This window comes from Salvia miltiorrhiza, chromosome 4, assembly GCF_028751815.1.
Source record: "Salvia miltiorrhiza cultivar Shanhuang (shh) chromosome 4, IMPLAD_Smil_shh, whole genome shotgun sequence".
Classification (NCBI taxonomy): domain Eukaryota; kingdom Viridiplantae; phylum Streptophyta; class Magnoliopsida; order Lamiales; family Lamiaceae; genus Salvia; species Salvia miltiorrhiza.
The window spans coordinates 6,358,990-6,413,157 of NC_080390.1; the positions used below are offsets into that span (position 1 = coordinate 6,358,990).

The window sequence follows — 54,168 nt, forward strand, 5'->3', positions numbered from 1 at the left end:
CAAGCCACAAACCTTATTTGGCTGCATTCTCATGGTTGGTGTAGCTATTACTTTCTCCGTCCCACTCAATATGGTCATTTATTTTTTTGACACGATTATTAAGAAGAAGAGCGTTTAAAGGATAAAAGTGATGGAGAGTAGTGAAGTCCACAAGGTTTTATGAGATAAAGATGTTTCCTTTTTTGAAATTGACCATTTGTAATGGGACAACCAAAAATAAAAAAAACGGTCATGTTAAATGGGACGGAGGGAATATTTGTTAACTTTTTGATTAGGGATAAAATAATATTAATAAATAATTTTAATATTTTTTAAATAAAATAGGGTTATTATGAATAAAATGGGGGCTAGGTATAGAATCACCCTTATTTCATAGGAGAAATATCCAAAATACCTATATTTCAATCCAACTTTCACAAGTAAAACAAGGAGGTACTCTAAGTACGAATATACAAGTTTTTTTTAAAAGGAAAATAAAGCTCTATATTAAATCACGAAGAGCAATATTAGAAAGCCAAGCTGGGATGCTTGACTTCCAGATCATTACACCTGAGCAAGAATATATAAGTTATGCTCCATAGGAATAGTTTTATATTTACAGAAAAATGCAAGACATTGACAATTATATGATATTTCATCTCAACCCTATTTTTTTTTTCATATTTCTCGTAATCTTTGGAAGTATACGAGTTCGGTCCAAGTTTATTTTTGTAAACATGACCAAATTGCACACAAATATTAGTTGAGAGTATTAAATAAATGAGGTAATTGTCTGTAAATTCTAAAGGTTTTGGATTTTTCGCAACTTTCTCACGCCCTTTCAATTTGACGTAGGAATCCATAAACGAATTTTTTTTTCTTAATGTTCCCAAAATTAGAAAATCTAGCAACATTACATAGCAAACATCTATGACATGTCAATTACATGCTAATCAGCTATGACATGTCATTATTTTATTTTTAATAATCTTATTGTTAATAAATTAACTTACAAAAAAAATTAAAAATCACTTTCCCCTACCCCAAACACCCTGAAGCCCCACCCCCAAACCCAAACACCTTGACCACCACATCCCAAACCCATCTGCCACCACCCTGAATCCATCGTCGGTTGCTGCGGCTCGAAGCCGTTTCGGAGGGTCGCCTCCCTCCCCCAAATCGAAACCCTAGGGCCGCCGCACCATAGATCTAAGGTCGCTAGGGGTGAGCAAAAAATCCAAAATCGAATAAACGAACCGATCCAAACCGAAATTTTAAAATATGGTTCGGTTTTTCGGTTCGGTTCGGGTTTTTTTTCATAAAATTTTGGTTTTTCGGTTCGGTTCGGTTCGGATTTTTTAAAACCGAACAAAACCGAAAAACCGAATTATATTTATAATATATATATATATATAATATTTTAATTATAATTTTATAATATCTAACTTCTAATATTTTTTTAATTTTATAGTTTTTTTTTTGAATTTTCGGTTTTTTTTCGAAAATTTCGGTTTTTTCGTTTTTTTTTTTTCGAAAATTTCGGTTTTCTTCGGATTAATTCGGTTTTTCGGTTCGATTCGGTTTTAATTATAAAAATTTCGGTTAATTCGGTTCGGTTCGGTTTGTTCGGTTAATTCGGTTCGGTTCGTTTTTTTTTTTTAAACCGAACTAAAATATGGTTTGGTTTGGTTTGGTTTTAGCAAAAACCGAACCATATAACCGAATGCTCACCCCTAAAGGTCGCGAAGAAGATGATACGATCTTTGTCAGACCGTTCAAACGAACATGCAAACGGAAGACTTGATATCGAACGATAAATGGAATATCCCAAAACCTCTGAATCTAACCCACGAAATGATATAGATGAACGAATTCTCTATACCTCAACGTGATGTTGATGCAACAACTTGGGGACGATGAATGACACCCGACAAGGGTTGGTTGACTCGCCGTTACGTCGATAATTGAATTCGTTTTGAAATAATCAAGATGAATATGAGAACTCTCAAGAGATAATAAAATTCATAATTTGATTAATGGTAGGCTGAAAAATTCGTCCAACATAACAAGCCTTATAAAGGCAAAAACTAAACATAGTATAATAAGGAAACAACTTAAATAAAACCCTAGCTAAACTAATCAGCCAAACAAGGCCCTTATTTTCGAAAATAAGGCCCTTAAACTCGAAAATATGCTGAAACTATTAGGCTTAAAAATAAATAAAGTCTTCGAAAATAAACAAAATAACATCTTCAAACTTTGGCTCATTCGCATGTAATGAGATTAATCAAACATAGGCTGTCCAATCCACCAACTCCACCATCTCCAATTGGCTTATTCATAAACTCTTGATTCCAAACTTCATCAACTAAGATCATCAAGCTCTTCTTGAACTTCTTGGCTCGTACTCTAGTAATTGGACCAACAGGAACATGCATCGGGTCTGACGCTAACGACGAACCTTGGGCTGCATCAGAAGAGGCCGCACTGTGCGAAATGGTCGCGAGAAGAAGGCGGTGGATTAATTTTGTGTGCATCTGGTTTGCAGAGGGAAGAAGGAGAGAGCGATGGGTTGTGTGTGTTTCTGACTTGCAGAGGGAGGCCGCGATTTGGGGCTTAGGGCACGACAGCGACGAGGAGGGACACATGGAGCCGCGGTGGGTGGCTTTTTGCTGCTGCGCCGCTGGCTTTCTCCCACCCCCAAATCGAAACCCTAGGGCCAACCCCTCTTCCCACCCCCAAATCGAAACCCTAGGGCCTCCCTCCTCCAATTTCCATGAGCTTGTATGACGATTCCGGCATGTGCCTCACCCTTTCCATGAGCTCGGACCGCCCCCTAACAATGGCTTGAGCTCGAGAATTAGGCTAGAAGGAGCCGCAGTGGCCGAGGAAGGGGGCGCGACGGACTCGGGTTGCTCCTCCACAAAGGCGGCAAGATAGTTCGGGAATCGTCGCTTTTCATGGCTTCCTAATGATGAATTGGCGCGAATTGCAGCGGCGACAACGTTCATAACTGCCCTCCACCCTCTCCCCCAAACCTGGATTTTTTTTAATTGTAGTTTGAAGTCAAAACAACGTCGTATATGTTAAAACAAAACGACGTCGTTCCTCCAACCGGCTGGCATCGCCACGCTGGACATTTCGATGTCTATGTCAGCTTAAAATTGGGAGAATTTTCTAATTTTGGGAACATTAAGAAAAAAATTACATTTTATGGACTCCTACGCCAAATTGAAAGGTCGTGATAAAATCGCAAAAAATTCGAAACCTTTTGAATTTACAGGCAATTAATCATAAATAAATCTTATTTGTTCAACAATTTAAAATAGATTAATTGTCAATCAATCAATGCATTTCCATTCATTTTGTAATTTTAATGTTATTTTTGAGACACTTATTCTAACATTAACACTCTACTTGACATGGTATGTCTCATAGAAGTTGGTATCCTTCAATTTCATTAGTACCATCTCATTTAATTCGATTAATATTAATTTTTCGGTAACAAAAAAATAAATTGTTAACTTCACGACAAATTGATTATAATTATATTTTTTTGAATTAAAATTATAAAAATTATCTAAATATAATTAAGGGTTAATAGCCAAAAAATACACGAACTATTACAAGATTTGCACATTACACATCACCTTTAAAATTAGCTCCAGAATACATCACCTTTTGATTTAGTTGTAAATTACACACGCGTTGACCACCACCTTGATCGGTGTTGACGTGGCTCCCGAAATTTTCAGACGTGGACTCATAGGCTTTCAAAATGACGTCGTTTTGAATAAGCATAAATTATAAAAAAGGGAAAAATCAGTTAAAATCTCCAGCGCCTCCCTTATCACTCTCAGCCACCCCACCCCGCTGCACCCTGCACACCATCGTCGGACAACAAATGTCGCCGCCCTTTTCGTGCTTCGATTTCGCCGCCCAGACTCGTGCCGCCTCGATCTTCGGCGAGGACAACAAATGGGTTGTTGCGATTTTTTTCCCTAAAACTGTAGATCCCCAAATTAGGGCTGCTACTTTGCAAGGCAAGGCCGTCCGCGTCGTATTAGGTCCGCTACTTTCGAGCTTATCGCTGCCGCCATTCTCCATCATTACATTTTTGTTTTCTTCTTGTTTTCTCTTTCGTTATCTTACTTTTCTATTTTCTGGGTTAGTTTTGAGTGTTTTTTTCCTGCTAATTGATGGTTTTCTCTTTCCCAATCGTTAGAAATGAGATGATTTAGGGTTGGGGGATTCTTGATTTTTGAACCGAAGAGTGTGATTGGGTTAGCAGGGGCGAGGCGACGGAGGGATGATGGTAGAGGTTTCTGGAGGAGGGCGGTCAAGGTGGAGGCGCCGCTGATCCGTAGAAAAGAGAGGTTTCTGGGGAGGCGGTAGATCCAGGCGGTGGTTGTGGGTTGCTGACAGAGGCGACAACTGGAGAACCCTTTCGGAAGTAGAGGCCGGTGATGGCTCGCCGGATTCTGGAAATGGTGATAGCGGTGGTTATAGATCCAGGCGGTGGTTGTAGATTCATGATTTTTTTTTTTTAGGAAATTCTTCAAAATATCAAAATGACGTCGTTTTGCACACGTGGCTTGCCAGTGTGTAAAAAAAACACTAGTAATGCCATGTAATATTAATATTGTCCACGTCATCGCCGGTCAAACTTAAGAGCTGTCGGAATTTCGTTGTGTGCAATTCACAACTAAATTAAAAGGTGATGTATTCTAGAGCTAATTTTAAAGGTGATGTGCAATATGCAAATCTCGTGAGAGTTCGTGTATTTTTCGGCTATTAATCCTATAATTAAATAAGTAATTCTACACTACACAAATGTAAGAAAATAACCACACGCAGGTGGGACCACTATCCATACAACCTCTACACGCAAGCAGGATTGAACCTAAAACATCTCACAAATGATAGTCTTTGAATGCCTCAAATTTGTCACTTGAGCTAAGTCTCATTGACGATTATAATTATCTTATAACAATAATTTAAAAATTATATAAAATTATAAAATAAATAAAAAATCTTAAATTAATTCACAATCAATCATTTAAAATATTTCCATACATCACCAATGATTTAAGAAACACAAATAAAACATGTCAGTCCTTCCCTTAAAAAGTAAATCAAATATACTAATCCTCAATAACCTAGTTGATTTGTATTTTTAAAAGGCTGTAATCAAGGGAATACCAAGCGGTGCGACCTTCTGTGTGTAAACAGTGAGGTCTCGGGTTTAAACCCCATTGCTCCCCCTCCCAAACTCCCCGAAGTTAAAAAAATAAAATAAAAATAAAAATTATCCATATAATTATCCATAAAATAGATGCATTCAAACTTTATAATTATTTAAAGAAAAATAAATAATTGCAAACCTAACCTTCTTTTACCTCCACTCAAAAAAAAAAACCTTCTTTTACCTCGCGACCAGAACACCCTCTTCAGTTTCACACTCCCTCTCCAACTCAAGAAGGTAACCCCACCCACCCCCACCCCACCCCCACCCCCAGCTTCTGCGTACACATGCGTAAAAAATATCTGTATGTTTAGGTAATTATACATTTTTTGTATGTATTGATTGATTGGTTTATTCTGTCTACCAACTGTAATTGCAGAGAGGAATTTGAAGAGGGAGATCTGATGTACTTGCTTTCGGATCTTAATTTCATCCAGAATCATGATGATTGCTTTAGAGCATAAAGGTTTTTTTTTGTCTGCCTTCAATTTCTATTTGCAATGTCGATACATCTCTAGAATTGTTGGTAACTTGGTTCAATTGTGTGGTGTATTTGTTTGTCTGTGGCTTTTGCTTTTGGAGATTAGGCAAAATTGGAAAATTATATATATACATTTTATATTCAATCAATTGATTTTGGTGTAGATCATTTGTGAAAGATTTGCTTAATTTGGCTATTTGGTTGTGGTGGGAGTGGAAATTGGTTATTATTTTGGGTATTTAGTATGCCAGTCTTATATTTTTGGATTGTAGTTTTCTTGGAGAACTGGGAACTTTATGGAGTCGGGTTTTGTAATGTGTTGTGAGTAATAACTGGATCATATCCTAACCAAGGTCACTGACAAAACTATATGTCCATAGATAGTTGCCGATGTGTTAATTATAGTGTCGCGTTTAAGGGTGTTTGATCATATAAAGGGCTTGCATATAAATTGCAAGAATCCCTTTTCTCATAGCATTGAGTTCAAGTGTCTAATCTATTTGATGGTACATATGGGAAGGGAGTCACTCATTTAAGAATAAAAATGAAGATCAGGTTGCAAAGTTTGTTTGCAAGGTGATAATTTGAGAAGATATGTCCTGTTGACCTCATATTATACATTTATACTTGTCTATTTTCTGTGATTTTGCGTCGGTGACATAAGCAAGTTCACATCAATATAGCTTCTGCAAATTTCCTCCTTTTGTAGAATATGAATATCTATGCAAGTTAAGGAATGCTTTCTGTGCATTGTGGATATGCTCCATTCGTAGAGGTGTTTGGCGCTATCTTATAAATTAAGGAGATCAGTTGAGGCTGACTGGGCCTGCTCTCAGGAAATAGAGAATGTGTCTATAGGCGTGATCTCGATGGAAATGTTAGCTGGCTAAATTTGTAATATGTCTGAATCAAATGAGAATGTGTAAGAATACTGTTTCATGAGAGAAGAGAACTTTATGATAGAGTAGTAGATGATAATAAAGAGTTTTGTGAATAGTAACTATTTGAAGTAGCTCTCCAGAAGGAATTTACAAACCCATACTAAATAGACGACTGAGTAACTTTTATTATCCCTCATTTTTTACCTTGTACTTTGCTTGTCCGATTTGCTGCAAGCCTGCAAATATGATATTTGCTATATGATCTACGTTAAAAGAAGTCATTTCAAAGTTTGTTGAATTAGACAATATTTGTTTATCGACATGACCAAAGTGGACCATCTCAGTTGGTTGAATTGCAAAGATTCTGAGAAATATTACACAATTAAAAATTTTACAAGGTTGGTGGGTTTGTGCTATTTGTAGTTGATCCTCTCAGTGTAAGGCTAAATATGCTAATCGATGGTCTTTGGTCATTCCAAACTTAAATGTTGGGCTTCTATCGTTTGAAATAATTTATGTGCATATTAGTTCTATCATAGTAGTTATGCTGCCTCTTTATCTTGTAATATAACATAGTAGATTAGTAGGTGGAAAAGTATATGGCTTTTATTTATGAATTTGTTTGAGATAAAAAATAGTGGGTGCAAGGCATTTGGTTTTCACTACTTGTTCGATGATTTGGTTTCAGAAAAACTTATTTTAATCAGATTTAGACAAACTGCAATATATTTTATGCAAAATATATCTGTTTTGTTTCTCCAAATTGTTTTAATACTTCATTTTCTTCACCCTAATACTTCAAACACCATAATCTCTATGCTCCAAACCATATTCCCTAATGAAACCAAAGATTCTTTAAAGTCCCTATCATATGTATGCCAAGCATCCCTGATCTACCAAACCAAACAATGCATTTGTTTTTTATTTTCAGTTCAATTACCTTGACCTGATTTAACTTAGAGAAGATAGTCTACCGATTTTCATGACAACCTCCTTTTTCTGATTTCTTTTTTAGTAAAGAATATCTGCTAGTCCTATGCTTTTTTGAGTGTCATGGATGTCCAATATTTATAGAGAAGCTGCAAACCACCAATCTATCATCAAGATTACTTATTCTGTTGTGAAAATAGGACCAGCTGATGACAGGATAAGCCCTGAATAATCAGCATGGCTCTGCGCTTCCATTAGCGATATTTGTTATTCAACTATTTCTATGATAGACTGATAGTTAACTTCAACTTAAGTTTTTTAAGATATCAATGGAGGTTGAATATGAAATCTTTTACTTGCAATGGAGAATCGCTTTAATGATTTATGCTATATGCTATATTCAGAACCTGGTTTGCTTGTTTAAATGTTGAATTAATGTTGTCCCTCAATCCTCTGAGTGCAGATACTACACAGAGGAATTATGAGGCATCCGTTAAATGCCTCCAGTTTAAGGGTCACCCCTGCTCCTTGCAATATAATAATGCTTACATTGAGGGATTTCCTGGTCTCCAAGACAGGCTATGTGGTCCACCAATTGGTAATGTAGTAGATCCAGATTGCTTGTCAAGCAATGAGCTACAAGAATCTTCAAAAGAATGTACGCAGCAGCCCATCATCTATCATCAAGGCATCAGGTCACGCACCACCAATCGTGACTTGACTGGTGTTTCAGTTCACCAACCTAATGCCTTTCAGAGCCAACTCAATCCATTTGCAGTAAATTATAGATACCAGCATGCACCAGTGAACATGTTTGCTCAGAATTATTCATATGACCACCTATTCCAAGATTTTCAATATTTTGTTGTGATCGATTTTGAGGCCACATGCGACAGAGAAAAAAATCCTCATCCACAAGAGATTATTGAGTTTCCATCTGTAATAGTTAGCAGCATTACTGGGAAATTAGAAGCTTGCTTTCAAACTTATGTGCGGCCTTCATGCAACCAAGTCTTGAGTGATTTCTGCAAAGATCTAACTGGCATTCAGCAAATTCAGGTTTATATTATATCATTGGCTGAGTCTTTTTATACTACATCTGTGCTCGTGGTGTGTAGCTTCAAACTTCAATGTAGTTTTATTTGACATCTCTGTTATGCTTATGCTGTGACATAATTTAGGTTAAATCAAGAATATTCCATGCCATACTGGAATGGCAATGTGCCATCAAGCCCCAGGATCCTGATAGTACCTCTTTATCAATGGACCAACATAGAGCGGAAACTATTATATGGGAAACATCTGAGAAGTATTACTGTTATGCCTTAAAAATGCACTCCTCGAACTGTACTATGTAATGCATAAGTGTCATTATAAATTAAAATGCTTTGTATTCTCTTAGGCTTTAAATCAAGTATTTATCAACTGGCACTATCAGACTCTTAAATTGTTTATCTCAAATAACTTATCATCAAATTAACAGCAAGGTACAATTTGCTGCTAATCTTAGTTTCATGGATCATAAACTTTTGAGAGATAATGAAATGAAGCTGGTTTGAATGATTTGCTAAAACAGTTAGGAGGTCTTTAAAGTAAATACGGTAGATTTTGATAGTTACAAACTTTTGAACTTATTCCCGAAATACTGTCTGATGCCATCTTCATTCACTGAAGAATCTTTGACTCTTCTAGGTGGACAGGGGAGTTCCACTAACTGAAGCTCTACTTAGGCATGACAAATGGCTTGAAATGAAAGGAATAAAAAACACGAACTTTGCTGTTGTAACATGGTCTAACTGGGATTGCCGGGTGATGTTGGAGTCTGAGTGCCGTTACAAAAAAATTAGAAAGCCCCCATATTTCAACCGGTACAGTACCGACTCTCTTTTGGTTTTATTCTATCATGCTGACTACCTGTTTTGCTTTAAACAGTTTGTTACACCCTTCTCTTCAGACCACACGAACTACACTGACACAAATGACAACTCTCTTTGGCAGATGGATCAACTTGAGGGTTCCCTTTCATGAGGTCTTTGGTGGTGATAGATGCAACTTGAAACAGGCAGTGGAGAAGGCTGGTCTCACCTGGCAAGGTCGTGCTCATTGCGGTCTGGATGATGCCACAAACACTGCTCATCTGCTCTCCTTGATTATGCATAAGGGCTTTAGGTTCTCAATTACCAACTCACTTCCTTTTGACACTGGCGATGGTTCATTCACATGGAAGCCAACTCAGGATAAGCCTCTTTATGTTATGCCCCAGCCACAGAAACATCAGCAACTGCGACCTCTTCTGCAGTACAATCACTGCTGTTATTGTGGGGTGACGAGCACTAGAGGAGTGATCCGGAAACCAGGTCCGAAGCAAGGGAGCCTATTCTTTGGATGTGGAAACTGGACTGCTGCTAGAGGTGCGCGTTGCCATTACTTTGAATGGGCTTCTCCATAACATGCCAGGAGCAAATACTCCTTTATCCTCCTGACAGTAGCTCGTTACCTGTTACCGTTTGTAAAAAGAAGTATTGAAGTTTGGGTTTCCTGTAGAGGCAGCAAGCAAACATTCGCGTTGCTGGAGTAGGGTCTCGGCTTCTCTATTGGGTTTGTGTAGATAAACTGTGTCGGCTTGTTTCTGCCGTTGGGTGCTCCAACAGGTATAGATAACGATCTGAACAATATATTATGATGCTGGATTGAGTAACTAAAATAGGCAATGGCGTGCGTAGACACATCTAATTGTCTTGAAATTGTGTGAATCTTGGGCACCCAAGTGTTCCCCCTGTATATTTATGATGAGGAAGATTTGAGTTTGTTTGAATCTAAACATTCCTGCTAGTTTCTTCTTCTTTCTCCCTTAGCTGAATATTTGTGGCAATAGCATATGCCATATCTTAGCCTTTTGTGGTTATGTGATTCTGATTTCGATTTCTTTGTGGCCGAATTTGCATTGTGATTTCTTGGAATCAATTTGCTTACGAATGAATTGAAATTTTTTATGTACGTGGATGGAGCCACACTACTTGCCTAGCATTCACAGTTGAGTGAATTTTTTGTTCAAATTGAAATATTACTGTGAAAAATACTTTCACCTTGTTATTTTATATTTAGGTACATAATTTGTATTGATTTCAGACTACCAATGTGACTATCTAGTTATGCAAAAATTGATTGACAGTCATAAGTGTGCCTTGATTATGAAAAGTGTAACTAATCCTAATATTCATCACATACAATATACCAAGATTCTTGACTAATAGGAATACTTTAGCAAATGTGAATTATGGAGATTTAGGTGATAGATGAAGGCTTTGGCATGGGTTGACTGTACCTTTGTTTACACCTTATGCAAAAAATGACTAATTGATGTGATAATCCAAGACTTCAAAATAGCACTTGAAGCAACATTTTGAAAGATTTAGAAAAAAGTAGCGAAGACGAAGATAGAGACGTTCCAGAAAAAAAGCTCAAACTAAAGTTCATAAAAAATTTTGTGTGTTGGCCTAGCGGTAGGTGGTTAATGCCCAATGCCTGAGGTTTTGGGTTCAAGTTCACTGTGATACGGCCTTTAAATTTCTTTATTTATTCGTGCAATTTATCAAAAAATCAAAAAAATAAAAAATAAAATAATTGCTTCATATTATTGCTATAAGTGTACCCCCATTGCTGTTAATTTGTTAAGTTTGGCAGATCGTGCTTAGTTGTTCATTATTCTTACAGTTGAGATATGTGTGTAAATCTTTATTTATTTATTAGTTCATAAACTATAGCTTAACTTATAAAAGGCTATAATGTGCTCATAAACAAAAAGGAAAAAATAAAGAAAGGGGAAAAATAATAGATCATTCAGAGCTGAGAATGAGCTCTAATTATTTGTTTAATTTGAGCAATTGCATGATTAGGTAGTGTGACAGCATGTTACGTATGCAATATACACGTATTTTATAAACTAAAAATTCAAAAATATTATAATGATTTATGTAATTTTTGTATACCAATCTGCAAGGTGGTATATGCATAATACAAATTATAATATAATGTTTTAGAGAGTAAGAGAGAAACACAGTGACATTAGATAACAAATCATTATCTAATGAAGTATGAACATATCAACTATACAAGAAGTTATGTGCACCAGTTCCTCGCCAAATAGGCTTCTCCAATACAGTTTTCTAACCTATGACTTGCTCAAGTTAAAGACCCATCAGGTCAAACAGACGACTCCTCTCAACATACTCTAATTTTCTCCACCCACATTACTGATCTCCCATATGAACATAATCTGATCACTTGCTCAAGTGATTCTGATTCTGAGAGCGGAGCAGCAGCACAAGTTGTGTTGCTTGCGCTGAAACCAAAATACATGTCGTCGTCGTCGTCGTCGTCGTCTAAGGTATTCGACGACGAAGATGTAATATCGCTGCTGAAGAGGCTCTCTGATTTATGGGCTGATGGAAAAAACGACAAGTGGGTTGAATTTCACAAATTCGTCAATAATGATTTTTCAAAATCAGATTTCGCGGGCACGCACTCAGATATATCTGAGAGAACAATCTTTTTAAGCTCTAACCGATGCAGTTGTGCATTGAGTTCTCTCCAATGGTGTTCAAGCCTCTCCCAATCAAAACACATTTCTCTATGGTAATCTTGGGACACCCAAACATGTTAAACGAGGCATAGAAGTTTGGATATGGAAACTGGGATTCATCCAATGCTGGAATTCTCTCTTGTTTCCTCTTCTTCCCAAGATTGCCATGGAGAAATGTGTTTTGATTGGGAGAGACAATGCAGAGAAGCTTGAACACCAGTAGAGGGAACTCAATGTACAACTGCATTGCTTAGAGCTTAAAAAGATTGCCCTCTCAGATATCTGAGTGCGCGTGAAATTTGGTTTATATTATTTTCGACAAATTTGAGGATTTCAACCCACTTACCGTTTTTTTCCATCATCCCATAAATTAGGGAGCATCTTCGGCAGCAGTATTTCAACGCAAACAGCACTACTTGTGCTGCTGCTCCGCTCTCAGAATCAGAATCACTTCTTTGCTTTCGCATCTCTCATTCTTCTGCTTTCGCCGCCATGGGAAAACTCAACAATCGCCTTTTTTTGGGAACTCAACAGCCGCATCTTCTAGGGTTCTAAAATACAGTACTTCGTTTTCAACTTTAATGTATGATTTAATTAGGGCTGGGAATTTCGGGTTCGGGTAATCGGGTACCCGATACCCGGGTATCCGATACCCGACCCGAAAAAATCGGGTATAGGGTACCCGATACCCGATTTTTTCGGGATCGGGTACGGGATCGGGTAGTTAGGGGTTGAAATAATCGGGTATCGGGTATACCCGAATTACCCGATTTTTTTAATTAATAATTTTTAAACTATTTAAATTATTTAATTAAATTACATATGAAAATGAAATCTAAAACTAAAAAGTAAAAAAAAACTCCCAGCCCTAATCCCGCGCCCCCCCTGTTTTGAGTTTTCATTTTTCAATTCATCCCTCGGTCCCACTCCCGACTCCCTCCCAAATCTGAAATCCCAATTCCCAGCCCTAGAACTGTGAACTCTCGGCTCTCACGTCCAGCCCCGGCCGGCCGCCCCACTCGCCGTCGCCCCTCGCCAGTGCAGCAGCAGTTCCGCCTCCGGCCTCCCCAGTCCGCGACCCTCGCCTGTGGCAGCAGCCCGTGCAGCAGCCGTTCGCCCGTGCAGCAGCCTCCGAGCTCCGACGACAGGTGAGCTTTCTTTGTCATTGATGTCAATGTGGTTAGAGAGACTTGTTAGTTGTTAGAATTCATTGTCATTTCCAGAATTCATTTTCATAGAATGTAGTTTATAGGAAACTGATTTTGGCAGTTTATATGGTAGTTTATAGAATGTATACTTCACAAATTTAGTGTGATTTTGGCAATTTATATGGTAGTTTATAGAATGTATACTTCACAAATTTAGTACTTAGGATTTAGGAAACTGATTTTGGCAGTTTATATGGTAGTTTGATATTTCATATTTGTTTGGTTTTGGCCGTTTGGCTTTGGCAGATTGTAGATTGATACTTTGGCTGTGCATTATGCATATATGGCAGTTTATATTATGCATATATTGGTGATTTTCAGATTTTCAGTTTAAAAATGCTTTCTTGTTGTTTTGTTTTGTAGTTTGCTACATTGTCATGGAATCTTCTCGCAATAGTAATAGAGTTGAGGAAGATGATATTGATATGAATGATGATATGGATGATGATGGCTTAGAGGATATTCCTATTGGCGAAGACGGGGAAGAGACAATACAAACTGGAGCTCAAAGTGGAGCATCAAAGAAAAGGAAAGGAGGAAGTGCACGTTCAGATCATTGGAAAGCATTCACACTCTTATGGGTTGAAGAAGGTGATCCTCCGGAGAAGACGCGAAAGGGGAAGTGCAAGACATGTGGAGCTATAATTAGCGCCGATTCATACCGTAATGGGACGAATGGCCTCAAAAATCACACTAGTAATTACCTGTTTTAATATTATGTATCTCCCTCTGATGTTTCTTGCAGTAATGCTTCAGTTGTTTTGAAACATCTAATCATGGATTCAAAGACTCACTGAATTTATTGAACTGCATTTTGGAGATTCTTACGTTTGCAATATGTGAATATATGATAAGATGAATCTACATGCTTAGATCATTTCATTTGGCTAAGCTGTTTCTTCGTACTGTAGAGATAAGCCTCTAATAAGTTACCTTTTTGTTTAAATATCTACTGTGAAGAGTGGTGTTTTTTACGAAACCAATAAACTTACATCTTCTAGAAAGAGGTGTAAGAATGCCTCCTGATCAGTGATCATATATATGACTAATCATTTCATTACAGAAGGTGTTATTGACTAATCATTTATATGAGCAGGTATTCGAGGTGTGTGGGAGTATGTTTTCATCATATACAGAGGACTTGAGGAACAAGAAATATGATAATGGGCAGCATATTATTGGAGCACCTGAAGCGGTGGATTGGGTGAACATCAGGAAGATCATAGAATACCTCAAGAAATTCTATGACCTCACTCTTCTTGCATATGGGACTTCATATGCCACTTCACACCTCTTCTTTGTTGAGATGTGTGACATATTTGATCTTATTGCTGAGTTGGAGCTGAATGAGGATTTGGAGGTGTCTTTGATGGCTACAAACATGAGGAAGAAGATTGGAAAATATTGGTTGGAAGGAGTTGAATCAAATCCAAACATGAATCGGCTTCTTTATATTGCTGTTGTGTTAGACCCTAGGCAAAAGTTGAAGCTTGTGGAGAAATGCTTCAAATCAGTGTATGGTTTGGAACGTGTAGCTGTTTTGGTGAGTGAGGTGACGAGCGCATTGAAGGAGTTATTTGAGTTTTATAAGGTATCTCATCATGTGGCGCCCACATCTCGACCACGAGTTAGTGCTTCTACATTGACATCAATCAGAGAAAGGAGATCAGAGCGTCGTAGTGCAATGAGCCTTGAGGCTTTGCAAGAGAGTGATCAAGATTGTGATGATCTTGATACAAACGAGCTCACTATCTACCTCACTGAGAAGCAATACAAAGTGGGTAAGAATGATGTCGACCAGTTTGATATTTTGATGTGGTGGTCGAGCAACACTGCACGTTATCCTGTACTTGCTGAGATGGCCAGAGATATCTTAGTCGTCCCCATATCTAGTGTTGCTTCGGAGTGTGCATTTAGTATGGGAGGACGTGTTCTATCACCGTATAGAAGCTCTTTGGCGCCGGAAATGGTTGAGGCCTTGATTTGTGCTGAGGATTGGTTAAGATCTACCAATATTGATAAAAAAGATGAAGAAGGCGTTCCAGAAGAAGAGCAACAGAAGGAGTTTGAAATGGGTAATTATATTTTATTCAAGTCTATTTGACATTAACATATTATTACGTTACATTGTTTGATTTTGTTTATCTTAATTTCAATTTCTTACAGTGCTTCATAGCTATACTCATGGTGATCCGAGGACGGCACAGAGTCAGACGGATCAAAGTGGAAGTCGTGCAACGGAGACGGATTAGTAGTTATGGCCCATGAACATCGTTTTGTGATTGTGATGTATTTCAGTATTTGAGTATTTGACTTGACATTTGTTTATGTTAACATTTAACAACGTACTTGGGTACTTTAGAAGTTCGTTTAATTTTAAATTTTAGACTTGGGAGCTTAGATTTGTGCTTGTTGATTTTTTATTTGTTGTTATATATTATTTGTTGCTACAGGGAATTAAAAACGTAAGAAATTGTATAGGGCAAAGGCTGAAAAATAGGGGTTACATTTTCAAATTTTTTTTTAAAAAAATAGGGTATTTTCGGGTATTAGGGTACCCTAATATCAAAATCGGGTAATTCGGGTACCCTAATACCCGAAATACCCGATTTACACAGTTGACTTGGAAGAGCTCATTTTGACCGGGTAATTTAGGGTACCCGAGTCGGGTATTAGGGTACCCGATTTCAAAATCGGGGTCGGGTTCGGGTAGTGGTTTTAGGGTATTTTCGGGTTCGGGTACCCGATTTTTTCGGGTAGGGTACCCGAACCCGACCCGATTCCCAGCCCTAGATTTAATAAGCACTAATCAAACGCAATTAATACAATAACCCACTATTATGCGCTTATTAAATATCTTACCTTATTTTGTTGTAGTGATAGTTACCTTATTTATATTCCACAAATTATTGGGTACACTCGGTTGCATACTATGCGACCGGTTTGAAAGTTTACATTTATTCACAATAATGTTTATTTTTATTCATAAGAACTTTTACTTTTAATAATTTTCACTCATTAATACTTATATTCTTAACTATTTGGTCAAGTAATCATTGTCGTACAAAAGTAATTATTGTTACAATGAAATGTAATATTTATAAAGTAGTATTACATTTATTCACAATAAATGTTACTTTTATTCATGAGAACTTGTACTATTACGTAAGTATACATTTGTGCGAACAAATGTATATATCTTATGCTCATTAAAAGTAATCGATCGCATACTAAGCGACCGGGTGCATGCAAGACCAACCCTTTATATTCCAAGGAATGATATAATGCAGTCGCTTATAATTGCAAGTTAATCATCAAAATCATTTATCATAAACCTTGCTAATTCGAGTGGAATGACATTTAAGAAAAAACAAAAAAAATATTAAAAATGTGTAATATATAGTATTTTTAAAATATTTGCACCCCGTGCAGTGCACGAAAAATATTTTTAAATTTTTATATGAGTTAATATATAAAACTATCAACTTTCATATTGTAAAGATAAAAATTGTCCACTAAGATAAAAATAATAAAAACTGTCCATTTTTTGATTGAAAAGACAAAAATACCCTTTTTAAATATATATACTCTCTCTCTTTCTCTCCAGGCATCATTCTCTTCTCTCTCTCCACTCTCTTTCTCTCTCTTCTCCACGGTACTCCCTCCCCCCTTCTCTCTCTCCCTCCCTCCCTTCGAGCTCAGATCGTCGCGGTCGCGAGTTTTTTTCACTGCGGCAACGGCGTCATCCGGAGAATTTCGCCTTCTTTCCCCAAGAACTTGATGGAAGTTTATAGAATCCTGATCGGGCAGATTGGAATCGATGACAACGGCGCGGCTCTCTGCCAGCCAATCTAAATCGCAGGAGATCGTGGAAACATCCGCGACGATGTCGGAGCGCGGAGAAAAATTACCGGATGCAGATCCGCTGAAATCGAGCGGCGACGGTGGCGGCGAGGAGGCTCTGTCGCTGAGGGCATCGCTGAAGTAGCAGATTGGAATCGACAACGACGACGCGGCTCTCTGCCAGCCAATCTAAATCGCAGGAGATCGTGGAAACATCCGCGACGATGTCGGAGCGGGGAGGAAAATTACCGGATGTAGATCCACCGAAATCGAGCGGAGGCGGTGGCGGCGATGAGGCTCTGTCACCGAGGGCATCGCTGAAGTATTTCTCGGTGGCTTGGAGAGCGGACCAGTCTTGGAACATGCAAGGTCTGTGATATAAGTCGTCTTCCTCCATCAGCATCTGCTTGATGTAGTCGAAGACGCCGTCGAAGTAGTCGCATGGCACCAGAGCTTCATTCTTGGTGGAGCTGAAGAGAGAGGCTGATGGGAAGAGGATATTGCACCTAGATTTGATCGAAGAGAATGCCAAGTATTGGAGAGGTGTAGACACCCTTGTGTTTGATTCAGCTCATTGGTGGACTCACTCCGACAAATGGAGCTCGTAGGAATTTTTAGCAGATTTGTTGTCAAAAAATTTGCAAATTTTTTAGTGAGTTTTGATTGTGTGAGAAATGTTGCTGCAGATGGTATCTAGTTGGATTGGGGATAAAAGAAAATGATGTATTGAAACAATAGTGTCGTGGAGTTGTAGGTGAATGTTTGGGATTTCGATATTGCAATAAGAATCGATACAAAATGTATCAAATCAATCAAATTTTCTACTGCTCATATAATATAGGAGAATCAATTCATTTTTTTAATGGATGGTGGCCTTAAAGTTATGGGATTTTAATTTTGTTTTTGACCTGGAGGGTTTGAATTTGACTCTTACTTAGAAGAGTTAGTGTTTATTCCCTTTTTTTTTTGAGGAATTTCTGTGTTTTAAAAAAATGATGAGTAGAATTGATGTGTGATGATGAATTCCACCCAATCTAATTAATATTTCTCTTATTTTGTCATGTTCTTCTTATTTCTCCATTTACCATTTTAATTTGATTTTACGACCAAATCAATGAATTCACAACTTAATATTCTTGAATTCACAACCAGATCTATGAATTCACAACTTTATGTTTTTAAATTCAGAACTAGATCTATGAATTCACAATCAGCTCGATGAATTCACAACTTAATGTTCTTGAATTCACAACCAGCTCGATGAATTCACAACTTAATATTGTTGAATTCACAACTAAAACTCGAATTCACAACCAAAATAAATTCTAGTTTTAGTCGTGAATTCAAACTTTAACAATTCAAATTCACAGCTACTTGAATTCACAACCAAAATAAATTCTTGTTGTGAATTCGACTGATTGTGAATTCACAACCAAAAAATTCTGATTGGGAATTAAATTTTGGTTGTGAATTCACATCCAGTCGAATCCACAAAAAAAAAATTCTGATTGTGAATTAAATTTTGGTTGTGAATTTGACTAGTTGTGAATTCACAATCAAAAAATTCTGGTTGTGAATTCACAACCAAAAAATTCTGGCTATGAATCAAATTTTGGTTGTAAATTCACAACCAAAAAATTATTGTTGTGAATTCGACTGTGTAGGGTTTAGGGCTTAGGTTAGGTTTTAGGGTTTAGAGTGGGTTTAGGGTTTAGAGTGGATTTAGGGTTTACGGTTTAGAGTGGGTTTATGGTTTAGGGTTCAAATTTTAGGGTTTAGATTGGATTTAGGGTTTAGGATTTAGAGTGGGCTTAGGCTTGTGAATTCACAATCAAAAAATTCTTGTTATGAGTTTGACTGTTTAAGGTTTAGGGTTTAGAGTGGGTTTAGGGTTTAGAGTGGATTTAGGATTTAGGGTTTAGGTTTTAGGATTTAGAGTTTAGAGTGGGTTTACGGTTTAGGGTTTAGGTTTTAGTATTTAGGGGTTAGAGTAAATTTAGGGTTTAGGATTTAGAGTGGGCTTAGGCTTGTGAATTCACAATAAAAAAATTCTTGTTGTGAGTTCGACTGTTTAAGGTTCAGGATTTAGGGTTTATGGTTTAGGGTTTAGATAGGATTTAAGGTTTAGGATTTACGGTTGTGAATTAAAATTTCGTTGTGAATTCGTCTGGTTTTGAATTCACAACCAAAGAATTCTTATAGTGAATTAAATTTAGGTTGTGAATTCGACTTGTTGTGAATTCACAACCAAAAAAATCTGGTTGTGAATTAAATTTTGATTGTGAATTCGACTGGTTGTGAATTCACAAACAAAAAATTCTGGCTGTGTGTTTAGGGTTTAGGGTTTAGGGTTCACAACTAGGGTTTACGGTTTCAGTTCAGTTCAATTGTGAATATACTGTTTCAGTTCAGTTGTGAATTCACAATCATAATAATTCACAACTAGGGTTTAGGTTTAGGATTTAGGGTTTAGGGTTTCACTTCAGTTCAATTGTGAATTTACTGATTAAGTTCATTTGTGAATTTACTGTTTCAGTTCAGTTGTGAATTCACAATCGTAATAATTCAGAACTAGGGTTTAGGTTTAGGGTTTCAGTTCAGTTGTGAATTTACTGTTTCAGTTTAGTTGTGAATTCACAATTGTAATAATTCACAACTAGGGTTTAGTGTTTCAGTTCAGTTCAGTTGTGAATTCACAATCGTAATAATTCACAACTAGGGTTTAGGTTTAGGGTTTAGGGTTTAGGGTAGGGTTTCAGTTCAGTTCAGTTGTGAATTTACCGATTAAGTTCATTTGTGAATTTATTGTTTCAGTTCAGTTGTGAATTTACAATCGTAATAATTCACAACTAGGGTTTAGGGTTTCAGTTCAGTTCAGTTGTGAATTTACTGTTTCAGATCAATTGTGAATTCACAATCGTAATAATTCACAACTAGGGTTTAGGTTTAGGTTTAGGGTTTAGGGTTTCAGTTCAGTTCAGTTGTGAATTCAAAAACCAAAAAATTTTTGTTGTGAATTAAATTTTGATTGTGAATTCGACTGGTTGTGAATTCACAAACAAAAAATTTTAGTTGTGAATTCGATTGGTTGTGAATTACAGGATTTTTTAAAGGGGTGATGTAAAGTGGACATTTTTTTAATTTTTAATGTGAAGGGTATTTTGGTAATAGTGGACATATTTTAAGTTTTTTATTTTAGTGGACTTTTTTTATTTTTACAATATGAAAGTGGCCATTTTAAAAATTCACTCTTTTTATATTTATATAAAATTGATACCAACACAATTATCATATTTATAATTTTAATAAAAAATTAATTTTAACTAAAAATATTTAAATCGAATATTGATACAATAAAAAAATTAAGAAATATTCACAATAATTAAAATAGATATTATGAAAACGCAAAAAATATATAAGTTAAAACAAATAAAAATAAAAATAGAAAAGAGATGAAAAATAGGAGGAGAGAGAATGTTTTAAAATTTTAATTTTTAAATAAATGTAATTTTTATATTTTAAATTAAATATTTACATAAAATATACATCAAATTAAAGCTCTTATCGTGATCTTTAATTTGATATACATATCAAATATTTTATTATTAGTTGAATTTCATAAATTTAGAAAGGAATAAGATAAAATAAAAAGATAAAGAAAAAGGAAATAAAAAGTAAAAATATGGTTTAAAAATAAACCTTCAATTTTATTAGAACTACAAAATTTTCATTAAATTTTGAAATTGATTTGAAATTGATTTCCAATTGAAAGTTGCATTTTTAATATAGTACTAGCATTTGCATCCCGTGCAATGCACGGAAAATATTTTTATATTTATATATTAATATAAAATCTATATCAACTAAATTATCATATGTATAAATATAATAAAAAAAATTAATTTAACTGAATATATTTAAGCTGAATATTGATTTTTTTTAATCTCAACATTAAAAAACAGATATTATGAAAAGGCAAAAATATTAAGTTTAAAAATTTCACAACATTACAAACATATATTATGAAAAGGCAAAAATAATAAGTCAAAAAAATAAAAATATAAAATAGATTTATTCATAAAAAGATGAGAGAAGAGAGAGAATTTAAAAAATAAAAAAATCTTTAAATAGATATAACTTTTACATTTTAAATTAGTTATTTAAATAAAAAAATATATCAAACTAAAGCTCTTATCGTTATCTTTAATTTGATATGTATATCAAATATTTTATAAGTAGTTGAATTTTAAAATTTTAGAGTAAAATAAAAAAAATAAGAAGATAAAGAAAAAGGAATTAAAAAGAAAAAAAAATTACAAATAATCTTTCAATTTTATTATAACTATAAAATTGCCACTCAATTTTAAAATTAATTTAAAATTAGAAATTACCTTTTTAATATAGTATTGATTTAAGTTGGAATCTTAATTTTATATATCAACCTTAATCTCAGTGATCAACAATAAAAAGTGGACAACAAACAAACAATGAGAGTGCCACTATCTATAAAGTAATTTCAAATTGGATTTATTTCACAAATATACAAAATATATCTAAATTTTATTTTTTAATTAACATTTCTTTTGTCAATTAATATCTATGGATTTACAATATTTTAAAATTTAGTCGGAATTCAAATTTCAGCAACAATTAATCCTATAATGAAAACACTATGTTATTTATATAACATAAAAATAAACTCTTTGTCTTCATCTTTCATGTTTTGTTGCAATAATAGGATTCATAGAACGTGATTTTAGATGAATAAAAAAAATTGTTTTATGTTATATGAAATGTAATGTTTTATGTATAGACTGAAATGGCATGCAAGAAAATTCCATCATTAATGTAAAATTAATTAATTTTAATTTGGGCCCAATTCTAAAATATTGAAAATTCACATACTCCATTAATGTTGATTAAAATTTAAGGGTTAATTGCATGAAAATACACGAACTTTAGTCACTTTTCCATTCTGCACACGAACTTTAAAATTTACATTTTAAACCATGAACTTTGAATTCGTTCCAATTTTTCCTTAAAATTCATTTACCCCCAATTTGGTCATGAGGTGGCGCCTATGTGGCAGCCGGAAGTGTGCCTCACAACTGCCGGTCCGATATGTTATACGACGTCGTTCTTAATAGTGATAAACGACGTCGTTTCTCACTGAATCGTTTAATTTAGGTTAAATATGAATTACTTATCCCAATTCATTCATATTTTGTAGCTCAATCTAGGGTTCGTCAGCAAATCAGGTGGAATGCCTTCATCGTCTGCGACTTCCAGCCAATGTCACTCAGAAATGAACTCACGGAATTGCCATTGTAAAGTTCCGATGAAAAAAGAGATCTCAAGAACTACCAAGAATCATGGGCGCGAATTTTACTGTTGCGCTTATGGAACGGTAGGTTAATTTGGATTAGTTCTTCGCCTCCTCTTGATTTTGCTGCACTTGTGTTAATTATTTCAATTTTGTTGTAGTGTAATTATTTTGATTGGGTTGATTCTCAACCAAGGTCATCATCTTCTTCATTCGTACATGAGAACTGCTGTGAAAAGATCAACTTTTGGATTGGGGAATACTTCAAGATTTCTGACTCAAATGCTGTCTTCTTGAAGCATAATCATGAGGTAAGAGTGCAACTCGCCATTCTGGAGGCTGCAAAGAAGGGAATTGAGAGACAAATTGTAGTTCAACGCCTTGTCATTGTTGGGCTTTTGGTGATTGTGTTAGGTCTAATGTTTAGATAGGTTGTGGAGATGGCATTTTCTTTGATTTTGTTGGGCTAATGTTTAGATAGATTGTAGTTTAATCCATGACATTTTGTATGATCTTGAACCTTTGTAATGACATTAGCAGAATTTGGTGGAATATTGAAGCCTGTGAAATGGCCATTTTGTGTTTAACACTATAATTTGCAAACAAAAAACAAATCATCTGCCAATAAGAAATAGTGACTGAAATAAGGATTCATTGATAGAAGATGATCTGCCAACCAAAAAACACAACAGTATTCATAAGTTAATAGTACATAACATTTGCAAACAGTCACTGAATTTGTTTCATCAACATTTTACAAACACAAAATGGACTGATCTAGTGCTTAGGTTCCTTGTGATTCTTGTGTTGGAGCGGACCCTGTTGGGGCAGTTGGAGCAGATTGTGTGTTGGAGGATCCTACTCCAGATGCTTGGCTTCCACTGGTTGTAGACCTTGTGTTGGGACGGGGTGGCACGAAAGTTCCTCGGGCACTCCTTGAAGACATCTACATAAGCAATAAATTTGAGTTAGTACAAATGGTAGCAAATGAAGTGAAGGAAGTATTTTGAAATGATTTTTGGAACATACATTGACATATATGTTCCCTGTCCCTTGAGCAACATATACCCCAAGTCCTTTTAAGGCCGTGTTTCTTTCTTTCATGATTGTGCTTGTGGAAGCATTTGCATGTGTTGTTGGTGGGGGCTGGACCAGTAGAAGCAGGATCAGTTGAGGTAGGAGTTGGAGCAGTGTCTTCATTCATGGCTGATGTAGCATTTTTCTTTGTGGTGCGCCGCTTCCTCTCCTTTGTAGGCCTCTCACTGCATGTGAGAGGATGCTTCCTTGGCCTACCTCTTGGCTTCTGTAAAATTCAATCATTTATCATGTAAGAAAATTAAGACAATGGCAGATTACAAATTTAAGTTAATAATCCAACCTGATTTCCTTCTTCTCTGTCCACCTTTTCGTTTTTGCAAGACCTTGCATTGTGACCAACTTGAAGGCAGTTTTGGCATGTCATCCTAATCCCAATTCTTTTCAGCCGTGTGTTGTTGTTTGGATCCCTCTCATCTACATCTCTTCTCCTCTTCTTTTTTGGTCTTCTTGGCATAGCCCTAATCAATGGAGGTTGCACTGGATAACCAACACCCTTTGGCCACATTTTTTCCCCATTGATAGGCTCTAAGCCATATGCATAAGCCTTCAAGTATTTCTCCACAGAGTAGCATTCATGCACATACTCTGTGGGTTCCTCCTTCATAAAATGCAAGGCTGCTATGGCATGCTTGCAAGGTATCCCACTGATATCCCACTGCCTACAACTACAATGCTTTTCACCTAACTGAACCACAAACCTATCATCATAACAACTTACTTCAAATTTGCCACCTAAACCAGGATAGGCTTGGCACATTCTGGCATCATATCTCAGTTTGTCAAGTTTTTTTCTTATGTTTGGGCATATTTTTTCAGTACTATCAGTCACCAACCCCAGCTTTTTGTACTGTCTCCCCCTTACAGCAACTCTAATGTCTTCTAACATGGTGATTATGTGCTTAGCCCTAGCTTTCACTATATAGCCATTAAATGTCTCAGAGACATTATTATCAACCATATCAGATACACAATGTGTAGAGATAAAGCATCTACAAAACCTGTGGTATTCCCTGTTCATAAAATCTGTGTGTGCTTCCTGACTCTCAGCTTTCATCTCCTCCATTGCTAAGTCAAACTCCTGTTGATATGATGCACGTACTACTCTCCAAAAAAGATTCTTTAGTGTTGCTCCTTTGTGTGTTTTCTTCCAGTTACAGTAGACATGTCTTGCACAATTTCTATGTTCAGCAAATGGTGCAAGACTTGCCACTGCATTTTGTAGTCCCTATCAAAAGACCATTACAACAATGTTGTTAGTACTCAAGCAGTCTGTTGATATAATATAACAACATGAACAAATAGACAAATTACCTTCTGTTGATCAGATATGAAGCTGATCCCCAAACCATCTGTGACACCCAAGTCCTCAAGCAAGATTTTTATAAACCAACTCCAACACTCTTCGTTTTCAGCCTCTACAACAGCCCAGGCTATTGGAAACATCTGATTGTTTCCATCCTTAGAAACTGCACATAAAAGTTGTCCACCCAAATAGGTTTTCAGAAAACAGCCATCAAGTCCTATTATTCTCCTACATCCTTCCATGAACCCCTTTCTTAATGCACTGAAGCCAATATAAAGCCCCCTAAATACTGAATCATCACCTAATAGAAGCTCAAACCTCCCTTCTTTATCCACCCTCATCAACTCTGACATATAAGACCTCAATGAATTGTAGTGTTTCTTAACTGACCCCCTTAAGAGCTCTAAAGCATGAGCTTTTGCCCTATACAGTCTCCCCAAAGAGGGTTGTATAGAGAATCTAGTGTTGACATCCAATACCATCTCCTGAACCTGCATGCAGGGCCTCAATCTGAAAACCTCAATGTATTGCTTTGCTAACCACTTGTAATCTGCCAACTTGTTGTGAATGTCAAAAGGACAGGTGTGCTCACCAACAAGCACTTTCACAGCAAAAGTACATTGGTCTTTGATGTCAGACCCATAGCACCTCCAGATACATGGTGGTCTACACTTAGCATCTAGTTGTTTTTTACTAACTCTCCTAAACCGAATAGGATAACCCTTCAGTATAGCCCAGCTTCTAAGAGCTTCTTTGCATTGATAACCATTTTCAAACCTTAGCCCTATCTGTACTATCAAGTCCTTGTGATTGCACCTAGGGTCATACATGATTCTAGGCAATCTCTTAGGTCCTTCTTCCTCATCTGTGGAATCAGACACCACATCTCCATCAGATACAATGTAATCAGATAGCATTCCCTCATCTCCTTCAGTGTTACTACCCCTTGGATCAGCACTCCTACCCTCACTCATAGATACATCATCTGGCAAGTCTCCCTCTTCTCTTTCTTGTACTACCCCTTCCACTAGTCTTAGGTTCAATCTAGCATCCCTATACTCTTCATCATCAGAGCCCAGTTCATTGTCACCTAATGAATCATCTGTTTCATACTGTTCACCATCCTCAGGAAGAATGTAATCACTATCCTCAGGGTCTGTTTCTATAATAGGCTCATCAACTAAAGTTCTAGTAACCTGCTTCTCCTTACCCTTTTTCTTGGGTGTAGTCTCCACTGGCAAACTATTCTCTCCCAATCCTAACACCTTCCTACTTCTAGTTATAGGAGAGGTTCTTACTGAAACAGTACCTTGTCCTTCATCCATAACCTTCTTACTTCTAGTAATGGGAGAAGTTCCCACTGGCTTATTCACCTTCTTCTTCTCGGGTCTACTCAACTTCTCTTTTCCCTTTCCTACTGTCTTCCCTTTCCCCACTTCACCTGCATTCTCTTTCCCCAATTGTAAAGGCTTCTCACTCCCCTGTTCAACAGTTTTATCACTACCCAATTCACCCTTGTCTACGTACACACTACAAAATTTATTCTTGCACAGACTTATATTAAGCATTTTCATAACATCAGCATCATTGTGTATGTCAAAAAATGCAAGTGTCCTAGGTGCTTTCCAAGCAAGGCAATCCCACCTCGCATACCCAAATTCACGCACTAATTCCTCTAAATCAAAGAAACCAAATCTATCCCTATCTTGCATGCTGAGATCTGCCTTACCCCCAAGATACATTCTTGCACACCCCACGGTAGTAAATTTCCCCCCATGATGTATATAAATCCCAAATTCGTCGTCACTGCATAGAATTAAAAGAATAGCAAAAATTTCAGGAATTAATCATTTCTAACTGCATTCATCAAAATTACTCCAATTTACTCCAATTTTCCTACATCTAAACACGAAAAAAAACCCTAATTCGTGGAAATCGACTACAATTTTACAGAGTTTACCTACGAACAACTGGACAAAAGCAAAAAAAAATGCGCGTAGTTGAAAATGACCTACCTGTCTGCCATTGATGTTAAAGTATTACACGAAAGCTGGGACCACCTCTTCGTCAAGGATCTCCCTGTAGCTGTTGACCTTCAACCCTCGGTGAAAATGGCGTCTCCTTAGTTTTTACAGTTGTAAAATTGCAAATGCCCTAATCTAAGAGATTAATTCGACAGACTTATGTAAAACGACGTCGTCACATGCCTAAACGCGGTGTTTTGACAACCTCGATTAAAACGACGTCGTGTTCGTCGTGACACGTCAGACATCCAACTGGCACTATTAAGGACACGTAAGATTTCCGATGACCGGAAATGAATTTTAAGGAAAAATTGGAACGAATTCAAAGTTCATGGTTTAAAATGTAAATTTTAAAGTTCGTGTGCAGAATGGAAAAGTGACTAAAGTTCGTGTATTTTCATGCAATTAACCCAAAATTTAAATATATATATATAGGGAGAGGTTCAAGAAAGAACCATAAATAAAAGAAGACCAGAGAACCATTTTCAGCCATTCGATCATCAAGATCTACGGTGGATGCATCATCTTGTTGGATGAATGCAGATCCTGGATTCGAATCCTGAAGGGAGCATTTTTTTTTTATAATTTTTTTAGTGTATTAATTTTAACAGCGAATGCATTAATTTTTACAGTGGATGCATTAGATTTGATGGTTCTCCCGTTCTCACAAATAATATAGTTCTCTCTAGAACCACACCCTATATATATATATATATATATATATTTACATGCATCTAATCCAATTTGCTTCAATTTTAACTCTCTTTTTTATCCTCTCAAAGAAAAAAAACGCAAATTATTGCATGCGGTTAACCGCATACGCATATCTCTACCAGTTTTCGAGAGAAATGGACAAACTGATTTAAGTGGTGTAGCGGTAGTATTTCATTTTTCCCCAAGGTCAAGTGTTCGAACCTCAATGCCCTCACTTTTGCGATTTTTTTTCCTTCCTTTTATTTATTTATTTTACGTTATTTTTTTGGTCCCCATTTTTACTGGCTCCCCCCCCCCCAACCTTTTTCTCTTCTCATTTTTCTCTTTTTTTTCGTGAATTTTTTTTCCTCTTTTTTTTTCCTTCTTTTTTTCCGCTTTTTTACAATGGTTTTTTGCTTTTTTTTAATAATAATTATTTGAAATAATTATGCATATTAATAATTATACATATCAATAATTAGTTTTATACCTATTAATAATTACTTTTTCTTACAATAATAATTATTTGATCAAACAACTAAAAGCATAAATTCTCATGAATAAGACATATCAATAATTATGTTTATACATATTAATAATTATTTTTTCTTACAATAATAATTAATTGATTAAATAATTAAAAGTATAAATTCCTATAAATAAAAGTAACAATTATCGTGAATAGATGTAATAATTTATAAACATTACATTTCATTGTAACAATAATTACTTATTGTTACGACAATAATTACTCGATCAAATAATTAAGAATAAAAGTATTAACGAGTGAAAACAACATTACTTTTCTTCACATCAATAACTATTTTTACTTACAAAATATTTATTTGAGCAAATAAATAAAAGTACAAATTCTCATAAATAAAAATAACAATTACCGTGAACAAATGTAATAATTTAGAAACATTACATTACATCATATCAATAGTTACTTTTCATTACGACAATAATTACTTGAATAAAAGTAACAATTATTATAAACAAATGTATACAAATGTAATACTTGTGTTTAGGGTTTAGAATTTTGTGCATACAAATGTATATGTTAGGCTTTATAAAAGTAAATATTATACCATTAGGGTTTAGTATTCATTATTTAGGGTTTAGTATTCAGTGTTTAGGGCTTAGTATTCGATGTTTCGGGTTTACAAAATATTGAATGATAGGAAATACTTATATTGACATAAGTATATATTTGTTCTAACAAATGTATATATATGTTAGGCTTTATAAATGTAAATATTACTATTAGGGTTTAGTATTCAAGGTTTAGAGTTTAGTATTCAAGGTTTAAGGTTTAATATTAAGTGTTCAGGGTTCAGTCTTCAGGATTTAGGTTGTAGAAAATATTGAATGATAAGAAATACTTATATTGACATAAGTATACATTTGTACATACAAATGTATATGTTAGGCTTTATAAAAGTAAATATTACCATTAGGGTTTAGTATTGAAGGTTTAGGGTTTATTATTCCTTATTTAGGGGTTTAGTATTCATTATTTAGGATTTAATTAGTATTCAGTGTTTAAGGTTTAGCCCTAGTATTCGATGTTTCGGGTTTACAAAATATTGAATGATAGGAAATACTTATATTGACATAAGTATATATTTGTTCTAACAAATATATCTGTTAGGCTTTATAAATGTAAATATTACTATTAGGGTTTAGTATTCAAGGTTTAGGGTTTAGTATTCAAGGTTTAAGGTTTAGTATTCATTGTTTAGGGTTCAGTCTTCAGGATTTAAGTTGTAGAAAATATTGAATGATAAGAATAATACTTATATTGACATAAGTATACATTTCTACATACAAATGTATATGTTAGGCTTTATAAAAGTAAATATTACCATTAGGGTTTAGTATTCAAGGTTTAGAGTTTAGTATTCAAGGTTTAAGGTTTAGTATTCGGTGTTTAGGGTTTAGTATTGATTATTTAGGGTTTATTTTTACTCATTAGAACTTATATTTTTAGTTATTTAGTCAAGTAAAAATTGTCCTAAGAAAAAGTAACCATTAATATGATAAAAGGTAATGTTTTAATAATATATTGCATTTCTTCACAATAATATTTTATTTTTGTTCATAAGAACTTTTACTTTTAGTTATTTTATCAAGTAATTATTTTTGTAAGTAAAAGTAATTATTGATGTGAAGAAAATTAATGGTATTTTCACTCGCTAGAACTTTTATTCTTAGCTATTTGGCCAAATAATTATTGTCGTAATAAAAAGCAATTTTTTAATCAAATAAAAAGTAATTATTATTATGCAAAAAATTTAAAACTGAAAAATAGCAAAAATGAAAAAGATAAAAAGCTGGAAAAAAAAAAGAACAAAAAAAAAACAAAAACAATGAAAAGCAAAGAAAGAACCAAAATAAAAACAAAAAAATGGGGCAAGGGGGATTCGAACCCCTCCCCATTAGGTGAAAAGCTGGGGACGCACTTATCCACAGGACCACATCAAAGCTTTGATTTTGTTTACGAAATTCTGTTATATAGTATGTAAATGCGGATCAGATGCGGTCACCACACCAGAGACTAACTCAAAAAAAAAACTCTCTTTTTTATCTCATTCCTATTTAAGATTAAAATTTAAACGAAAAGAAATAAGTGAAAGAAAGTGAATTCATATTTGTGAGCTCCTCCACCGCTGCGATAACAATAATGCGGTCTCTCTGAATGATTTCTCAGCTTCATCACAAGATGGTGATTGCATCGTTCTCATTCTTCACATTCGTTTTAGTGTTTGTTTATTTTGCAAATTAATATATCGAACGGTTTATTTGGCCGCCAGGATTTATTCAGGAAAGCAATTCTGAATCCAGGGCTGCCTGAAGATTTCGCGCTCCAGACTGTGCAGCAAGTTATAAAACCCCAGGTTCGATATATTTGTGCTTATAAACACTCACACACATTTGCAGAGATGGAGGAATTCGAATGTTGTGAGCTGATGCTATTTTCGAAGTCAAGAAACCAAGGGAAACCCCAAAAGCACAAGTCTTTGATTTTTATTTTTTATTTATTTTTAATGGCATTACGCATAAAAACCTTCTCTTTGACTTTTTGGTATATGTTTTAGCGATTTCTGTTGGTAGCAACTCCTCGTTTATAGACGAGTATATTCTTTCTTCTTTGCAGAAGCAGGTGAAACTCGTTCAAGATGAAAATATGTTGTTGGAAAATATTCTGCGGACTTTGCTTCAAGAATTGGTGGTAAAGCCGCATTACTTTCTTCATTATATTTCCCTAGGTCTACACATTCTCAAGATGAATTATTAAGAATTTCTAGTGGTAGAGATCAAATTTTGATGCTTTGAGTTGCTATTTTGGTGTAAGTTATGTGAAGTTTAGTTACTCAATCGAACTTAATCTAGACAAAAGCTATTGGCTGGTGTTAACAATTTATAAATTGGAACTTATCTAAAGCTAAAACATGTGTGACTGATTCAAAAATATCCAGTGTTTTGTAATCAATTTACTTTTGTGGTCTAGGCCCATTCTAATTATTGTTAGAATGTGTGAGTAGTCTGTGTGAATCGAGCATTTACATGCTCTACCATCTTGTTGCAGTCAGCTGCAGTTCAGTCAGGTGAGGCAACTATGCATTATGGTCAGTCGATAGCTGATGAGGATGCACGTCCTGGTCAAATTCCTCGTCTTCTTGGTGAGTGTGCTTTCATGTGACTAACCTATTATTTGGCATTTTTATTTTTCACCCCTCTGCTTCGTGTAAGTTGTTTTTTTTTTTTTTCTGCTTGATGGCCCAGTAGGTTTATAGGATTATGTATATCATGTTAGACAATAGAATTAGTGATAGTGGTGGTAGGTGAAAGAGCCCGTTTCTTCCACATATTTATATTAAGGATGGAGTTATTAATTCTAAGATCTGTATTATACCTCAAAGACTGCTCAAGATACTTTGTTTTTTTTTACCGCTTTCTCATTTTTCGTGCTATTGTTTTCTTCCTGACAGACATTGTATTATACCTCTGTGAGAAAGAACATATTGAAGGTGGCATGATTTTCCAGCTTTTGGAAGATTTGACCGAGATGTCTACAATGAGGAACTGCAAAGATATTTTTGGGTACATTGAAAGTAAACAAGACATTCTTGGCAAGGTAGGTATTGTTATTCTTGCAGTAATGCTTTTGTATTTTCTATCTAATGTGTCGGCATCTTACAAACGTTCCTCTTTTTCTTGATTTGTAACCTGTTTACCCCACAAATTTATCTTCTTCTTCTTCTTCTTTTTTTTTTTTACGTGTTACATAGCCAGAGCTCTTTGCCAGAGGGAAGCTTGTTATGCTGAGAACATGCAATCAGCTACTTCGTCGTCTATCAAAGGTTTGAGAACACTCATGCTTTCTCATTATGTTTATTCATAGATCATCTTATAGAACTCTATGTGGTGTTTCAGTTGGATAATTTGTGTTCATTTCTTGGCCATGCCTCACTTCTTGTAAATAATTTAGATGATCATTCTTAATTTCAAAATTTGTTTAGCTCTCTCATCTGTAGTATGGTACTGTTTCCCCCTCATCAAGAATTACATAATGCTCTAAGAAACTTAGCTATCTCATTTTTCATACATGACACCAATGTTGAATCTTCTCCATTTATGTAGAATAAAAGATGAATAGGAGATAAATGCATAATACTGCTTGCTTGTTCCTATGTAGTTCCTTTTTCCTCATGCTGGCTTACTATTTGGCAATTAAGGTATCAGGTGTAGCTTCTCATTGTGTTCTGTTGAATAATCTACTCTCGGAATCGGAAAATAGAGTTGAATTTGGATTTTACAGGTGGCAGAAGTGCATTTATATTTAGAACTTCCATTATTCTGAAAGCTTATCAAACAAAATTCTAGTATTATTTTTTGGCAGAATGTTCCAACTAGGAGTATTCCTAGAAAATCCAATAGTTCTTACCCCTTCGTATACTCTATTTTACAAAATAATTACAAAAGTTTTTTCAAATTCAAGTCACTGCACATTCACTCTAATCCTTGCTTCGCTTGCCACGCTGCCTTGTTACGTACTTTTGAAGATAATGACTTTCTACATCATAATATGTGGAATGTTCGAAATGCTTATTTTTTCATTTAAATGGATTTGCAGGCAAATGATGTTGTGTTTTGCGGACGAATTATTATGTTTCTTGCTCATTTTTTCCCATTATCAGAACGTTCAGGTAGTTTTTGCTGTCAATAGGGTGTCACTCCATTGGCTTTATTTTATTTTTATCTGCAGTTACTTTATCATCTCTACCTTTCTGGCAGCTGTCAATATCAAAGGAGTTTTTAATACTTCAAACGAGACCAAATATGAGAAAGAAGCTCCAGAAAGTAATTCTTTCGTATTCAATTTCCAATGCCTTCCATTCTGTTACTTAGTTCATCTTGTTTTAACTATCAAGTCTATAATATTGATTTTTTCACTTTCAGGTAGTTCTATTGATTTCAACTTTTACAAAACCTTTTGGAGTTTACAGGTCAGTTTGCAAGAGTGAAATCTACTTGTTTGAATACTTGTTTTATTATTTTAAACACTCTGGCAATATACATTAGTTTTTTAACATTATAGTTGTTGTTCTTTATCTAGCCTGGAAAGGTGTATAAGTTTATCATCATCTGTCTTTCCTATCAAGAATAGATGTTCTCTTAACTTTCAAACTTGGTTATGAAACACGGAAGACTGGTTGTCATACTTTGCAATATCTGCTGAATTCCATAGTTTTTTATTCACTTAATTGATATGGAATTTCCTCTATTGATTAAAATCTTGTATTTATCTAAGGAAGCATGAAAACCAATGTTGGAATAATGAAAAGTACAACAGTATGAGAACTAGAAGCTGGATGCTTAATTATCATTGAAGTAGTTCTTTTCATTTTTATTTGTAGATTTTGTGTGAAAACAATTCGTGATGGTGGGAAGGACTAGATTTGGTTTTGACTTACACCTTCAACAATCACATATGTAAAGCTTATTTAGATGTTTTGTGTGGTGATGAAGAGACTCAATTCATTAGTATAGCCCTCTGTGAACATGAAATTCTGTGATCAAGTGGCAGGTGGTCTGACTCTATTTATAGAATCCCCTATAATAGGGGCAGCCATGTTGGCAGCTTTTCCTTTTTGTCATATTCTGTCATTTATAAGAATGAGGAAGACACGACTTGATTTTGTATCTTGTGAGATTTGTATACTGTTGCATTTAATTTGGTTATCATGATCATTGATCACCATGATATTATTTTCTGGTGACTTGACATGACTTATTATGCCAGTTGCACATAAGGAGACTACACACTTTTATGATATAAACAATTGTACGCTTAATAACATAAATAAAATAAATACAGATTTTTTTTTAATGCTCAAGTGAAATACTCAGAGCTATTTGTTTTGATTCATTTTCAAGATATTTTATTCTGATATTGATTTGTGCACTATTGATATCTCCCTTTGCTATTCAGGAATCCTTTTCCAATCCTGCTTCTCTAGCTTCCACTGTTACAAAGTGGCAAAAATTTACTTCCAGTTTGATGGTAAAACTCTACTAGAATTTTCTTAAGGACATCCTGCACCATACATGAATTTGTCATCATGCTTTCTCCAAAATCTGGATATTTAGGTCGTGTTGAATACATTTGAGGCTCAGCCTCTGAGGGATGAAGAGGGCAGTGCTATTAACCTTGAGGATGAAGCGTCAAACTTCAGTATAAAATATCTCACCAGCAGTAATCTAATGGGTCTGGAGGTGGGAGTTTTGCATGATAGGATTTTTTTTTTCAATATAATAACCTGCTTTAAACAGATAATCTTTATTGTGAGTATTCTCTCATTCTTGGCTTATCACAGTTAAAAGATCCAAGTTTTCGACGACACATTCTGGTTCAGTGCCTTATTTTGTTTGATTACTTAAAGGTACTTCTGCCTTTTCATTTTCAATTAGGTCATATACAAATAATTGATAATTTATAATTTATAATTTTTTGAACTACTTGAAATCCCTATGCTGTGGGATGAATGTCATTTATTCTGTAGATAATTACGGATTGCTGTATATGTCATTGTTGGAAAGTGTCAAATCATTTTCAAGTGGTTACCTTCTGCATGTTTCTTTCTGTAATGTGCTATTAAGAGAAACTTATGTGTAATAAATTCCATTTATTTCTGAGAGCAAATAAATTGGTGATAATTAAACATGACATCATTGTTCTGTATCAAGCGCTCCCGATTCTAGGTAAGTTTGTTCAGTCAAATGTTGCTACATTCCCAAATTTAGTAATCTTGCAAGGTCAGATGATGCTTCTTTTCTTCTTTGCTTTTGTTTGCTTTGTTTTTGTTTTGAGTTGATTTCTAATTCCTTTTTAACAGTATATATGATCTTTAAAAAGTATTTGACTAATATTTACTTCCTTCAGGCCCCTGGGAAAAATGACAAAGATTTGCCATCGGATACAACGGTTGGTTTATAATTTGAATCTTGTTATCCTTCTTCATTACCTGGGGATTTCTATTTTCCCTTCCAATTTGATTTTTATATTTTAGATTCGTTTCTTCTATGAACTTTCAAGGCCATCATACGTGTCTTTGTCAAATAATCTATAAGAAAGATGTAGGCAAGAAGTTGTTCCTAATTTGGATGTGTACACTGTACACATATATATGCCAAGTAAGTGATGCTTACAAGATATAGAATGACTTGTTCTTTTGGCATGTGATTTGGCACTGACAGATCTAACTGTCGTACTTTGTGTTGTGAAAAAACGAAAAGATAAGGACTAGTTTAAGTTCTAAATATTGAATCATAATTGTAGAAATTAAAAGGTGTAGATGCCCAAAAATTAGACTGAACATCTTTACCAGTAGTTCTTACTTCTCTGTTAATTTTCAATGAGGAAAATGAGAGAGGGATCAAGTGGCTGCAAGTAGGGTCAAAGAGGCAATGGAGTGGGGCTATAAAGGGAAGGAGATGAAGGTAGAAATTCTACAACATCCGAGGAGAGAGAAAAGACAATAAGAAGAGAGCACTGACAAAGAAGGAATGAAGATGGGAAATAGGAGCCAAAACTCTTTTTGAATTTTGATCTTTTAACATCACTAATCCATAATTGTTTTCAATTACCCTGAAAGACCAATGTGGGAACATGCCTAACGTCCAAAATTTAAGATATTGAATCATTATAAACGAATGTGCCAGATTTTTCACTGTTGAAGATGTCATAACATGAAAGAGCTATGCGCTTGTAGCCTTGCAATAATTCAATATAATGTTTGTTCTTTCTTGCTCATCCACATGTATGCATTTTCATTTGTGCCCTGAATTCCATAGTAATTTCTTTACCATTTGTGGTTCTAGAAAGAGGAGATAAAAACTTGTGAAGAACGGGTGAAGAAGCTTCTAGAGATGACACCTCCTAGAGGGAAAGAATTCCTTCATAGCATTGAGCATATTTTGGAGCGTGAGAGGAACTGGGCAAGTATCACAAGTTGCATCTGTTTTCTATGGGACTTTTGGAATTTTTTTTATTGATGCCCTCTTGTGTTTTCAAATTGATCTTATTCCCCTTCTCTAGGTATGGTGGAAGCGTGATGGTTGCCCTCCATTTGAAAAACCACCCGTAGAGAAAAAGCTAGCTCAAGATGGTGGTCGGAAGCGGTAATAAACTACTATTATAATTTTCTGTCAGAATTAGCTTCATTAGGTTACCTGAGGCAATAGCTATCTTTAGACATCCATGCATTAGGTATCCCACTCCACAAGAGCTGGCTCATGATACTTTATTTGTGTTATACCGATACGTTAGTCATGCATAGAAAACTTGATATATAGTAAATTTGATGGGGAAGTATATGCACTTGGGCCTATTACAGAAACAGAGATTGTAGAACTAAGTTATTCCTGTGAGAGTCTTCTGATTCAAAACATAGTAATGATAATGTTTGTGCACTTGAGAAGCATAATGGAGAACTAGCATAACTTAAAGCTGAGATGCTAAAGTGATGCTTTTCAGGATCAGACTTGTAGAATATATCCAAGACGTACATTTACATTTATATGTTACTGAAAATATTATCCCACCTGACCCCTCCTCTCTCTCTTTGGGCATATCTATTAGTCGTCCTCGGTGGAGACTGGGGAATAAGGAACTGTCTCAGTTGTGGAAATGGGCTGATCAGAACCCGGTAAATTTCTCATAACTTTTACGTTTTTATACTTTATTTAGATTCATTGATTTTAATGAGTTCATTATTTACATAGTAAAGAGTGATAGATATTGAGGTACTGATTTTATTCTTTTCTAGTTATCTTATAATTCAGTTTTCAATGCTGTGGCTCTTGCTAATTTATAAATCCTGCCACATTTCACGTAACTCCTAGGATTGAATGCAGCATTCTAGAAAGGAACCATTTCTTAATATTTTCACGATTAAAACTCATGTCAGTTTGCTGATCACCTATCAAAATATTAATTTTTTGATTCTAAGCTATTGTAGTTCATAATTCTACTTCTCATGACTGAGATGAAAGTAAGTGATCTCATCAAACTTATGAATTGCTGGAGGGAGGGATTTCTTATCTTCATTTCTCTGCAGGATCTGTTAATGGAAGTTGAGCTACGAGCCAATTGATTATTGTTCCCAGTAGCGAAGAATACAACTTAGGATACTCGTATTGTACAAAAAGGAAAATGCATGTACCTTCTATCATTTTGTACCTACAAACCTCATGACAATTTAAATTTCTTTGAACTGTATCAATATTCAATACTTGATTTCAGGGACAAGAATTTGTGTACAACTTTCTATTCTGAACATATGCATAATCATGTGATAGCTGCTGCACTGTATTTGTGGTCAAATAATCCTCAGTAATGAAATATAGATATGTTTCTCTTGTGTTTTTTGACCATGTTAAATGATTACTCCCACTATTAGTGATAAAGGTTTATTTCTTCAGAATGCTCTAACAGATCCTCAACGTGTCCGTACTCCTGCCATCATGGATTACTGGAAACCGTTGGCTGAAGATGTGAGTCCATCTTACCTCTTTTTCTAAATGAGCTCTTGGGCATAATTGTATTTAGTTGTTCTCTAATTTTGTAAACAACAGATGGACGAATCTGCTGGAATAGAAGAAGAATATCATCACAAAAATAGCCGAGTCAGTTTTACTTCTTCCTTTCCTTTGAAATTTTTCTGGGTTTTACTCGTATTCATCTTTGTCACATTGGCTTGTTTAGTCTTCTTTATGAGTGCTTGTGCTCTATGTTGCACAATATGTTCAAATTTCTTTGCTCCGAGGTCCTCTTTTAAGTATTCTAACTCCTTCTGGTTGCACCAATGCTATGAAGAATTCATCTTGTCTAAACCGTAAACACTTTTGCTTTTAACATTACCCAAGTGTTTCAAATGCTATTGCAGGTTTATTGCTGGAAAGGTTTGAGGTTTTCTGCGCGACAAGATCTGGAAGGATTTTCGCGAGTATGTCCTTTTGTGGTTAAGATATAGTACCCAAACATCTGAAAAGAATAGCATTTAAGATGAACTCAATTATTTTATTTTGTAGTTTACTGAACATGGCATTGAAGGTGTTGTTCCCTTGGAACTTTTGCCACTTGATGTGCGGTCAAAATATCAAGCTAAACCAGGTGATCGATCCAAGCGTGCCAAGAAGGAAGAGACAAAAGGTTCCGTGCAGCAAGTCGAAGACACTCAGGTATTTAACATATCTCCATAATTTAGTGTTCAGTCTGACATTCTGCTGCGTTGGGTAGCTGTCAGCAAAGGGTGGTTGGTCAAAGTAAATAGCATAATCATTTACTACGAAACCCAAGAATTTTTGTGCAAAACACTATTTTGAAAAAGTACTGTGATTGCCTGTTTGCAAATCCTAACCGGTGATACAACAAGATATTGGAGAGCAACTACTTGCTCAAAAATCTTATCAGCACTGATTTTCACACACCAAATTTTGTCAAAGTAGCATTATGGTATATATCTTTAGGGGGTGTTGAGATGTGTGTATTTATATAATATGATGTCTACCTATTACTCCAATATATTACTCGTCAGTTGTCATTTGTAATTACTCCCTCCGTCCACGAAATGAAAACCCATATTTTCTTTTTAGTCCGTCCACGAAATGAGTATCCATTTCCCTTTTTGGCAAGTGTACCCCACATAACCCTTTAATTAATATCCTCAAAAAGTGGGACCCTTATTCCACTTGCACCACACTCAATACATTTCTTAAAACCTGTGCCGTCCCGAAATGGGTACTCATTTCGTGGACGGAGAGAGTATAAGTCATAATAAATTTTTATGCCTCAAAGTCCTATAACTGATGTTTTTTTATGGTCTGTTGTAATCTTCAGTCCCAACCAAAAAAAATTACTCCCTCCGTCCGCTAAGATTATGTAAAATTGATTGAGCACAAGATTTAATAAAATTAGTGATGATTTTGATGTAGTGGAGAAAGGTCCCACCACTTTATGAGATGTGTGGTTGAGATTGAATTTGGGGTGGGTTTTTTGTAAATAAAGAGTGTTAGTAAGAATAAAATATTAAAGAAGATGGTGGGACCATTGCCTTAAAAGGAAGGTGACATAATTTTGGCGGACGCCCGATATAGTAATTTTTACATAATCTTGGCGACGGAGGGAGTACTATATTACAAGTAACGATAACTTTGTGGGGAAGTTGATGTTTGAGGTTCAATTTTGCATTTTTCATGAACAAGTGGCAGATAATTCTGCATGGATCTGGCTCAACCTTGGTCTGTTATCTAACCTTTGGTGTTTGGGGTAGATTGCGACACCTGCGAGTGAGACTGACATGGACGGGGGCAGAAACGACGGTGAAGGCACAACGGGTGCGGATGGTGATGGTAGTGGAAGTGGTGAGGGTGATGAGCATCAGAAACACAACTCTGATACAGATGGCGGTTTGGAAGCAGGCCAAATTGAAGGAGATACTGGAATGGTTGATGGAGAGACGGATGCCGATGCTGACTTAGATGTTGTATCTTGATCAATACATATGCCCAAACTATATATATATTTTAGATTTAGCTCTTATTGGTGACTTCGTACAAGCCAGGTTTTGGATTTGTCCAACAAATGTTGTATCTAATAGATATTATGTATTGGATTGCTATGCCAATAATAACATTTTTTTTGGTTTGAATTTGAAATTTTCACACAATTTGCAATCATGACACCATTTGTTAAATTTTTTGCAATTGAAATACATCATTGAACTGTTCTATTTCATGGAATACGTTGTTTTAGCAATGACATCATATAATTGCAAGAAAATTAAAAGGTGGTAAGAGCCTTAATCTAACCCAACTTAGGCTTGTTATCCTTTGAATGCAGACACCACTCGACTAAATGTTTGTTCAAAGTCGTTTTAGATTTTCCCTTGGGTATGCCCGAGTTCAGTGCGTACTTTATTTATTTTTTCTTTTTTATTTAAGTTACAGTTTTCGACCAAAAATAAGAAAATTGAAAGGTGGTATTGCAAATAGAGATAAATATCTATGTTTTTTTCCATCAATTAAACCTCTGATACAAAGTACTACAGGAATAAGGCCTAGAATAGGAAACTCCAGCAACATGTTTAATGGAGCTGTCTTCTCACATACACAACAAATCAACGAAGTAACAAAGAAGCAGACTACATATACATGAATTAGCATCCCAGCAAACCAACTAAAAACAAGCTTTGAAATCGGATTGTAAAGAGTGACCACGTCAACCGGCAATTGCATTTCTTACTTGTCATGTATGTATTACAACAAATAAACCTCTCTAGACATGAGTGATGAACTTATTCTACGCCAGCCATCTCCGACGCCAGGGATGAGGCAGGCAGAGCTTTCTCCAACGCTCTCAGACTTTCTGCAGACGATTTTTTTTTAAGAAAAAGCTCAATGCTCAACCATAAAATCCTATTCATTGAGGTGATGGCTAGTATGCAGGAATGGAATTAGAAAGGAATGGAATGAATTTTGGAATGGAATGATAATGGGAATGGAATGATATATATGATTCCTATGGTTGGTATTTACAAGGAATGAATGGATAGAAATGAAATAAAATTAACACAATAATAATAATAATAATAAATTATTAATATTATTATTATTATTATTAATCATCTATTGTTTTACTATTATTATCATTTATTATTTTTTTACTATTAATATTATTTATTTATTATTATTATTAAAATTATTTTATTATTATTACTAATATTATTTATTATTATTATTATTAATTTTATTATATTATGTTATTACTAAATTTGTTTTATTATTTTTACAATTATTGTATATTATATTAATAATATTATTTATTATTATTATTATTATTATTATTATTAAAATTATTTTATTATTTTTACAATTATTATTAATTTTATTGTATTATATTATTACTAAAGTCGTTTTATTATTTTTACAATTATTATTTATTATATTAATAATATTATTATTAAAATTATTTTATATTTTACTATTATTATTTATTATTATTATTATTATTATTATTAGATAAATTTTTATTATATAGTAGTCTCATATCCGTGGGAATACATAATACCATGGGGGAGGAGAGGAATGACTAATCCCATATACATGGGAATAAGCATTCCATCGGGAATGATAATTCCCATTACAAAAATGGTACCAGCTATAGGATTGGGAATGGATGCAGGAATCACCATTCCATTCCTGCATACCAGCCATGCCCTGAAGTGTTTGACAATATAATAAAGCATACCTGCTGCATTGGGAGATATAGTTTGAATTCTGGTGGGAGTTCCTCCTCTGAGTAAAGGCGATCAGAGAAATAGATCCTTCTCAGGCGGCAATTGGCATGAACCTGAACTCTCAGAGTCTCAACATAGTTAGTTCCATATGCACGTCGAGTAAGGTCAGTGAGGTTCAGCTGGATTTGATTCCAGCCCTCATCCAACTTCAAGGGCATGGTGCAAATAAAGGGTTTAACTCTTGTGACAGCCTGAAACAGAGGGGTTCATAGAACAAAAATTAATACAAGGCATTAAGAATCATACAGAAAGATATAGTTTTCATCAAAGAAAAGCCAATTAATTCAAAACGGGTATATTTTCTACAATTGGACAACTTTAGGCTGGGTATAAATTATTGAAGTTCCTAGTGAACACTTGTAGGAACTGTTTGAGGAGTTACACTTGGAGTCGCTTATCTATTTCAACGTCCTTCTACCACCCCTAGGGCAACACAACTGACAACACTTAAATAAATATTATCATTGGACAATGGTGACTACAGTACAGATTCAAGAGTTTAAATCCAGTCAAGCAGTCATTATCAACATATCTTGATTTCATTCCCACCAGAGTCCAACTAGCATCTGAATTATGACTATACGACTCAAATAATAAACAGAAGTTCAAGAGAAAATTTACAGTCAACAAGACATAAAACTATAAAAAAGAACCTCACAACTGCACAATTATAAAAGAGTAAAATTTTGAAGTAGCCAAAATGAATCATAAAACACAATTTATGGCCACATATTGAAAAAACACAAATTTAGCCAATTTTATTGATTTGGACGTTTTTACCCTTAATGAGGCGGACCGGGTAGGATCCGGCACGCGGGTCGCGTGCCGGGTCGGGTTAGGCACTTATGGCACTATTAGTGCCATAAGTGCCAAGATTTTACTTAGGTTTTATTTTGGATTTCCGTTGGCACTTATGGCACTAATCTCTATTAGTGTCATAAGTGCCAACGGAAATCCAAAATAAAACCAAGTAAAATAATCATTTTGGGCACTAATACTGCCATAAGTGTCATACATGCAGCACAAATACAGAAACAATATCATTTAAACCCTAAATGGATAATCTAAACCCTAAATGGAACATCTAAACCTCAAATGGATAATCTAAACACTAAATGGAATATCTAAACCCTAGGGGGAAGTGTGCACTTATGGCACTAATAGTGTCACAAGTGCCATACGTGCAGCACACAGATCAGATCAGATCTGCCATGACTGAAATCGAAGGAGGCAGAGATCAGATCTGCCGATGGAGGAGGCGGCGCAACGATCAGATCAGATCCACCGCCGCCGCCTCATCAGACCAGATCTGCCGCCGCCGCGCGCTGGAGATAGAGAGAGGGAGATGAGAAATAGAGATGAGAGAGCGGCAGCCGCTGGAGAGAGAGAGAGAGAGGGAGGATCTCCTCCACCACTGCCGCGAGAGCTCCGACGAATTCTCCAAGCTCGGCGCCGCTGCCGCGCAGCCGCTGGAGAGAGAGAGAGGGAGATGAGAAAGAGAGAGGAGCCGCTGAGTCAGAGAGAGGGAGATGAGAAAGAGAGAGGAGCCGCTGGAGAGAGAGAGGGAGATGAGAAAGAGAGAGGAGCCGCCGGAGAAAGAGAGAGGAGAGAGAGAGAAGGGTAGAATAGTCATGACATACAAAAAATGGCCAAAATTTATGTTTTTTCAAATGGTGGACAAAATTTGATGTTGTATATTGAATAGGGCCATTCGGCCCTATTGTTTCATTATAAAAAGGTGAAAAGTAAGAGAATCATAAATTGACAGATAAGGAACCATCACTTTTGGCTCTAATGAAGTCATTGACTTTTGGTAGATAAAGCAAATAACAGAGAAGAGAAAGAATGTTTTGCTTTATGCTCTCATTGAGAAACCACTTGTCTTTCTGTCGTGATCCTAAATTTCCATTTAAGGGAACGACTCACAAAAACATCCTTAGAAATAATGCCCAAGTTGTATTAAATTAGATAGCACATTCACATAAAGGAAGAGGATAAGAGTAGTAATAATCACATATATCATATATGAAGAAATATTTTTGATACAAAATTACTTCATGGGAAAACTTACAGACTTGAAAATTAGAAGCTCGAAATCTTCGGCGGACATTTTTATCATCAAGCACATGAATCTCAAACGTGAAGTACTTCTTCGTATTTTTAACAATCATAACCAAGAACGGAAGCTTGATACCAAGCGTTGCAGTTGGATCTGCAGGGCAGGTAATATATGTGGATTGGACATTCGACCCCACTAATTCGAGGACATTAGATTGTATGTCATCATCTTGCAGCCGCTTGACCTGGCCATTGACAACTGTAACAATTTTTCAATATAACCGTAAGCCTAAAAGGAAAATGCCGGCTAATAAAGTGTAAGAATCACAAACACATGTTTAACTACAGAATATGTGTACACAGAATTAGAACATATAACCCTTTGTTACTTCCATCCAGATATACTAGGACTGGTAACAGTATGTCATATAAAATAGGATTCAAGAAAAATATCAAAAAATATTCACTCCATGTTGCATTTAACAACAAGGCCATTCCTCCATATATCCAGGCCCTCAATTTATTTTCTTACTTGTAAGAAGTTCAAAAGGAGCCAGACTGCGAAGAACCAATGCAAAGAAAAAGATACCCTTATTCTAAACATAAATAAACAGTTGTAATTCCAGAAAACATCCACAAACTACCAGCATTAGCATAACATGTGATGTGGAAAAATAGCATTCAAAATGACAAATGTAAAAGAAGATAAGACCTACCTTCTTTATCCCATATTTGCAAAGGCTTACTCCTGAGGAATAAGAAAATAACCCAAAAAATAAACAAAATCAAAACCGCAGATGAAAAAACGAAACGCAATATGCTGCGAATAAATAACAACTGAAGCGAGAATATGGCTTTGTGAATGAAAAATGCCTCCAGACAAACTAAACAAAAAAAGAAAGCATACCCCAGGCTGTAAAGGATGGAAAGAAAACCGGACTGGAATGTGTTCTTAAACATCTCCTCTGCTGCTTCGGAGCATAAAACGAAAAAAGGGAACTGCAATAAAATATAAAGATGAGTCAGAGTCGGCGAACCTGAGAAACAACGGAGTATCTACAGAAAGATTAGACTTCAGCTCACAGTTCAATGCAACTTATATATATTCAATCACAAAAAACAGTGGGTTAATCAGTCCATCCCAATTTCTATGTTTTCGCAACTTATATATATTTTCGCATTAATTTCGGGAAAGAAGAAAAAACCCTAGCATCTTCCAGTAATCAAACCGCGCACAAAGCATTATATTATACATACACAATACACACACGATACAAAACGACCATATATACACGTACCTCGGGAAGCGAGAGAGCTGAGAGAGAGAGAGGAATAGTTTAGAGAGAGAGAGAGCAACGAGAATACGAGATAATTACCCCTGTATTTTTCACGCAAGGATGAAATAAGTAGTACTACTCGTTTTTATGATTCGATTATGATTATATTTCATTCACGTTTTTGGTTTAAGCCCTATCCTGTCCTCGTATTGTGCGAAATCCCTTTTTCCGTTTTCTTTTCCTTTTTCCTTTTTCCCTTTTAATAAAAGAGAGACTGTAAATTTTTTTTAAGGGGGGAAAAAGGCACCTCGAAAAAAAAGTAAACATATTTTTCATTACTAGAAGCCGTTTTGGCCTATTTTTTCAATTATTTAGAAAGATAAGATTATAAAATAAAATTATATAATCTTATTAATATAAAATAATTATTTAAAAATTAATAAGTCAAAGTTTATTTTTTTGAGGCGATTAATAAGCCAAAGTTAAACGGGACAATTTAAAAAGAAGTACATGCTAGTCAAATATGATGGAGTGAGTACATGCTAGTCAAACATGATGGAGTTCGTGAGCTGGTTTCACTTAACTGAGGCTGCTGTTGTTATTGATAGTCATAGCTTTTTAGTTGGGGTGTAGGGTTATAAGTTTAGTTCTCAGTTGGATAGTTATTGGAGCACTGACATTATTGCTATCTTATGGGCTATCTGGATTCAAAAGAATTCTTGCATTTATGACAATAAAAGTTTTGATCATAGGCGGATCATCCATATCGTCAAGGTTTCTTTTAAGAAGATGGAGAATAACTTTAAGCTTGGTCATATGGATAATTCTTGGAAAGATTATACTATTCTCAGAGCCATTGGTGTTGCTACTCGTGCGGCTCCTCCGCCGGATTTTATCACTGTTCATTGGTGGCCTCCGACGTCTCCTTGGATTAAAGTTAACACGGATAGGTCTGCGATGGGAGCTCCGGGTAATATTGCTACTGGTGGGGTCTTTCGTGATAACTTTAGTTGGGTTCGTGATTGTTTTCATTAAAAGAGAGGGGTGGGCTTTGCCTTTGAAGCGGAGCTCCTTGCGGTCATCAAAGCCATTCTTATTGCTCATGACAGGGGATGACATTATTTATAGATTAAGTCGGATTCAATGTATATCGTTCACTTGCTTCAGGAGCGCTCTACAACTGTTCCTTGGCGTTTCATTGCTTTATGGAATAAGGTTCTTCGTCTCTTTCCTGGTTTTCATCTTCAGATTTCTCACATTTTTCGTGAGGGTAACAAAGTGGCGGATATTATGGCGAATTATAGCAAAGAGGAGGGTTGGTGGCCTTATGCTATTGAGGATATTAAAACAGTTGTGCATCTTGATATGGCTACTCAGAGTCACATTCGTTTGAGATGATGGTTTTGTTTTGATGGTCGTGGCGTGGGAATGTCTTTTATAGGCCTTTTTCAGTTTTTTGGTGTGCTAGATTCTAGGTCATATAAGGTCGGGTTCCGTTGGTTGCGTCGTGGTGATAGTTTTACCAGCGACAAGAGTTATTTGGCGAGGCGTTTGGTGCCTTTGTTCCCGCCGTTTCCTTCTTTGATGATGGCGGGGCTGCCTTGTTTCTTGAGCTATACTTGTTGTTGCTTAGGCCTTCTTGCTGCTTGATTTTTTTCTTCTCTTAATTTTTTGCGTCTCGGGGTTGGTTTTTTCTCTTGCTCTTTTGCATTGTTTCGGTTTTATTTTTTACTGTGTTTTCTGTTTGGGGATTAGGGTCAGGTCTGCTTCAAGGCGATGGTTAGGCCGGAGTTCTGGAAGTAGTCCTTTCCGCTCTTTTCCTCTTTTGTGTTTTTTCGTCTCTAGACGAGTACTCTTTTTCCTCTTCAAAGTTTTTTTCATTGGGTTTTCTTTGAAGAGATTTTAATGAGGCTCGGCCCTTAGTTTGCTTCTCTGTGCTTTCAAGGGTTCTTAGGTTTTTTCTTCTTTTTCCTTTTCTAATAAAATCGCAATTTAATAAAATGGAGTGAGTATTATGTAAATATTTTTTATATATGGTGCATAATTGATAAACGTAGAGATTTGATAATTTCTCAATTTCAACATATATAATTTTAGAAAATTTATTTTTGCATAATGAAAGAAAAAATATATAGAGAGATGTCGGTCAATTAGGATAATACTAATAGGGTTTTTTTTAGTGGATTTTGAAAATGGCCTATTTGTTTGAGTAAATTTAAAAATTGTTCACTAAGATAAAAAAACTTGAAAAATGGCCACTGTTACCATTTTACCCTTTAAACATCACCCCTTTAAAAATTTGCGCATTACACAACAAGTCGAATTCACAACCAAATTTTTTTGGTTGTGAATTCACAACCAGTCGAATTCTCAACCAAAATTTAATTCACAACCAGAATGTTTTGGTTGTGAATTCACAACCAGAATTTATTTTGGTTGTGAATTCAAGTAGTTGTGAATTTGAGTTTTTAAAGTTTGAATTCACAACTAAAACTATAATTTATTTTGATTGTGAATTCATAGATCTGGTTGTGAATTCAAGAATATTAAGTTGTGAATTCATCGAACTGGTTGTGAATTCAAGAACATTAAGTTGTGAATTCATAGATCAGGTTGTGAATTCGAGAATATTAAGTTGTGAATTCATAGATGTGGTTGTGAATTGAAAAACATTAAAATGTGAATTCATAGATGTAATTGTGAATTCAACATCATTAATCAATAGAGTCCTACTTTAACAAATGTTGGACATATCATCAGCATCCTCATCAAAGACCTCGACGCCGTCGGAATTATTATCGCCCTTGCTGGCATAGGTCCGGACAACCCCAATTTGCATCAACACTACTCACAAGAACTTCAAAATTAGGGTTTATTCATCCCTGCCCAAAATCCTAATTTGTCCCCAATTCTTCCGCAATGGCTCGAAATGAAGAGAAAGCGCAGCCGATGCTGAACCGTTTCATCACCATGAAAAAAGAGGAGAAGAAGAAGCCGAAGGAGCGCCACCCCTACCTGGTGTCGGAGTGCCGCGACCTGGCAGAGGCCGACAAGTGGCGCCAGTAAATCATGCACGAGATCGGCCGAAAAGTCGCTGAGATCCAGAACGAAGGTCTCGTTCAATCTTCACAAAAACAGAACAAACATAATAAACAAACGAAACTGCAGAGAGAAAATCCGAGCAAATTCAACAAAAACTACATAAAAAAATACTGAATCGAGATACGCACTGGGGGAAACATAGGGCTTGCGATTGGAGGCGGAGGTGGAAACATGAATGACGAAGCGCGCAAGCGGCGGCTGTTCCTTGGAAGCTCGAGCCTTGATGTTCTGGCGGTGGTGGACGAAGCGAGAGCAGCGGTGATCGGAGCAGCGGCGCTTAGCCGGAGGAGAGAAAGAAGGAGGGAGGAAGAGAGAAAGCGAGAGAAGTGGGAGAGCGTAGAGAGAGAGAGAGAGAGAGAGAGAGAGAGAGAGAGAGAACACGTTAGAGAGAGAGTATTTCTAATTGGCCATTTTTTAATATTTTAAGGGGAAGGGTATTTCTGACTTTTTGCTAAAAAACTGGCCATTTTTTAATATTTTTATTTCATGGGCTAGATTTTAATTTTACAATATGAAAGTGAACACTTCTATATATTAACTCTTTTTTTTTAAGGGGGACCAATTAGGAATTTAGGATAATAGTTGACGTTGAAGTTTTTGGATAATCGAATTTCTTTTCTCTGATGATCATCGATTCATGCAACAAAATTGAAGTTTAGAGTTGATTCTAAAATTATGAAAATTATAACTGCAAATTTTAAAGTATTACTGCATCTGTCACTTAACAAATACTCATTTGACATTTTGTAATGATGTGAATTTAAAAAAAATATTTGAATGTGGTGTGGTTGTGGACGGAGCAAGGGTCTTATTTTTATTGTAGTTTTAAATTGATTAATTTGATTAAATGGTGAGTGTAGAATGATAATATTGGTAAATAACGCGTAATATTGATGGCTATAATTAAGTGTGTTGTAATATTGGTAAATAATGAGTAATATTGAGAGCTATAGCGAGTGATATGTAGTTATTAAAAAGAAAATATGGAATGGTTATATTTGTTGGGGACGGACCAAAATAATAAAATAAGTATTTTTTAGCAACGAAACAGAAGAAGTATTATTTTATTTAAGAAAAGATTGAATGATAAAAGTTTATCTTTTAAAATCATGAACTATCAAATATTTGTAAAAAATGTCAAATGTTTTGAGTCCAGAATGTTATAATATGGCTCATTGAAATTATAATTATAGTTTAATATTTATAAAAACTGTCATGCTAGGGCTGGGAATCGAGTAGGGATCGGGTACCCTACCTGAAAAAATCAGGTACCCAGTCCCGAATAAGACGCAAACCCTATACCCGATCCCAAATCCGTTTTTAAATCGGGTACCCTAATACCCGAGTCACGTATTCGGGTACCCTAAATTACCCGGTGAAAATTGCAATTTTCAAAGTCAAACCGTGAATTCGGGTTAATCGGGTATTAGGGTACCCGAATTACCCGATTTGACGTTAATAAGGTATTCGGGTACCCTAATATCCGATTTTTTAAAAAAAAATAAAAAAAATGTGGCCCCTATTTTTAGCCCTTGCCCTATATAATTGTGTACGTTTTCAATTCCATGTATTAACAAATAATATATTTAATTAAAAATTGGGTATTTTGGGTATATTTGTGTACGTTTTCAAAAGAATTAATTCAAACTTATAAAATTAAATTTAATTAAATATTTTAAAATATATTTAATTAAAAATCGGGTATTTCGGGTATACCCGATACCCGATTTATTTACACCCTAAATACCCGACCCCGATCCCGAACCCTAATTTTTCGAGTATAGGGTACCTGATACCCGATTTTTTCGGGTCGGGTAATCGGATACCCTATACCCCGAACCCTATCTTCCCAGCCCTAGTCATGGCCGAAATGACATCTCTTTAGTAAAGTCCATGCTAGGTCATACTCACTGAGGACCACCGCTCGGATTGAAACACGTGGCCTCCGTTTTATTTGAATTCAACATTCGGTCCATAACTAAATACCGATTTTTTGTTTACCAAAAACCAGCCTTGAGCCCGGTTCCCCCCAGGATATAGACTGTTCATGTTTTTCTGCAGCGCTTTTTTGAAATTGAAGCTTACAGGGCACGCTGGTACATCGGACAAGTTTTAAAATCGTCATTAACGTTGAAATTTTGAAGCTTTCTTGCATCGACCGCAACTGTGACCGGTTATCCTCGTTAATTTGTTGCCGATCCCTCATCGGTTTACTTTCTTCCATCTTTTTCTTTTTTGAAAGGTAATAATTTGAACCGTGGAAATAGATATGTATATATTGTTTCGTATTATTTTGCGGGCTTATTTGGTCAGCATTTCAGAATGTGTTTGCGAGGTACCGGAGAAAAATGGCATTGTTCGATTTTGGGTTGCCTGAAGTGAATCAAAATTAATGAAGCTTGCAGTACAAATTTGTACGAGGACGCCAATAGCAGTTCTTCTTTCGCCGGAGTTTAGTAATTTTTAATGGGGTTCTAAATGCCCGGAATTATTTTGGAAAATTAAGTTCATTTTTATCCAATTTTTTCCTCATTTTGTTGTTAATATCGGGTAAATTAAATGTTTGTCTGAATGGGAATGAAGTTCTTGTAAATTACCGCTATTAATTTTTGGAATTAAGTATATTCTTTGGTGTTGTTCTATAGATTTATGTGTTATTACCAGAAAATTGAATTACATGTATTAATTGGAATCATATCTTTGTAGGTAATTTGTCGTCGTGTATCTTGCCTTGGAGTTATTCTGCAGTGACACTATTATTATGATACATATATGTGAATAAGAATTTCTGGGATTTAGTTAATTTCTGCATTATGGTTATTGATTTGAATGTTACTGATGACGAATTTGATGATGAAGAAATTGAGAATGATTTTGAGGGCAATGAATGTAGCTTGTCTGAAGAGATTATAGAATCAGATCTCCATCTGGAGTTTGAGTCATATAAGGCAATAAGAAATGAACTTGAGGAAAAATTGCAGGTTGGTGTTGTTTATGATAGTTTGGATGTGATTTATATTTTGTACTTACAATATGGTGTTTTAAGTGGATTTAGTATTAAGAAGGGAAGCCAAAAAAGATTCGATAATAGTGATGATCTTCGGTTAAAAGTTTATCATTGTTCTTGTGAAGGGTATCCAGATAATAAGCGTTCGGTTGGCCGAATTGCTTGTTACAAGAAGCAAGTTAGTCGGACGAATTGTAAGGCAAGGTTGCGAGTCGTTAGAGGGGAAGAAGGCCTATGGACTGTAACTGTTTTTTTTAACCAACACAACCATGAATTAGTGTCACCTGATCAGTGTTATACGTTGAGGTCGGCTCGACAGATGTCACATGCCAAGAAATCTGTATTAGACGCTCTTAGGTCAGTTGGAATTAAGATCAGTAGTGCCTATAGGTTCATGGAAAAAGAAGCCGGTGGACGACCGAATGTAGGATTTACCAAAAAGGATGCATATGCACATGTAAATTTATCCAAAAAGCAAACGAAACTTGAGAATGGAGATGCAAATGCATTATTGAAGTATTTCATTGGCAAGGGAAATAGTGAGACTAACTTTTATTGGAATGTAGACCTTGATGATGATGGCCGGTTGATGAACTTTTTTTTTAGGGATACCCGGTGTGCTGTTGATTATGAGGTATTTGGGGATGTTTTGTCGATTGATACCACCTACCGAACCAATAAGTATAATCTGTTTTGTGCACCTTTTGTTGGTATAAATCACCATAGAAACAACGTCTTGTTCGGCATGGCCTTCTTGTCTGATGAAACAACTAAATCATTTGAGTGGTTGTTTAATAGTTTCTTGGAGTCGATGCACGGTAAAGAGCCTGGGATTATATTTTCAGATCAATGCCAAGCACTCATGAACGGTTTAGATTATACATTTCAGACCGCAAGTCACCGTTTGTGCCAATGGCACATAAACCAGAATGCTCCGTCTCGTTTTGGTGCTCTAAATGGTAACGCAGCTTTCAAGAAGACATGGTATTTTTGTATGAACGGTTGCGAGAACGAAGCTGAATTTGATTCTACTTGGCAGGCAATGATTAAAGATTATGAGCTCACTGAGAATCGATGGTTTCGCAACATGTATAATTTGAGAAAGCGTTGGGCTTCTGTCTTTACCAATGACAAGTTCACAACCGGCTTACACGCCACTTCAAGGAGTGAGGTGATGAACAAGGTTTTGAAAGGTATATGTTCTGCTACAACCTCTCTGCATGAGTTTGTGATCCAATACGAAAGACTACTACATGAGTGGCGTTTGCGAGAATCTAAAGAGGATACTATGTGTCGTGGTGTCCCTGGGCAATTTATCCAAAATAATAATTTGCTCCGAAATGCTGCGAGTGTGTACACGCGCAATGTGTACAAAACGTTTGAATGCGAGGTGGCTCATTCTTTGAATGTGAAGATTATTCAGCACCCTTATGATTTTGGTGGCGATGAGTTAGTTTACGGAGTGTTGTCCAGTTCATCAATGAATGGCCTTCGAACTGTTCATTTTACACGTCCTACAAGTAATGCTACATGCTCTTGTCGAATGTGGGAAGCTGAAGGTATTTTGTGTCGCCATATACTGAAGATTTTCTTGCTGTTGAATATAGATAGTTTGCGTGCCCAATTCATACTTAATAAGTGGAGGAAGGATGCAAAGAATAGAATTCTACCTTGTGAACAAAATTTAGCAGACCAAGTAGCAGTGGATAACATTGGAAATATGGTTTTTGTTAACCATCATATGAAAATTCTTTACAACATGATGTTGGAGTGCAAGGGAGATAAGATCTGCCGGGATGTAATCAGTAAATTTGTGGTGAAATGTGTGAAAGAAGTTGACAGATTGAAATCTGCAAGGCCCGAATCGAGTCATGATCGTGGAAGTCAAGGGACCAATTCAGCACCTGTCAATATTAAAAACCCGCGAACACCGAAAAAGCGAAAGTTCCCTTCAAAACGTTTGCGTCGACATTGGGATTTGCCTCGTCCCAAACGTGGTGCAGACAGTTCAAAGAAGCGAACTTGTTTGGGTAATGTCTTGCACTTTGTAAATTACTTGCAACCTAATTACTATATTTTATTGACACTTTGAAATCCATTTATCTAATATATATATATATATATATTTTTTTTGATTTAATGTCCTTCACAGATGATGATTCAGTGTCCAACTTCGACCTCTCACAGAATGAGAAATTGCATTGTAGCCAAAATTCAGGAATCCAATAGCGAGGGCCAAGTTTGAAAGTCTGCTGCCAATCTGTTTCCCAAACCAAAAACATTACTGTAAGTGGCTTAATGGATTGTGTTGTTTAAGTTGTTTTCCCATGTTTGATTCCATTCATAATGCGGTGTTGTTTTTGTTACTTATAGTTTTTTTGTTTCGATATTTGTAGGAAACGGATGCTTCTTATTGGAATGGTTTTAAGGACTAATATTTGTCTCCAGTCATGTTAAATAGCTAAAACGGTACCTACTTTTTTTCCTTTATATTTACAAAGACCACCAGCTTGTAGTTATTTTAGGGCGTAAAGACTGAAGGAGATCGATTACTTAGGGCTTAAATTTTTGAATTTTAATCCATAAATCTCTTTACCATTTGTGAATCTATTAAATTGTGGTGTCTCTCTAAAATTAGATATGTAATAGGTTATGTGCACTGCCTTCCCTGTTAATCACTGCCATCACTCACTAATGTGGCAGTATATTTCTGGTTTATTTGACATGTGAGTGGTGGCCTAAATTTCATTTGAGCTAAATTTCATGTGAGTGGTGAATCACTACCATTGACTAAATATGCTGAATCACTACCACTCACCTGTCTTATTTGACATGTGAGTGGTGGACTAAATTTCATTGAGCTATTTTGGCTGTGGCAGTATATTTCTGATTTTTTTTAACAACTTGTGAATTAGTGGCAGAAAAACGTTTGTTTCACATGTGATTGGTTTGAATAAATTTGACCATGTGAGTGGGTGTGTGGCAGGCTAGTAAGGACTTGTCACATATTATTAGGGATGTCAATCCAGCCCGAAACCCGTGGGCCGACCCGAATAACCCGACACAAGTAGAGGGTTAGGGCTGGAAAATTGCAACCCGATAACAAATCGGGCTTATCGGGCTAGCCCGTTCGGGCTGGCGGGTTGAAGCGGGCCAGCCCGTCGGGTTGATGATTTTTTAAAAAAAAAACGAAATTAAAAATATTAAAATTTTAGGGTTTGTTTCAATTTCAAAGTTAGAAATTGCTCTGCCGCACCACCTCCACTCTT

At 35.6% G+C, this 54,168-nt stretch overlaps 5 protein-coding genes across 8 annotated transcripts; 4 read left to right on the top strand and 1 right to left on the bottom strand.

Annotated features, from left to right (window-relative positions):
- The first annotated feature begins 5,291 nt into the window (after window positions 1-5,291).
- On the top strand, window positions 5,292-10,337 carry LOC131022453 (uncharacterized). Its single transcript, XM_057951937.1, has 5 exons — window positions 5,292-5,461; window positions 5,604-5,690; window positions 7,980-8,575; window positions 9,209-9,384; window positions 9,515-10,337. The coding sequence occupies exons 2-5, from the start codon at window positions 5,666-5,668 to the stop codon at window positions 9,963-9,965; spliced, it is 1,248 nt and encodes a 415-aa protein (XP_057807920.1). The 5' UTR covers window positions 5,292-5,461; window positions 5,604-5,665; the 3' UTR covers window positions 9,966-10,337.
- A 2,780-nt stretch (window positions 10,338-13,117) lies between these two features.
- On the top strand, window positions 13,118-14,100 carry LOC131022454 (uncharacterized). The gene is made up of 2 exons (XM_057951938.1): window positions 13,118-13,246; window positions 13,670-14,100. The coding sequence occupies exon 2, from the start codon at window positions 13,684-13,686 to the stop codon at window positions 14,017-14,019; it is 336 nt and encodes a 111-aa protein (XP_057807921.1). The 5' UTR covers window positions 13,118-13,246; window positions 13,670-13,683; the 3' UTR covers window positions 14,020-14,100.
- Window positions 14,101-30,173: 16,073 nt separating this feature from the next.
- Window positions 30,174-39,808, top strand: LOC131022455 (THO complex subunit 1-like). Of its 2 annotated transcripts, XM_057951940.1 has the most exons (21): window positions 30,174-30,318; window positions 30,407-30,490; window positions 30,751-30,825; window positions 31,183-31,276; window positions 31,586-31,731; window positions 31,886-31,957; window positions 32,731-32,803; window positions 32,892-32,957; window positions 33,057-33,103; window positions 34,090-34,161; window positions 34,248-34,373; window positions 34,475-34,540; window positions 35,041-35,082; window positions 35,979-36,095; window positions 36,196-36,278; window positions 36,739-36,805; window positions 37,581-37,652; window positions 37,734-37,784; window positions 38,045-38,104; window positions 38,190-38,339; window positions 39,431-39,808. In XM_057951940.1, the coding sequence occupies exons 1-21, from the start codon at window positions 30,292-30,294 to the stop codon at window positions 39,650-39,652; spliced, it is 1,812 nt and encodes a 603-aa protein (XP_057807923.1). In that variant the 5' UTR covers window positions 30,174-30,291; the 3' UTR covers window positions 39,653-39,808. The 2 variants fall into 2 exon arrangements, with proteins under 2 accessions (XP_057807923.1, XP_057807924.1); XM_057951941.1 differs by lacking the exon at window positions 35,041-35,082.
- A 340-nt stretch (window positions 39,809-40,148) lies between these two features.
- LOC131022456 (uncharacterized) lies at window positions 40,149-45,025 on the bottom strand. 3 transcript variants are annotated; one of them, XM_057951944.1, is made up of 6 exons: window positions 44,890-45,025; window positions 44,421-44,512; window positions 44,230-44,261; window positions 43,531-43,772; window positions 41,407-41,646; window positions 40,149-40,524 (listed from the first exon to the last, which is right to left on the bottom strand). In XM_057951944.1, exons 2-6 carry the CDS (start codon window positions 44,471-44,473, stop codon window positions 40,516-40,518), a joined length of 576 nt encoding a protein of 191 aa, XP_057807927.1. In that variant the 5' UTR covers window positions 44,474-44,512; window positions 44,890-45,025; the 3' UTR covers window positions 40,149-40,515. The 3 variants fall into 3 exon arrangements, with proteins under 3 accessions (XP_057807927.1, XP_057807925.1, XP_057807926.1); XM_057951942.1 differs by having other exon boundaries at window positions 44,812-45,015; XM_057951943.1 differs by lacking the exon at window positions 44,890-45,025 and adding an exon at window positions 44,597-44,771.
- A 5,680-nt stretch (window positions 45,026-50,705) lies between these two features.
- Window positions 50,706-52,991, top strand: LOC131022904 (protein FAR1-RELATED SEQUENCE 5-like). Its single transcript, XM_057952447.1, has one exon. It carries the CDS (start codon window positions 50,706-50,708, stop codon window positions 52,989-52,991), a length of 2,286 nt encoding a protein of 761 aa, XP_057808430.1.
- Window positions 52,992-54,168: the final 1,177 nt, after the last annotated feature.

Bases quoted from the DNA above. Each gene is read 5' to 3' on its own strand.
- LOC131022453 (XM_057951937.1), top strand. From the start codon at position 5,666: ATGATGATTGCTTTAGAGCATAAAG. The intron at 8,576-9,208 runs GTTTATATTATA...TGACTCTTCTAG, and splicing joins CTGGCATTCAGCAAATTCAG to GTGGACAGGGGAGTTCCACT. The intron at 9,385-9,514 runs GTACAGTACCGA...TCTCTTTGGCAG, and splicing joins AAGCCCCCATATTTCAACCG to ATGGATCAACTTGAGGGTTC.
- LOC131022454 (XM_057951938.1), top strand. From the start codon at position 13,684: ATGGAATCTTCTCGCAATAGTAATAGAGTTGAGGAAGATGATATTGAT.
- LOC131022455 (XM_057951940.1), top strand. From the start codon at position 30,292: ATGATTTCTCAGCTTCATCACAAGATG. The intron at 31,958-32,730 runs GTTTGAGAACAC...ATGGATTTGCAG, and splicing joins TACTTCGTCGTCTATCAAAG to GCAAATGATGTTGTGTTTTG. The intron at 36,096-36,195 runs GCAAGTATCACA...CCCCTTCTCTAG, and splicing joins TGGAGCGTGAGAGGAACTGG to GTATGGTGGAAGCGTGATGG.
- LOC131022456 (XM_057951944.1), bottom strand. From the start codon at position 44,473: ATGTTTAAGAACACATTCCAGTCCGGTTTTCTTTCCATCCTTTACAGC. The intron at 44,262-44,420 runs GTATGCTTTCTT...CTTATTCCTCAG, and splicing joins TCCATCCTTTACAGCCTGGG to GAGTAAGCCTTTGCAAATAT. The intron at 43,773-44,229 runs GTAGGTCTTATC...AAATTGTTACAG, and splicing joins GCAAATATGGGATAAAGAAG to TTGTCAATGGCCAGGTCAAG.
- LOC131022904 (XM_057952447.1), top strand. From the start codon at position 50,706: ATGGTTATTGATTTGAATGTTACTGATGACGAATTTGATGATGAAGAA.